This window comes from Rattus rattus, chromosome 4, assembly GCF_011064425.1.
Source record: "Rattus rattus isolate New Zealand chromosome 4, Rrattus_CSIRO_v1, whole genome shotgun sequence".
Classification (NCBI taxonomy): domain Eukaryota; kingdom Metazoa; phylum Chordata; class Mammalia; order Rodentia; family Muridae; genus Rattus; species Rattus rattus.
The window spans coordinates 91183034-91255122 of NC_046157.1; positions in this window are offsets into that span (position 1 = coordinate 91183034).

The following is a 72089-nucleotide window of genomic DNA, read 5'->3' on the forward strand; positions in this document are numbered from 1 at the left end:
AGAATAAAGAAATGATTATTTGCAAGTCCAGTTTGGTGAACTAATAAGTTTATTGGAGTTGAAAGAGGGACAAAGGGTGACTCACAGGGAGCTGCATGACTATAAAGTTTCAGTCCATAGTAGGTACTAGTGAAAACTGACCAAGGAATGGAGTTGCTTGTCTATCCATCACGGCCACTTACAGAACTTTAAGAACAGTAAGAGCCTCATGAAGATCTCACTTAGGCCTCCTAATGACTTGTGAGCCTCTCTATTTCATCCAATAGTGAATGTTATAACATCTCTCATTAGAGGCTGATTGAAGATAGCAATGGTTATATCTAACTGGAGCAAGTGATTCTGGAGTACTCCACTATAACTGACACATCTACAAGACAACCCTTACAGATGAATCAGGAAACAATGTGGAAGAGGAACAAGAAAGTAGTAAGAGTCAGAGGCCCATAAATCCTGCTGCAAGGTTGTATCTCCAAGATAGAACATGGAAGCTAAAACTATGATTCCTCAGTAACGTGACTTCCTAAATAAAATTCTGAGGCCAGTGCTACTAGAAGCCTTTGCAGCTAAGAAAGGGAAGAATTCCATGGATAATGGGCTAGATTTCCAGTGTCTTACCTAGTCCTCTAAATTTAATAGTGTTCTAAATAATTTTTCTTGTAGCTGAAATATACAAGGTTATTAAAAGGTTTCATATTAAGTGATTAAAGAATTTGAACAGTTTCTTTAGCATGTGTACAAGCATGTTGTCTAAAGAAGAAATTCCCATCAGGCTGAGTGTCATCAGTTTGGAATGAGTGTATCCTGATCTTCTCTGCTGCCTGCTCCATGTGTGCTCTGGGAAGTGCTAAAAGGTTTTTTCTGAGTATGTTTTCTATTGCCAAACCTGAGTCTGACAATAATGTTAGTAGATCACTGCTTCTTATGTCCTAGTGCACATTTTGCTGCACATGTGGGAGGGGGCTGGATGAAGGATAAGGTTAGGATCTTGGATCACCTCTTCAATACCGACTATCTTCACTCTAATTCTACTTTGGACTAGCCCCCCCCCCTTCATTCCCAGTTCTTCATTCTATGTATTATATGCATTGACTGCCTGAGGTTGCACTCTGACCTACATTCATGCCTTTTGTGTTTTGAGTCTGCCTGGATTTCATCATTATCTCTCAAGCCTCAGGCTTTCCTCTTATACTTTACATCATGCTGGTGGTAGAGCCTTGTTCTTCTGGCTCAGTCATTTGCTATATCCAGTGGACTTTTTACCCTTACTCCTCTCCCACTTTATCCTTTTTGACTAATCCTTTATTGAAGACTCATTTTAGGGTAAAAGTACAATTTTATGTCTCTGTCTATCATCTGACTGTTTATCTTTCTACATGTTCATCCATTCCTATAATCTATCTATCATCTCTCTGTGTGTATGTATGTATATTTGTGTATGTATGTATGTATGTATGTATGTATGTATGTATGCATACATGCATGTATGTATGTATGTCTATCTGATCGTACATTTGTCTATCTATCTATCTACTATCTATCTATCTATCTATCTATCTATCTATCTATCTATCTATCTATGTATCTATCTGTCTACCTATTTATCTTCATCATCATTACTTGTCTATCAACCATTTTCTAACATCTATCTTAAATTCAACTCAGGTCATCTAAGACTTTCACACTGAAGTGATTTTGTACCTCAGCTCTATTTTTTTTAATGTTTCTTAATGTGATATTATTTTTTTCCATTTTAAAAAGTGTCTTAAACTGTAATAAAATACATGTCTTTTCTTTTTCCTCTTTCCAACCCCTCCTAAATGCCTCTGTTAAACCTCTCCTCACTTTCAAGTTTGATAGCCTCATTTTCTTATATTTATTAGAAAGATAATACATACATATATGTATTTGCATGTGTACACATATACAGCCTGCTGAGTCCATCATTCTTCTTTGTGTGTATATGGTTTCAAAGCTGACAATTCTGCACTGAACATCCAGTAAGAAAACTCATTGTACTCCCTGTATGATTTTAAGGGTGTTGAAATATTAATATGGTTATATTTTCTATTGTTTTACATGATAGTGACAATAATGAATATCTTACAGGATTACACGAGTATTAAATGATTATTATGTATGTTTGTCATATAATAACCATTTGATAAATGCCAACTGTTTTCATTATTACTGTGTCAATCATCCTAAGACACATACCAAGAAGACTGATTATTACAACTACTCTGGAAATCAGCCTGGCGTTTCCTTAGAAAATTGAACAGAGTACTAGCTGAGGACCCAGTACTACTCTTGGGCATATTCCCAAAAGATATTGGGCATATTCCAACATATAACAAGGACAAATGCCCCTTATGTTCATAGCAGCTTTATGTATAATAGCCAGAAGCTGGAAACAACCCAGATGTCCCTCAACAGACGAATGGATACAATGACTTTATGAAATTTGCAAGCAAATGGATGGAACTACAGAATATTATCCTGAGTCAGGTAACACAGTCACAAAAGAACACACTTGGTACGTACTCACTGATCAGTGGCTATTAGGCAAAAACCTTGGAATAACCATGATACAACTCACAGACCATATGAAGCTCAAGAAGAAGGAAGATCAAAGTCTTCAGTTCTTCTTAGAAGCGGGGACAAAATAACTACAGGAGGTAGAGGGTAGGAGAGGAGGGAGAGAGGAAAAGAGGGGGTAGGATCAGGTACCAGAAAAGATCGGAATGTTATACAGAGGGACAGGAAATTGAACAGAGATGTGTAGCAACAGGGCATGGGGAACTGGCGGTAGCTACCAGAATTTCCCAGATGCCAGGAAAGCAAGATCCACTGGAGATGACATTAGCTGAAATACCCAACAAAGGGGAGAGGGAACCTGTAGAAACCATATCCAGAGATTAGACAAGGCCCCCAGTTGGGGGATGGGGCCTCCCACTCATCTTTGAATTTTTAACCCAGAATTGCTCCGGTCTAAAGGAAATACAGGGACAAAGTGTGGAGCCAAGACTGAAGGAAAGCCATCTAGAGACTGACTCACCTAGGGATCCATTCCTCTGTATAAAGACCAGACCTAGACACTATTGCAGATGCCAAGAAGTGCTTACTGACAGGAGCCTGATACAGCTGTCTCCTGAAAGGCTCTGCTAGAGCCTGACAAATACTGAGATGGATGCTTGCAGCTGACTACTGGACTGAGTACAGGGGGTGGAGGAGTTAGAGAAAGAACTGAAGGAGCTGAAGGGGTTTGTACCCCCATAGGATGAACAACAATATCAACCTACCAGTCTCCCCAGAGCTCCCAGGGACTAAATGACCAACCAAAGAGCGCACATGGAGGGTCAAACGCCTCCAGTTGCATATGTAGCAGAGGATGGCCTCATCTGGCATGAATGGGAGGAGAGGCCCTTGGTCCTGTGAAGATTTGATGGCCCGAGTGTAGGGGAACACCAGGGCAGTGAGATGGGAGTGGGTGGGTAGATAGGAAAACACCCTCATAGAACCAGGGGGAGGAGGGATGAAATAGGTTTGTAGAGGTGAAGCCAGGAAAGGGGATAACAATTGAAATGTAAATAAATAAAATATCCCCTGCCCCTGCTGCAGTACCTCCTCCCTTGTCTTTTTCCTCCTCTCCCTCTTGATCAAGCTATATAATCTAGCCCCTCTATTTCAATAACTGGGCTGTCCTTTGACACAGCTTATACACTCTGTAGTCACTGCTGCCAAGACCCTGCTCTCCAGCTCCTCTGCATCCTGAGACCTAAGGTGTGCAATGATGGCAGGACGTTGGGGAGAAGGATCCACATCCAAGGAGTAAAACATCTTGGTCACATGGTAGATATACTTTCTGTTGTTTGCAAATTCTACACACTGATTTCCATGGTGACTGAACAAGTTTCCAGTTTCACCAACAGTGTAAAAGGGTTCTCCAAATCATTTTTATTTCTTCTTTTAAAACGACCCACTTTTAAAAATTGAGTCATATATAATATTTTGTGAAATATACACTAATATATATATAATAAATAACACAATATAAATATGCAACAAATAATATACTGTGTTACTGGTATATATCTACATATCTATATATTGCCTATCTATCTATCTATCTATCTATCTATCTATCTATCTATCTCATCTCATCTATATATCTATATACTTATATACCTATATATCTATATTCTCTCTCTCTCTCTCTCTCTCTATATATATATATATATATGCCTGTGTACCAGAGGCTATGTGCAGAGATCTCTGGCTGGGTATGCATAGATATCTGTGTATATGGACCTGTGTACTTGAGGGTATCTGTGGAGATCTCTGGCCAGGCTAGATGGGGAAGAGGAATTGCCTCCACCACTTCTGAGGCTGCCATTGCTAAGTCCTGCTGTTGCTGCTGTTGCTCCAAGACACCACAATGGCTGTGCTGTGCTAAGCCAAGTGGGGCAGAAGGCTGGCTAGCCAGCAAGAGGAATGCAGGGGAGCTTTGGTCATGAAAGTTTTGGGAGAGCAGTTATCTTCCCTGAAAGTATTATAGCTCTTATGACAGATGCTGGATAGGATACAGTTTTGGGGTGGGTTGGAGTTTGACAATAGGTGCTTCCTATTGTCTTAGTCTGAGATTTTAGGGATGCCTCACATACATGTGGAAGTGCTTGGGACATTGCCCCTATGTTACTGATAGCCACACATCTCTCTACAGTGTGTCAGGGATGGGTAGCTGTGGCTATGTGATAGGGACCTGGTGCCAGGTGTAGGCAGAGCTCCTACTGTCCCTTCAGGGTCTCTGAGTCTTCTAGCCTTAGCTTGACCTTACCATGCTTCCCACTGACCCTGATACATATATATATATATATATATATATATATATATATATGTGTGTGTGTGTGTGTGTGTGTGTGTGTGTGTGTACAATGTCTTAGGGTTTTACTGCTGTGGATGGACAACATGACTAAGATCATTCTTATAAGTGACAGCATTTAATTGGGGCAGGATTTTTGGTTCAGAGGTTCACTCTATAATCATAAAGGCAGGAAGCATGACAGTGTCCAAGCAGGTATGATGCAGGCAGAGCTTAGAGTTCTACATCTTCATCTGAAGGCTGCTAGTAAAAGACTGATGTTCAGGCAGCTAGGGTGAGGGTCTTATAACCCACACCCACAGTGATATACCTATTCCAATAGGCCACACCCAGTCCAAGAAGGGTCACATTTTCTAATAGTGACACTCCTTGGGCTGAGCATGTATATAATGTCACACATATGTACATATATTAATATATACATAGATAGAAAAATACATAAAATATAATCACTTCACAGAGAATGATAATGCTTTTCTCAAGAGTTATAATCTAAGAAAACCTCTCTTCAAGAGGTATAGACTATCTAATATAAATCCCAGTCCTCTGCATGGACTTGAGTTGTTTTTCAGAGTAGTTTGAAACCTCCAACAATATAGACTGTTGCTATTGCCTTTGGTTGTCTCTAAGAACTTGTAGGTAAGACTTAATGCTGAAAAATATTACATGTTTTGGACACAGAAATCTGACCTGGGAGCCTCCTACCTGCAGACTACCACTCAAGCGTCTTAGAAGGTGTCATTCAACCTGTCAAGTAAGGAAAACAACCAATAGCCCATCCATGTGTAAAGCCTATGAACCACAATAATGACTAGAATGACAAGATATCTTTAACAGCACTAGTGGCACTTTTATCTTGGTGGTAACCATCAGCTCTATAGATTGATGTAAGACCTACTCAATATGAGGGAATCCATTCTTGAGATGGGAAACCTAGTCAACTACCTTTGGTTAAGATTATAGATCCTAGAAGAGCATGTGCCAATGCCATTTTCCTAAACTAGTGTTATTTTTAACTGCATTATGAAAACTTTTATTATACCTACAGATAAGTGATGCTCTCAGTCTAGAAGCTTATATTTGCAACAGATAGAGACTAGATTTGAGGTCTACAACTGATCAATATGCAGAGAATAAGTGAATATGGAGTTCCCAACCCCACCTGACACATTTAAATATAGTTTCTACACTTAAAGTTCAAGAAAAATCACAGAGTACAGGGGGGATAGATTTTTAAGAACTAAAGGACTAGGAGTGGCTTCCAGGTAGTATCTTCTAGAACTATGTCATAAAACCTGAAACCATAAAATCTCAACAATATGACTTCCCTAACAGGAGCTATGTAATAACATTGCCAGTTAACATGCCAACATGGTTAGGAGAAATTTCACAAAGTCTGACTCCCCAGATGAAGAACTGTGGATTGCTGAGAACAGTGTAGTCAATTTTGTGCAGAAACAAACTCTCTAATAGATTATCCAAGCCTCAAGTCATCAGGTTTAAACACATGTACAAATGAGCAACACTTAGTAGTGTTTAGACTTAGAAGTATGTATGTGTAACAATAATAGACAATTAATTGGGGGGGGGCATGGAGAATTTGACAGGGAAATGTATATATAGAAATGATGTACCATACTTGTACATGAAATTCTCAAAAAATTGAATTGAAAAATGCATTTGGTGTCATAATGAAGTTATGTATGTGTATACAAGTTATATTTTATTTGCTAACTCAAAAGTTAATAGAAAACAGAAATGATGAAAAATATGAACACAAAAAGACACCCAGAAGAAGGAGAAACACAGGAATATTTTGGTAGTACCCAAAGTACATGCATAGATACATTTTTACTAAGATGGCAACCATTTTTTTTTTTGGTCTTTAGACTCCACAAAGAAAACCACTGTCTTTTGTGATTTATTGCCAAGATGTAAGTACATCCCTGGTTTCATATTATTTGTTGGATGTAGTATGGTCTCTTGGCTTTTCCAGCCATGTCAACATAATTCACTAGAGAAGGGAGAAGCTGTGTATGTATGAGAAATGATGCTGTTTGTTTCCAACTATTTTGTTATTTTTTTCCAAAAATATGGTAACATTAAAAACTAAAAAATATAAAAGTATTGAGACGGTTCATGGCCGAGTAATCAGTCTTTAGGATTCCTAGATCATTACTCCACAGAACTGCCACAGTTTTCTTATTAATGTAATATTTTTCTGTACATCTTCCTGGACAGGTATTTCTTTCTCATCATGACACCCTCTACAAATGTTACTATCTACCAATGATGCCTTAGTTTAGGAGTATTTTAAGCTAGCTCTTTATAGCATAGACCTCCAAGGTCTTACAACAAAAGAAGAAAATAGATGGATTGTTTTTTGAAAAGTTCAAGAGGGGTTAGCTTATCGTGCTTGAAAAAATGCAGATGAAACCAATTATCTTCTTAGATCTTAGAACTAGGCTTACATGTGGGTCTTTGAGGTGTGGGCTGTTAGTTCAGTCTCCATTGGCATCTTGTTCTTGAAAGGGGCATGACGTAGATCACAGCTTATGTGAGACAGTGCATATATATATGTTTAGGACATTTCCTAAATTTTGATCTCTTCACACACAATAGACATAGTTCTTGAGTATAAGAGACAATATACAAAAAGGTTCTGACTCTATTAGAATTATTCTATGGGATTATGGATAGGATCAAGGAAATAGAAGGCTCAGTTGTTGTTTTTTTTTTTTTTTTTTTGTTCTTTTTTTTTCGAGCTGGGACCGAACCCAGGGCCTTGCTTGCTAGGCAAGTGCTCTACCACTGAGCTAAATCCCCAACCCCTGAAGGCTCAGTTTTCATATGAATTCTTACTGTTTATTTATGGGAAATGCAGGTTAGTTAGAAAATCAATCTTTGTTTGGGTTTGTGTTATTTGTCACACATGTACTAAATAAATAAATAAAATTAGCATTACAAACTAATAGACATTCATAAATGTGATGTATGGAATGCTGTAATGACTCTGGGTTGTTAAATGAACTTTTGAGACTCAATTTCTATGCTTTAGAAAATGAGAAAAACATGACAGTCAAGGAGTCTAGGGAATGGAGCTCATGGCTTGTCACTTAATATACAGTAGCTGTTCTTTATTGTAGGAAAACAATTGCCTCAACATTCAGCATTGCCATGTCTGAATACAAAGCACTCAAATGCGAGAATACTTGTGTTTACAAATTGTCTGTGAACTGGTCTCCTTTATTGATCAAGTCAAGAACCAATTAGGGAACCAGACTTTAGTATCAGCACCTCCCCCTACACTATTCCTTCATTGTTGCCTTAGACCCTGTGTGTGTGTTTGTGTGTGTGTGTGTGTGTGTGTGTGTGTGTGTGTGTGTGTGTGCGCGTGTGTGTGTGGAGGGGAACCTGGAGCCCCTTTGCCCCAGCTCTTATATGCTGACTCTCTTTCTGTCCTATACTTGTTAGGCCTTATTTCCTTACTCCTTTCCCAGCATCTCCCTCTTTCTTCCTTCAGTTCTCTTGTATGTGAATCCTAAAGTGCCACCTCTGTCTCCCTGCTCAACCACTGACTGGTGGTAAATTTATTCACCAATCAAAACCGACTGAGGACAGTGACCTTCAGTATCTTACGTGAAGATTACATAAAGAGCTAGAAATTTAAAGTTTTTTTACAAATATTTTTATTATATAAACATGACTATTTGGAATGATGGTATAGCTCATTGACACAATATTGACCTAGTATTCACAAGCTCCTGGTTTGGCTCCCTACCACCACAACAGCACAAGACAAACCAAAACAGAAGAACAATAACAAAAACAGAAAACTTTCTCTCAAGCTATTTTAAGAAAAAAATAGGAAATATAAAGATATTAGGAAATATTTCTTAATGCATATGGCAAATTAAAAATAAAATCAGTAGCAATTTCATTATTGGAACACTCAGTATTAACATGTTAACACTTTTTAAAAAATGATTTATTTATTTGTACTTCATGTGCCTTGGTTTTTACATATATGTATGTCTATAGGAGGATATATAAATTCTGTCATGTTTTCTTTTCACTGTTCTTATGTATATATTTAAATGTATATATTATTAATCTTACAAATCATCTTGAGACTGTTTCATATATTTGATATCAAATTATTATCAATTTAGAAATTTTCCCACGTAATGTCTATATATTTTATATTTTTCTTTTATTTTATTATACTAAGACTTAAACCCTTATTGTCTTATATGCTGGATAAATGCTTTGCTACTGCACTGTATCCCCAGGCCTTGCATTTATTATACAATCTTCTAAAGTGTGAATTCAGATAATATTGCATTGCTTTAATAATTTACAATTTGGTAAGTAATTGTCAGTCATATTATTAGTATAAATTAAAAAATATAACCATCAAGATCTAAAACAGTTTAAGGATTTTCTTGCTTTAAAATTTTTATTTTGTTTATTATTATTGTGTTTGTATGATGTATCTTCAGGCATTCACGAGCTGTGACTCTTGTGCGGAGGTCACAGGACAACCTGTGAGTTACTTCTGTTCTTTCACCTTTAAGAAAGCTTCAAGTATTAAATTCAGTTTATCAGGGTTGTGTGACAATTGCCTTTACTCACTGAGCCATATTCATGGGCCCAATTATGTATTTTTAAAAAGTTTTCCTATAATGGGGCAGCAATCTCTCCCTATTAGACACCATAAGTTAGCACAGTAAAATTCTGGATTACCTCTTTTTGAGTTATTGACCAAAGAAAACCATACACTAAAAACATTACAGGCTACTGTAATTGCTCTTCTTTCCTCTCCAGAAGTGTACAAGGCCCTATTGTTGAAGATACAATATTTGAGTCATAGAGTATGGAGTAATTAAGCTGATATTACCGTTAAGATTTATCCCAAAGGCCTACTTTTTATAGTGGTAAGCATGTGATATTGCATCCTGGAGAAGAAAAGCAGTCAATAATCTTACCCAGTTGTGAATCCTGAAAGTTACTATAACAAATATTCCTATAACACAGGCCCACACATGTAATATTGGCATGAACGTCATAGGAGTTCCACAAGATGGTAGTCATATCTGGCATCATTATTGAGCTAAGAACCTGTGGCTAGACAGGTAATAGGCCCTAGTGAAGAGTTTACTTCTATTATCAACTAAGTAGAAAATTTAAATAATTCTTAATGATTATTATTATACCTATATATTAATATACCCCTCAAACTATTATTAGAGAAGCTTTTTTTTTCAGTAGATTTTGGTTAACACTGAGACCCACAAGTGGTCAAGGGGCAGAGAATATTCAACCATGAAATACTTAGGAAAGACTTATTTACCATGCCATCTCTTCCCAAGGCTCAGGTATCATTGTGGAAGAGGTTCCAGAAAGACTGTAAGAGCCAAAGGTGGGAGTTACACATATGAACTCACAGCAGTTGTGCCTTTATTATAAAACCTTCACAAACTCAAGCCAGACAAAATCCTGTTTGGAGAGGGGGAGTGGGCATGATGTACCAACCCTAGAGGAGAAGATAAATTATAGACACTGAGAGAGAAAGTCAATTATCTTTAAGAATGTGGTCCCTGTAGTTTACAAGCTTCATAAGGCCCCACATCTAAGAGTATATGGGTAGCACAAATTGGTCTTGATGGGTTTTACAACAATAACAAAAGAGGGCATAAATTTGGGTGGGTAGGGAAGGGGAAGTGGACCATCTGGGAGGAGATGAGGAGGAATTTGATACTATCAAAATGCACTATAAAATTCTTAAAGTACTAAGAAAAATTAAAGTTTCCATTGTTTTAATTAGTTATAATTTATTAACCAATTCTCTATTTTAAGATAATGGTAAGATGTACAATTTGAAACTCCTTAATTTCAGAATAAAATTCAACATGTTTAGAATTAACACTGAGAACATTAACGACTTAACTTTAATTTACTCATTTGAAAGAATCACATGGATCATTTCTTTTTAAAGTGTTAAATGTCAGACACGCTGGGAGCCCACTCAGTGTTGTCTACATCCATCAGAGACATATTTCTGTATGCACTGGTCATGGAAGATGTCAGAATATTTGAAAACTTGACAGACTATTCTGGACAGAACAGCTTCTTTTTGACAGATACTTGCTCCCTGATCCTGTCTCTGCTTCACTGAGCAGGCAAGCCTGTTCTGTTTGACTTCATCCATTTTAAAACTCTAAGTGGGCACAACCTCTAAGGCAAAGAGACAAAAGGTCATCTGTTAATTTAAGTCAGGGCTCAGTTTCTAGGTCTGGACCTGGCTTGGGGCTGTCACTGGTTACAGTTATGGTGAAAATCTGCCTTTCACAAAGTAGCAACACTTGGGGCAGACAGTCCTGGCTGTGATGAGGATTCTAGTTTTAAGTGCACTTTGAAAAACTCAAAGCTGTGTCAAGAAGTTGAATTTGAATGTATTCTGTCCACTCCCAACACTGTCAATCACCAAGGAAGTATTATTCTTGAAAGTTCTCATTGCCAATAGCTGTAGAGCCACTGTGTCATCTTATAAGGAAGAAATGATGGAGGAATCTGTTATAAATATTTGCTATACTTGAATTATTACCTCTGAGAATTAGAAGGGTGCCTTGGAGATACAGTATTAAAATCAATGCTGAAATATGGTTCTAGAGGCACCTTAGTGTTGTCAATATTAGAATAATTAGAAAATATTTTGTATTGAAGAAAGCAATCAACAGACAAAATCAAGCAAAAAATCCAAACAAACAAAACCCTTTCCTGCAGGCCATAATGCTTGTTTCTTCTGGAAAAAATGACGTTAGGTTCAAGAGAGAGAAAGCATGGCTATCTAAGTGCATTATAAGTTTTCCCTAGATTTTCTGCTCAAGCTTTGCTAGAGCAAATAACACTGTTTAGAATGAATACAGTTTGGCTGAGTTCTACTGACACAGTAGAATAAGACTTCTTTGATTTGAGGGACCTTATGTTGTCATAAATACCAAAGCTTTGTTACCAAAGACAGATAACGAATGGTGGGCTATGCTTGTCTGCCACCTCTTAGGTCTATACTAGATGTAAAAATAAAAAGTTGCCTTGTCTATATTTAAAAAGTATCTTGTAGCAACAGTGGAAAAACACTGAACTAAATGAATTTAAAGCAAAACCAACTGCAATGAATATAGAGCATGTCAAATATACTATATTTTATTTGTATAATCAATATCAAAATGCAATATTTTGTGTTCTGATAATAAGTCCTACATCCTCAATAACTAGTAATCAATGGTTAACATGTTATGCTAAGAAAATTTCTGCTTGTTCACCTTTTTTTTTTCACTCCATCAGGAAGGTTATTTTTCCAGAGGAATTTACCTGAGTAGGAACCAAGATCTTAGATTTTAAAAAGAATATCTAAGATGAATTTTATCCTTATCTAAGTAATGTCCTTGACATGTACATATATGCATGTGTGTACAATCATATATAGCTATTACCAACACTTTCTGTCCTTCAGAGAAGTACAGTGAGGGTATGAAAAATGACTATTGAAGATGATTTTGTTCAGTCTTGAAGCATCAAATCCTGTGTATGTGGCATTTTTCAGATAAATAGGAAGTGTCTTGCTATTTCCAAGAAAGACTGCTATTAAGTAAAAGTTTCAAAAATACTACTTGTAACTGTACCTTTATTAACCATTTTCCTTTTTTTGGCATATCCAAAGTAAGGAATGTCTAACTTGAGAGAGATACCTGATAGGCTCTGAGGCATACACAAGAATGAAGGTGTTTCCCAGAAGATTATCAGGTGATGAGCATAGAACAAAATGAATAGTACACTGATGATATGAAAATAAAAATATGCCCAGGCAATGCTTGTATTTACATACAAGAATGTGCAAACACACGCACACACACACATATGCACACACTAAGATAAAATAATGATATATACACAACAGATTGCTTTAATTTTAAAAGTTTATTATTTTTTATTTTATGATTTATGAGTGTTTTTCCTTTTGTACCAGTTGTGAGCCTGGTACCCACAGAGGCTAGAAGAAGGCATCTAATTACCTGACATTGGAATTAGAGATGGTTGTGAGCTGCTGTGTGGGAACATAAAACTAAACCTAAGTCATCTGGAAGAGCAGCTAGTGCTCTTAACCATTGACTCATCACTGTAGCACATTTATTTATATATCTGTATATATAAATACATTTATATAAATAAATATAGATACTATATATAAATTAATATGCTTATATATGTGCATACATTTGTCTATAATGTGTATACTTTATTTACTATAATCACATATGTGTATTATATATACAATATTTATTATGAATGAAATTATCAAAATTATATTACAATTTTGTATGTTTATGTATATAAATACATAAATTCATATAACTATATAAATTTGTGAATATATAGATACATAAAAGTATTATATATAATATGTGGATAATACACATGTGTAATAAGATATTTTTATATGTAATATATATATTACAAAGGGCTCAGATTCAGTTCCCAGAATCCATACAGCATCTCATAACCATTTATGGGGAAGGTTATGAGGATTTATGGGGAAGATGGTGGCATTTGTTCCGATTTTTAAGATGTCAACAGAACATTTACATGGAATTTAAAAGCACAGCACAGAACTCCAGACAGTTGTGAATTGTAGATGTCCCTGGATGTCATTAGCACGAGGGCACATAAACAGATGGCTTCACTCAGTCTGAGTTAGGGAAAAAGATGTGGCACATTTGAAAACAACAGAGTTTTTCACTGCTTCTTATATCCAAAAAAAATACTGCCCAAGCAGCTAGTGATTCAATACACTACCACCTTTAGAGATGAGACAGTCTGTCTAGTCTGTATTGAATCACTGGTGATTCATTTTCTAGGCTGTTCTTCGCCCTATTTGTCCAAGGAGAGTGTTTAGTATTGTCCTCTTTCCTACTGATGTGCCAAATCAGTATTCTCTAAGAATGAATTTCACTGACATTTTCGTAACATATTTGATTAATATTCATTTTCCTTTCCTTCTCTTGTTTCTATCACATATGTAGCTTGTGCATCCATAAATGTCTCAAAACAATTACATTATTTATGATAATTCTATTTCCTGTTAGAGAGCTAGAATTTTATAATACCTTTATCATTCTGTCTGAATTGTAAAACTCTCTATAGAGTTAAAATGACCTTCATGTCTCTTAAATTAACAATTTTCCCTATCTGCTCTTTATATCAGGGTACAATAAAAGCTTAAGATAGACATGTTTCTTTTTGTCCTATTCCAAAAAAAAAAAAAAAAATCAAATCGCTTCCTTAAAACCCTTAGAGCCAGAGGGCAGTCACAATTTTTCTTGCTGGCAGAGGTTGTACATTTAATTTCCTGTGTTGAATTATTGATACTGTATTTCTTTTTACTTAATTTTCTAATACATTCTGAAAACTTGGCTTTCCTGTGGGTTCTTATCCTTAGCTCGCATTTTATTTTAGCCCATGACAAAGATTAATAATTTAAAGTTTGTAGTTACATGAATCTATGTTGGGCAATTTACCACTCAGTGTTTATAATAGGGAAGAAACTTTGTATGTTTTTAGATGCTGACTATGGAAAAAGAGCATCCTGGTTTGTCTAAAGTATGTATAGAGTGGCCATCAATCAACATAGCTGACCCATGTGTACATATTAAGGTGGCGATTCTATATAGGTTTTGCCTACTGGTTTTAGTGGGTTATTAAGCAAAGATGCCCAAAGGGATTTGTGAAAACGCCTGGTACTCAGGTGACTCCCACTGCTTACTGTGCAGTAATGAGAAAAAATTCTCCCATAATACAAATGACACTTGATTAAGATAACTGTGCCCATGCTCACCTCAAGAAATGACTGTAATTGTCAAAAATCTACATCTTTTTTTCTAGCCAGAGAGGTGATAAGTGAGAAATGGGACATTTTATTTTTCCTCACTTTTGATGATGTAAGGAAAGTGTTTTTGTTTAATTTGGAGAAGGGTTGATTTAGATCAATCTAAATATTAGGAAAAACAGTTCAAATTTTCAAATCTTTCTATGCTGTATTTACGTATCTAAGGAGTTGTCAGTAATTCTTTTCTTGTTAACATAAGGCCTATACACAGTTGTGAAAATAAATAAGAGATTTATGATTTCCATGAGTGCATTTTTGAGACGCCGTGTTTATAGAAATGTTCTAGTGCCACAATGCTAAACTTATACAATAGGATCTTTTAAAAAATGTATTTTTACTAATTCTTTGACATTTTCATACAGTGTATTTTGATCAAATTCACTCCATACCAACAACTATAAAATTTATCACACATGTATACATACTTAAATGCTTGAACATATAATATAATTAACTCAGTTTCCCCCTTTCATTTTTCCTCTGACACATCTTGTGTACCCCCTTGCTGTCATTAACATTCATGGCTTCTTTTTCTTTAATTGTTGTGGTATATATCCTAAATACATAACCACAACGTACTTAGTCTATGTAATGTTACTACTGATACTGTGTAACTAATTCATGTGCTCTTCCTTGGGGAAGATAGTTCTCCGGCTCTTAGCATTCTTAGTTGCCTGTACTTCTTTGTCTAGGGTTGAGGTATTATAAGCTTTCCTTCTTCCATATTAACATGACTATTAGTGTGATCCATGTGTAGGTCTTTAACCAGCCGTTTCAGTCTTTGTGGGTGTAGTTTCTCTGACATTTCTAGAAGACATGGTCTCACAGCAAACTTCCATTTTCTTTGACTCTTACAATCTTTTCTCCCTCTCTTTGAAAATGATCCCTGCTCCTTAGGTACAGGTGCTGTGCTGTAGGTGTGTCATATGGGATCCGGCTGCACAACTCTGTATTTTGATTACTTGTGGTTTTCTGAAACACTATCTGTTGCAAAGAGAAGTTCCCTTGGTGACTTACACTTAATTGTGGATATGAAAATAAATATTTATAATACAGTTTGGGATTACCCGGATGGAATATGTAAGGAGGACCCAGCATTTTGCTGCATACAGGAAACACACCTCAGTGAGAAACACACACTACCTCAGAGAAAAAGGCTAAAAAACAACTTCCAAGCAAACAGTCTGAAGAAACATTGGCTATATGGAGTAGCCATTCTAATATTGAATAAAGTTGACTTTCAACCAAAAGTTATCAGAAAAGATAAGGAAAGACACTTCATATTCATCAAAGGAAAAATCCACACAAGATGAACTCTCAATCCTAAATATATATGTTCCAAATGCAAGGGCACTTACATTTATAAAAGAAATGTTATTAAAGCTCAAATCACACATTGCACCTCACATAATAAAAGTGTGAGTTTTCAACATCTCACACTCATCCATGGACAGAACATGAACACAAAAACTAAAAAGAGACATAGAGAAACTAACAGAAGTTATGAACCAAATTAAACAGATTATTTATAGAACATTTCATCCTAAAACAAAAGAATATATCTTCTCAGGACCTCATGGTGCCTTCTCCAAAATTGATGATACTATTGGTCACAAAACAGGCCTCAACAGATAAAAGAAGATTGAAATAATCCCATGCAGCCATCAGATCCCCAGAGACTAATGCTGGTCTTCAATAACTACAAAAATAAGAGAAAGCCCACATACACATGGAAGTTGAACATTGCTCTACTCAATGATAACTTGGTCAAGAAAGAATTAAAGAAATTAAAGACCTTATAGGATTTAATAAAAATGAAGGCAAAACATAAAAAAACTTATGAGACACAATGAAAGCTATGCTAAGGGAAAAATTCATAGTTCTGAGTGCCTAGAAAAGGAAACAGGAGAGAGCATACATCAGCAGCTTGACAGCACACCTAAAAACTCTAGAACAACAACAAAAAAGCAAATACACCAAGAGGAATAGAAATCAGAAAAATAATCAAACTCAGGGCTGAAATCAACCAAGTAGAAACAAAAAGGACTATACAAAGAATCAACAAAACCATGAGCTGGTTCTTTGAGAAAATCAACAAGATAGATAAACCCTTAGGTAGACTAACCAGAGAGCATAGAGAGTGTATCCAAATTAACAAAATCAGAAATGCAAAGGGAGACATAACAACAGAATCTGAGGATAGTAAAAACCATCAGATCCTACTACAAAAGCCTATATTCAGTGAAACTGAAAAATCTGGATGAAATGAACAATTTTCTAGACAGATACCAGGTACCAAAGTTAAATCAAAATCAGATAAACTATCTGATACATAGTACCATAAGTCCTAAAGAAATAGAAGCAGTTCCTAAAAGTCTCCCAACCAAAAAAGCCCAGGATCAGATAAATTTAGTGCAGAATTACATCAGACCTTCATAGAAGACCTAATACCAATAGTGTCCAAACTATTCCACAAAAGAGACAGAAGGAACACTACCCAGTTCCTTCTATGAAACCTCAATTATGCTTATACATAAACCACACAAAGACCCAACAAAGAAAGAGAACTTCAGACCAATTTTTTATGACTATTGATGCCAAAATACTCAATAAAATTCTCACAAATTAAATCCAAGAACACATCAAAACGATCATCCCTCATTATCAAGTAGACTTCATTCAGATGCAGGGATGGTTCAATATATGGAAATCCATCAACATAATCCACTATATAAACAAATTCAAAGAAAAACCCAGATGATCATCTTATTAGATGTTGAGAAAGCATTTGAGGAAATTCAACACCTGTTTTATGTTAAAAGTCTTGGAAAGATCAGGAATTCAAGACCCACACCTAAACATAGTAAAAGCAATATACAGCAAACCAGTAGCCACATCAAACTAAATGGAGAGAAATGTGAAGCAATCCCACTAAAAGCAGGAACTAGACAAGGCTGCCCACTCTCTCCCTACTTATTCAATATAGTACTCAAAGTTCTAGCCAGAGCAATCAGACAAGAAAAGGAGGTCAAAGGGATAGAAATTGGAAAGGAAGAAGTGACAATATCACCATTTGCAGATGATATGATAGTATACTTAAGTGACTCCAAAAGTTCCACCAGAGAATTACTAAGTCTGATAAAACAATTTCAGCAATGTGGCTGGACATAAAATTAACTCAAACAAATCAGTAGCCTTCTTCTACTCAAAGGATAAACAGGCTGAGAAAGAAATTAGGGAAATGACACCCTTCACAATAGTCCCAAATAATATAAAATACCTTTGTGTGACTCCAACCAAGCAAGTGAAAGATCTTTATGACAAGAATTTCAAGTCTGTGAAGAAAGAAATTGAAGGAGATCTCAGAAGATGGAAAGATCTTCCACGCTTATGGATTGGCAAGATTCATATATTAAAAATGGCCATCTTGCCAAAAGCAATCTATAGATTGAATTCAATCCCCATCAAAATCCCAACTCAATTGTTTATAGAGTTGGAAAGAGCAATTTTCAAACTCATTTGGAATAACAAAAAACCCAGGATAGTGAAATGTATACTCAACAGTAAAAGAAATTCTGGGGTAATCACCATCCCTGACTGACATCAAGCTGTATTACAGAGCAATAGTGATAAAAACTGGATGGTATTTGTACAGATTCAGGCACGTAGATCAATGGAATAGAATTGAAGACTGAGAAATGAACCCATATATCTATGGTTACTTCATCTTGGCAAAGTGCTAATACCATCCAGTGGGGAAAAGATAGCATTTTCAACAAATGGCAGTGGTTTATCTTTAGGTGAGCATGTAAAAGAATGCAAATCGATGCATTCTTATCACCCTGTAGAAAGCGTAAATCCAAGTGGATCAACAATCTCCACATAAAACCAGATACACTCAAACTAATGAAAGAAAAAGTCAGGAAGAGCCTTGAACACATTGGCACTGGGGAAAATTTCCTGAACAAAACAAAAGTGGTTGATACTCTAAGATTGAGAATCAATAAATGGGACCTCATAAAGCTGCAAACCTTCTGTAAGGCAAAGGAGACTGTCATTAGGACAAAACAGCAAGTAACAAATTGGGAAAAGAATTCAAGAAGATAGAGTCCATAGAGCCAAGTAACCCTATTAAAAATGGGGTAGAGAGTTAAACAAAGAATTCTCAGCTGAGGAACATCAAATGGCTGAGAAGCACGTAAAGAAATGTTGAACATCCTTAATCATCAGGGAAATGCAAATCAAAACAACCCTGAGATTCCACCTCATACAGAATGGCTAAGATGAAAAACTCAGGTGACAACAGATGCTGGTGAGGGTGAGAAAAAGAGGAACACTCCTCCATTGTTGGTGGGATTGCAAGCTGGTACAATCAGTCTGGAAATCAGTCTGTAGGTTGCTCTGAAAATTGAACATTATACTACCTGAGGCCCCAGCTATCCCTCTCCTGGGCATATACCCAAATGATGCTCCAACATATAACAAGGACACATGCTCCACTATGTCCATAATAGCCAGAATCTTGAAAGAACCCAGATGCCCTTCAACAGAGGACTGGATACAGAATGGAGTACTACTCACTTATCAAACACAATGACTTTATGAAATTCACAGGCAAATGGATGGAACTAGAAAATATGTTCCCGCTTGTGGTAACCCAATCACAAAAAAAGCACACACAGTGTGCACTCAGTGATAAGTGAATATTAGCCCAAAAGCTTGAATTACCCAAGATACAGTCCACAGACCACATGAAGCTCCAGTATAAGGCCCACCAAAATATGGATGCTTCAGTCCTTCTTAAAAGGTTGAACAAAAATATTCATAGAAGGAGATATGGTGACAAAGTTTGTAGCAGAGACTGCTCCAACCATTCAGAGCCTGCCGCACCTGTGGTCCAGTCCATATATATACAGTCACCAAACCTACACAATACTGATGAAGCCAATATGTGCATGCTGACAGGATCTTGATGTAACTGTCTCCTGAGAGGCTCAGCCAGAGCATGACAAATACAGAGGAGAATGCTAGCTGCAAACCACTGAATTGAGAACAGGGTCCCCATTGGAGGTGTTATGGAAAGGTTTGAAGGAGCTGAAGGGGCTTGCAGCACCATATGAACAATACCAACTAACCAGTACTCCCAGAGACTAAACCACTATCCAAAGGCTATATATGGACAGACCCCTGGCTCTAGTCGCATATGTAGCAAAGCATGGCCTTGTTCGGCACCAATGGGAGAAGTCCTTGGACCTACCAAGGCTGGACCCCCAGTGCAGGGGAATGTCTGGGTAGGGAAGGTGGGAATGGGGGTGGTTGAGGGGGGAAAACAACCTCATAGAAGAAGGGGGAGGGAGGATGGGATAGAGGGTTTATGGACAGGAAACTGGCAATGGGAATGACATTTGAAATGTAAATAAAATATTTAATAAAAAAGAAATTATTTTCTGTACCTTTGGTATAAATTTCTTTATCCTTTATGCCTATGGTTCAAAGTTTTTATAGTGTCTCTGAGTTCCTGCACGTTCTATGCATGGTTGGTTTTGCCTTTGTTTTTCACTCAACATTTTCTTTGGCTGTGTGATCCAATTTTCTACCTTGTCTTCAACAGCTGATATTCTTTTTTATTTGATTCAATCTATTGGTGTATCTTTCTTCTGAGTTTTCTGTTTGACTTTCTGGAGTTTTGTTTCTAGTTTTATTTTTGTTTTGTTTTTCTCCACAGATTCTCTCTATTAAATTGCATTTTTATATTTTTTCATTCAACTGTTTGTATTACTACAATGACCATTTTGGCATTTATTCATATTCTCTTTTATTTCCTTGAAAGTATTTATAATTGCTATTAGGTAATATTTATACTTTTGCATTATGTGAGTAGCTTTTACTGAAGAACTTTACAATAAACATATTAATTTCAGGAAGAGACATATTCTGTTGGTTATTTGTGTTGTTTATTTATAGGGGAATGTGTCCTAGGATCTGCAATTGGGTGGCTGGTGGTGTCTGAGTCATCTGATCTCACCTCTCTCATGTGGTCTTTGAATCTTTGCTATTACTCCAATTTGTTAAGTTGTGACTAAGTTATGCTTCAAGTTCAATCTTGATAACTGTATTGACTGACGAATGGGGTATCAGATGTGGTCCCTGCTCAACTAGTGATAGGTGTAACTTTTGAGTCCAAGCCCAAACTTTCTACAGGTTTAGAAGGTTCTCACTGCCAATCAAAGGAGTTTGGGGAAAGCTTGTTGCAGGTGGTCCTTGGGTAAAAGTGATTGTGTCACAGTGGGAGTGAGTAGTGTTCCATGGGGATAAAGAAGAGGATATATTGCAATTCTCAGGCAGAGGTGGCTGGAATAATGGATAAGCTAGAGTTCTATCAAGATTTAGGGGTACAACACGCTATGAGGGGCCAGGACATTTTGATAGATAGGGTGATAGAATGGCTCAGGGGTCCCTAACTGGCATCAAAGTCTCAAGAAACTCAATGATCCCAAGGTTGTCTGTAAGTGGTGTGCTTGGTAGAAGATAGGCTCATTGTCTGTGGGGTACTTACCTGGGGTCTTGGTCTCAAGATGTCATGTTTTCACAAACAGTGAAGCAAGTTGGTTGTTAGATAGATGAAGAGATTGGGTCTAGGCACCTGACATGGAATCCCAGTTAGGGATGTACCATGGGTACTAATGTTGAGTAGAATCCTGATCGGTGGGTGTATCCCAGCCACATGTTGTGTGATGCTGTCATAAGAAAAATGATATCTGGACTCACTAGGTAAAAACTTCATTCATTGTTATTGAGAAACTTTGCATTACTGCTCTGAGACTTGCTGACAATGTCCTTAGTCTCTCTTGGTGGATAAAAATAAATGCATGCAGAACACATAGAATTGAACAAGACAAGGGTGGAAACTGAGCAAAGTAATTTTAATTATGAAAACACTTTAAAATATAAAGAATGTGGCAAATTGCATTAGTAATCAGCATAATCTTTGGCTATAGGATTCAAGTTAGAGAAGAACACTAATAGTTCAACCAGTATAGTAATGCATGTGTATTACATAATACTACCAGTATAGTGAAATACCTGTATTTTCTTTATGTTGATTATTTGAGACAGAATTTCTTTATGAATCCACATCTGGACTGAACTTATAGACGAGGCTGTCCTCAAACTTGTAGCAATCTGTCTCTATGTTTAGAGTACGACAAGTACATGCATGCAGTAACATGCCTCCCTTAAAACCCTTATTTTAATAATTTTTGAGTTAGCATTTTTTCTCACTGTGACAAAAATATTAGCGGCCAACAACTCATAAGGAGGAAAGATCTGGATTTTTTTTTTCTTCCTCCAATGACCATCACCAATAGACATTGCATTTGCATAAAAAGGGTATTCCAAAGAGCACAGATATCTTTAGACTCACTGTTTTTAAGGTTTGGGCTCATAATTGGTTGTCTCATTACTTTTGCTGCAGTGGTGAGGCAGAATAAACCTGGCTGGAATACATGAGAGCAAAATGTATCTTACTTAATGGCAACTTGCTAAGGGAAAAGAAAGAGGAAGAACCAGGCTCCAATATTTACTTCAAATTCCAGTGCTCAAACAAGATGTAAGAATGTGCTTCTTTGTTATACATTGAAAACTTCAAAAAAAAATAGTTGAAGTTGTTGAAAACAGAAGATGCCAGAGATTCATTTGTAGCATAAAAGTAACACCAGGATTCTAGGATCTGATGAACTTTAGAATATAACTGGTGATTCTTCTCCATCTAAGCCCTTCGGATGGTTTTGATGACAATGATAAATAAATCTTTAGCTAATCTTGTATAACATAAAGTGGCTTTGGAATTTTTTGTCTTCAGTTATGAAAGAAAACGCATATCTAAAGAACTGTCCCTCAGCTAAATTGAAATCTCCTCTGCTCCTTGACAGCAGTGTGTCTTGAGCAAGTCACAACGTTTTTCTTAGTTTAAACTTTGTTCAAAAGGACTTTTCTCCAGAGTCCTCTTCTGAACTGAAAGTGGAGTGATTTGTTTGATGGGTTATGAAGTGCTGGAGTTCTAGAAAATCACCTCTTAAGGCTTAGTTCCACAGTCCACTTTTTTCAACATTGCAAGTCTTACATTTTATATCCCTACAGTTGTTTAAAGATGATAAATTTACCTCAAGTCACTTGGTAGCAACGGAAAATGAATAGAACATTTTTGGGGATTGTGGTTTAAATATTGGGTACAATTGGTAGTAGGGAAAATCAATTAGATTGGAGTTTGACATTTTGAAATGATTTGTAGATGCAACTTTGCTTTTGAGCATAGGACTACAGGACTGTTTATTTGAAATGGTAGGGTCACAGGACAAACAAACAAGCAAGCAAACAAACAAATTAATATAAAAGTTTATCAAATCATCTTAAGGGTCTTGTCTTATTTTGAAAAAATTACAAATAATAAAAGACTTAAAGTCCTCCTTGGAAAAGAAGAAAAGTCTGAAGTAATTTCTTTTTCTAACTACAGGCAAAGAATACCAGAATTTGAGAATTAGTGAATGAACCTAATGAATTTGGGGTGTAAAGTGTGGTTTCATACACTACTGTGAAAATTCTGTAATTTGGAGTGTGGTGAATGAAACAAATACCACAGGGAACTGAAAGCACAGTGATAGATAAAAGTACCTTTTGCTTTGTTTGAGGCTTTGACATTTTATCTCATGTTGCTAATATTTCTTGATGACATATTTACTTAATAGGAAAAGCTGAAGAATGGATTTTGTAAAACAGCTAGGATGAATGAGAATTAAAGGACTATATTCTCTTGTAATTATTGCTCTTGAATATTCAAGACTGCTAGAAATATGATTTTCTTAGAATTTGTGTAATGTACACATACATAAACCTAGTTAAATTTTAATATACATTACAGTATCAAAGTTGTAGTACTATAATTGTATTATAGCAAATTCAATTTTTATGCTAATAAAAATTTTTATGCTAATAAAAACTAGAAGTCTAGTTATGATTGCTGTGGTTATAGCAGTTGGAAGACCTGAGGTCACCAAATATATCACAAGGAATATAGAAGTCCTAAGAAAATCCTAGAAATTTAATTTTATACCAACCTAGAGTGAAAGATATATCATATCTCTTGTCTTCATCTCATACTTGTGAATTCCAAGATTTTCCCCATTTCTTTTTACTGCTTGGGATAACAGCATTCACCCTTCTTGGGAATGCTGTACTGGCTCCTCTGAGAAAGACCAAGTTTAGAGTACTTTAGAGCAATGCACTATCTGAGTTAGTCTTTACTTACTGCTCCTCTCTCTTGCTTAGGAACAATATTGGCCAGGAAAGCCACAGAACACCCATGACTTTTAAAGATAGTGAAAAGCTGTCTATGTGACAGTCAGAGGCATGGAGAGTTAAGTAGAGCAGGACCAGTTTGGTGCCTACTAAGACTGTGGGAATCAGCATAAATAAATTCTGAAACATGATATATTTACTAAATGAGAATTGACAAACCACTAATTGACTTTTGGTCTTTCTGAGATTGTTAGATTATTTTGGCAAGACTAAAACAAAGCTCTACTTGTAGTCACTGTACTGGCTGCTTTTGTGTGTCAACTTGACATAAGCTAGAGTCATCAAAGGGGAAGGAACCTTGGTTTTAGGAAAAGCCTCCATGAGATGCTACTGTAAAGCATTTTCTTAATTAGTCATCAGTGGGGGAGGGCCTAGACCACTGTGGATGGTGCCATATTTGAAATGGTAGTCCTGAGTTCTATAAGAAGGCAGGCTGAACAAGCCCTGGGGAGCAAGGCAATGAACAGCACCCTCCATAACCTCTGTATCAGCTCCTGCTTCCAGGTTCCTGCCCTGCTTGAGTACTTGTCCTCACTTCCTTTGGTGATAAACAACAATGAGGAAATGTAAGCAGAATGAATCTTTTTTTCTTTCTTTTTTTTTTTTTTTTCTGAATTTGCTTTTTGGTGATGGATTTTTTGTCACAGTAATGGAAACCCTAAGAAAAACAGTTACCATTCCAGATGCCTAAGTCAATTATGTTATTAAAGTATTGGTGTTTTAAAAAGAAATTGTTGGGGCTGGGGATTTAGCTCAGTGGTAGAGCGCTTACCTAGGAAGTGGAAGGCCCTGGGTTTGGTCCCCAGCTCGAAAAAAAAAAAAAAAAAAAAAAAAAAAAAAAAAAAGAAATTGTTGCCCTTCCTGTTTCTACCTGCACCTGGAGTTGACCCGGTCCAATAGTTCTCTATACACAAATCGTATGAGGGAGAAAACTGGACTCTCAAAAGGGTGGACAATCCTGAGAGCTCAGGGGAGACCACAACTTCTGCTCAAATTCCTGGCCCAGGAGGAACCCACCTAGAGTCCTCTGGACACAGGAACCTAGGAGCAGTCAGGGACAGGACCTTTCAGGTTTCTGTCTTTGCCCAGAGCTAACCTGGTCCCATAGCTCTCTGTACCCAAATCCTGTGGGGAAAAGAGCTGGCCTCTCAGAAGTGTGGACAATTCTGAGAGTTGAAGAGAGATCACCACTTCTGCTCACATTCCTGGCCAAAGAGGAACCTGTCTAGAGCCCTCTGCATATAGGACCCAGGGAGCTGTCAGGAGCAAGATCCTTTCAGTCTGTGCCTGCACCCAGAGCTGAAAACCACTCATCAGGAGGCCTGAAACAACTAAGAGCAGAGGTAAGACCATGATTTTTGCTCTGAGGGACCTGCCTGGAGCCCTCAGGACACACAAACCAAGGGGCAGTCTGGAACAGGACTCTTCCAGTTTCTGCCTGCTTCCAGAGTTGACCCGGTCCCACAGTTCTCTGTATCCAAATCCCACTGGAAGAAAATAGGTTGACAGGAGTTCTGACACATAGACTTCCAGGAGTGTCAAGCCACTGTCAGAGACAGCAAGACAAGCAAACACCAGAGTGATAAAAACTGCATAGTATTTGTACAGAGACAGGCGGGTAGACTAACGGAATAGAATTGAAGACCTATAAATGAAGCCAACACCTATGGTTACTTGATATTTGACAAAGGAACTTATGCCATCCAGTCGGAAAAAAGATAGCATTTTCAACAAATGGTGTTGGTTCAGCTGGAGGTCAGCATGTAGAAGAATGCTAATCCATTATTATCACCCTGTGCAAAGCTCAAGTAAAAATTGATCAAAGACCTCCTTGTAAACTGGATACATTCAAACTAATACAAGAAAAAGTGGGGAAGAGCCTAAAACTTATGGGCCCTGGGGAAATTTTCATGAAGAGAATACCAATAGCTTACGCTAAGATCAAGAATCGACAAATTGGACTTCATAAAATTGCAAAGCTTCTGTAAGGCAAAGGACACTGTTATTAGGTCAAAATGGCAACCAGCAGATGGGGAAAAGACCTTTATCAATCCTTCATTGAACAGATTGCTAATATCCGATATATGCAAAGAATTCAAGGAGTTAGACTCCAGAGAATCAAATAGTCCTAGTAAAAATAGTGTACAGAGCTAAACAAAGAAATTGCAGCTGAGGAATATCGAATGGCTGAGTAGTACCTTAAGAAATGTTCAATATCCTTGGTCATCAGAGAAATGCAAATCAAAACAACCCTGAGATTCCACCTCATACCTGTCAGAATGGCTAAGATCAAAAACTCAGGTGACAACAGATGCTGGTGAAGATGTGGAGAAAGAGGCACACTCCTCCATTGTTGGTGGGATTGTAAGATGGTAAAGCCACTGTGGAAATCAGCTTAAGTGTTCCTCAGAAAATTGGATATAGTACTACTTGAGGATCCAGCTATACCACTTCTGAGCATATACCACAAAATGCTCCCACATATAGCAAGGACACATGCTCTTCTATGTTCATGTCAGCCTTATTTCTAATAGCCAGAAGCTGGAAAGAACAGAGATGTCCTTCAACAGATTAATTGATACAGAAAATGTGGGACATCTATATAATGAATTACTACTCAGCTATCAAAAACAATGACTACTTGAAATTCTTAGGCAAATGAATGGAACTAGAAAATATCATCCTGAGTGAGATAACTTAATCACAAAAACAAACAAACAAACAAAAAACCCACAAACAGTTTGCAGTTACTGATAAGTGGGTATTATTCCCAAAGCTTGAATTACCCAAGATACAATCCACAGACCACTTGAAGCTCAATATGGACAACCAAAATGTGGATGCTTCAGTCCTTCTTAAAAAGTGAAACAAAAATATACATGAGAGGAGATATGGAAGCAAAATTTGGAGCAAAGACTGATGGAATGGCCATTCAGAGCCTACCCTACTTGGGTATAGAGCCCATATACATAGGGCCACCAAACACAGACAATATTGCTGATGCAAAGAAATGAATGTTGACAGGTGCCTAATACAGGTGTCACTTGAGAGGCTCTTCCAGAGCATGACAAATACAGAAGTGAATGCTAGTAGACAACCATTGAACTGAGAATGGGGTTACCACTGGAGGAGTTTGAGAAGGGATTGAAGGAGCTGAAGGTGTTTGCAACCCCTTCAAAGCTATCAGGGTCTAAACCACCATCCAAAGAGTACACATGGATAAACCCACAGCTCCAGTTGCATATGTAGCAGAGGATGGCCTTGTTGGTCATCAATGGAAGGAGAAGCCCTTGGTCCTGCCAAGGCTGAATCCTCCAGTGTAGTGGAATGTCAGGGCAGGAAATGTAAATAAAAAGTATCCAATAAAAAAAGAAAAAATGTTGTACTCATTGTATAAATATAGATACACATTAACCTTACACACACACACACATACACACACACACACACAGAGAGAGAGAGAGAGAGAGAGAGAGAGAGAGAGAGAGAGAGAGCGCACTAATCTTTCTGAAGCACATGAAGAAATCTTGCATCTCTTTGACCTTGTTCTGAATTCTTTAAAGTGTTTTTCCTAAATGATATCTCATGTAAGCACAATGTAGTTATCAATATCAGGAAAGTTTACATTTATGTCCATATCAGACCTGTCTTCTCTTCCTCAATTTTTCAATTTATTCACATTGTCTTTTATAAGTATTTCTTATTCACAGGTTCCATGTGGAGTAGGAAATTTTTGTGAACTGTATCCTGTTGGTCTTCATTAATTTGGAACCCTTCTATAGTCAGATCCTTTGAAATATTGAAAGCTTTGAAATTCTTAAAACTATCTTCCATGTTTTTAATATCTTTCTCTCTTCCTGCTCCCCCTCCCTCTTGAGTCTGAGTATGTGTATGAGTGCATGTGCACACATGTGAACATGTGATGAGTACTTGTTGTATGTGAACATGGTCAGTCATGAGTGCATATGGAGGCTACAGGACAACTTCAGGTATCAGGTCCTATCGTGGTTTTTTTTTTTTTTTGACAGAGACTTTCACTAATCAAGTAGTTTAAACTATCTGCTACTGAATTTCAGATATCCTTCCCAGCACCAGGATTAACATGGATGTCATAATAGTTTTAAATATTGTTGACAATTTACTCCCTGCATCATCATATATCCCCTTTAATTCTCTTTCTTACCTTCCTTATCTATGCCTTTGCTTTATAGAGTTCTGTATACCTTTTCCTCTATCCATTTTAATGTTTCAAGTTTTACAGGGGTGAGGAACTTTTAATCCTCTTGAAGTTGACTTTTTGTACAGAAAGATAAAGATCTACTTTTATTCTTCTACATGTTTATCCAGTTTTTCCAGCACCATTTGTTGAAGATGATGAGTTTTTCTCCAGTGTATATTTTCAGCATCTTTAACAAAAATTATATGACTGAATTGTATGAATCTTAATCCTCAATTAGATCTCATTGATGTATTTATCTTTTTTCTGACAAGATAAAGCTACTTATTATCATCACTCCAAAGTATGGTCAAAGTATAATTTGAAACCAGAAACAGAAAGACCCCTAACATTATTATATTTGCTCAGGATGTTTTGGATACCTGTACTTTTTCTATGCTTCTTTATAAATTTTGAAGGTTTTTATTTCTATTTTTGTGAAGAATGGCACTAGAATTTTGACTGAGACACATACACATTTTTTTTCATACGGTTTCTGGGATTGAACTTAGTCATGCATGCTTTAAAGGCAAGCAATTTTTCTATTAAACTCTCTCCTCAGAATTATATTATTTATAAATTAATACTATTCCCCTATTAGAAGTTGTCTTCTGGAGGCCACATACAAGTTTTAAACTTTCCTTTTGAATATTATTTGGTTTATCTAGTATATCTCTGAATACTATGCCTGGAATCAGTGGATGTCTACATACCTACTATTTAATTGAGTTGATTTTGCTTTGTTGATGTGATAATTTTAAGCATCATCTGGCTAGGATGCAGCCTGTGGCTATTCAATCAATTGCTAATCTAGGTTTTATTCTGATAAATGTTAAAGACTTGGTTAAATCCATAAGCATCTAAATTTTAGAGAGAACATCACACATCAATCATCTTGACAGGCTTGACCCAATCAGATGAAAGGACTTAAAGGAAGAGTTAACGTTACTCTATTGAGAAAAGATTTTTCCTATGCCTGCTAGAATGCACTACCAGAGAGTCCCCTTTTCTCTCATTTCTTTCTTTCTTTTTTTAATTGGATATTTTTTATTTGCATTTCAAGGTTATTCCCTTTCCTGGTTTCCTGGCCATAAGCACCCTATCCCATCCTCCTCCCCTTCTTCTATAAGGGTATTACTTCTCCCCAACCACCACCCCCCTTCTTGCTGCCCTGACATGCCCCTGCACTGGGGCATGGAGCCTTGGAAGGACCAAGGAATTCTCTTCCATTGGTGCCCAACAAGGTCATCCTCTGCTACATATGAAGCTGGAGCCATGAGTCTTTCCATGTGTAGTCTTTGAGTAGCAGTATAGTCCCTGGGAGCTCTGTTTGGTTGGTATTGTTCTTCTGGGGTTGGAAGCCCATTTTGGCTTCTTCAAACCTTTCTCTAATTTGTCCAATGGAGACCGGATTCTCAGTTCAATGGTTTCCCACTAGCATTCTCCTCAGTATTTGACATGCTCTGGCTGAGCCTCTCAGGAGACATTTATATCAGGTTCCTGTCAGCACGTACTTCTTGGTTTCATCAATATTGTCTACTTTTGGTGGCTGCATATATATGGGCTATATCCCCAGGTGGGGAAGGCTCTGAATTGCCATTCAGTCTCTTCACCAATATTTGTTTCCATATCTCCTCCATAAATATTTATGTACCTGCTTTTACAAAGGATTGTAGAATCCACATTTTGGTCGTTCTTCTTGAGCTTCATATGGTCTGTGGATTGCATCTTGGATAATTCAAGCTTTTGAGCTAATATCAACTTATCAGTGAGTATATACCATGAGTGGTTTTTTTTTTTTGACTGGGTTATCTCACTCATGATGATATTTTCTAGTTCCATCCTTTTGCCCATGAATTTTATGAAGTCATTGTTTTTGATATTTGAGTAGTACTCCATTGTGTGGAAGTATCACATTTTCTGTATCCATTACTCTTTTGAAGTGCATCTGGATTCTTTCCATCATCTGGCTATTATAAATAAGGCTACTATGAACATAATGGAGCATGTGCCTTTGTTGTATGTTGGAGCATCTTTTTGGGTATATGCCCAGGAGAGGGCCTCAGGTAGTATAATGTCCAATTTTCAGACTGATTTCCAGGGAAGTTGTACCAGTTTGCATTCCCACCAACAATGGATGAGTGTTCCTCTTTCTCCACATCCTCACCAGAATCTGTTGTCACCTGAGTTTTTGATCTTAGCCATTCTGACTGGTGTGAGGTGGAATCTCAGGGTTGTTTTGATTGCATTTCCCTATGACTAATGATGTTGGGCATTTCTTTAGGTGCTTCTCTGCTATTTGATATTCCTCAGATGAGAATTCTTTGTTTAGCTCTGTAACCCATTTTTAGTAGGGTTATATGATTCCCTGGCAGCTGACTTCTTAATTTCTTTGTATATATTGGATATTAGTCCTCTATCAGATATAGGATTGGTAAGATTTTTTCCCCAATCTGTTGGTTGCTGTTTTGTCCTAATGACAGTGTCCTTTGCCTTACAGAAGCTTTGCAATTTTAGGAGGTCCCATTTGTTGATTCTTAATCTTAGAGCATAAGCCATTGGTGTTTTGTTCAGAAAATTTTCTCCAGTGCCCATGTGTTCTAGACTCTTTCCCACTTTTTCTTCTATTAGTTTGAGTGTATCTGGATTGATGTGGGGGTCCTTGATCCACTTGGACTTAAGCTTATGTTATTTGTGACTATTGTGAAACATGTCATTTCCCTAATATCTTTCTCAGCCTGTTTATCCTTTGAGTAGCCAAAGGCTACTGATCTGTTTGAGTTAATTTTATACTCAGCCACTTTGCTGAAGTTGTTTATCAGGCTTTGTAGTCCTCTAGTTGAACTTTTGGTGTCACCTAAGTATCCTATCACATCATCTGCAAATAGTGATACTGTGACTTCTTCCTTTCCAATTCCTATCCCTTTGACCTCCTTTTTTGTCTGATTACTCTGGCTAGGCATTCGAGTACTATATTGAATAAGTAGGGAGAGAGTGGGCAGCCTTGTCTAGTCCCTGATTTTAGTGAGATTGCTTCAAGTTTCTCTCCATTTAATTTAATGTTGGCCACTGGTTTGCTGTATATTGATTATACTTTGTTTAGGTATGGGACTTGAATTCCTGATCTTTCTGAGACTTTTATCTAGAAGGGGTTTTGAATTTTTTCAAATGCTTTCTCAGCATCTAAGGAAATGATCACACGTTTTTTTCCTTGACTTTGTCTATATAGTGGATTGTGTTGATGGATTTCGGTATATTGAATCATCCTTGCATCCCGGGGAGGAAGCCTACTTGATCATGGTGGATGATTGTTTTGATGTGCTCTTGGATTCGGTTTGCCAGAATTTTATTGAGTATTTTTACATCGATATTCATAAGGGAAATTGGTCTGAAGTTCTCTTTCTTTGTTGGGTCTTTGTGTGGTTTAGCATAACTGTGGTTCCATAGAAGGAATTGGTTAGTGTTCCTTCTGTTTCTATTTTGTGGAATAGTTTGGAGAGTATTGGTATGAATTTTTCTATAAAATCTGATAGAATTCTGCACTAAACCCACTTGGTCCTTGATTCCTTTTGGTTAGAAGACTTTTAATACCTGCTTTTATTTCTTTATTAGTTATGGGATTGTTTAGCTGGCTTATCTGATCTTGTTTTAACTTTGTTACCTGGTATCTGTGTAGAAAATAATCCATTTTCCTCCAGATTTTCCAGTTTTGTTGAATATAGGCTTTTATAATAGGATCTGATGATCTTTTGAATTTCCTCAAATTCTGTTGTTATGTCTCCTTTTCACTTCTGATTTTGTTAATTTGGATACTTTTTCTGTGTCCTTGATTATTCTAGCTAAAGGTTTATCTATCTTGTTAATTTTCTCCAAGAACCTGATCCTGGTTTTGTTGATTCTTTGTATGTTCCTACTTGGTTGATTTCAGCCCTGAGTTTGATTATTTCCTGTCTTCTACTCCTCTTAGGTGTATTGCCCCTGCCAGCGGGGACCCAGTTATTTGTGAGGGTTGAGGGGGACCCACACCTGCGGGAGAACAGGCGAGAAAGAGGAGCGAGACCAAGCAGTGTCCTTGTCAAGGTCTGTTTATTGAGTGGAATGTACAGCATTTAAAGCTCTGAAGCAGGAATTGAAGCTTAGGGTAGGGGAAGTACTGGGAAGTGCCCAAGGACATAAGGTGAGTTATTAAACTGCAAGATATCCTGCTTAGACAAAGAGGCAACAGTCTTCTGGGGACATGTTCTTTCTTTGAAAAGGTCAAGCCCTTCTCAGGAATCTGCTCAGGGCAGAGCACTAGCTTTGCCTCGTCTGGCAGTCCGGTCCTGGACAGTGTATTTGCTTCTTTTTGTTCTAGAGCTTTTTGGTGTGGTGTCAAGCTGCTAATGTATGCTCTCTCCTGTTTGTTTTTGGAGGTACTCAAATCTATGTGTTTTCCTCTTAGCACTGCTTTCATTTGTCTTATAAGTTTTCGTATGCTGTGCCTTCATAGTCATTAAATTCTAAAATGTCTTTAATTTCATTCTTTATTTCATCCTTGTCCAAGTTATCATTGGGTCAAGTGCTGTTCAACTTCCATGTATATTTGGGCTTTCTCTTGTTATTGTTGTTATTGAAGACCAGCTTTCATCTGTGGTGATGTGATAGGATACATGGGATTATATCAATCTTCTTATATCTGTTGAGTCCCATTTTGTGACTGTTTTGTGATTATAAGGTCAATTTGCAAAAGGTACCATGAGGTGCTGAGAAGAAGGCATATTCTTTTCTTTTTTTAAAATGACATGTTCTATAAATATCTATTAAATCTATTTGGTCCACAACTTCTGTTACTTTCTCTATGTCTTGTTTAGATTCTCTTTCCATGATGTGTCCATTGATGAGAGAGGACTTGTTGAAATCTCCTACAATGTTTTGTGAGGTGCAATGTGTGCTTTGAGCTCCAGTAAGGTTTTTATTTTTTTAAATGAGTGTAGGTGCCCTTGCATTTGGAGTATAGATATTTAGGATTGAGAGTTCATCTCAGTGGATCTTTCCTTTGATGAACATGACATGTCCTTCATCTTTTTTGATAACTTTTGGTTGAAAGCCGAGTTTATTTGATATTAGAATGGCTACTCCAGCTGGTTTCTTCAGACCATTTGCTTGGAAAAGTTTTTTCCAGTGTTTTACTCTGAGGTAGTGTCTACCTTTTTTCTCTGAGGTGTGTGCAGCAAAATGCTGGGTCCTCTTTACATATCCAGTGTGTCTTACTATTGGGGAACTGAGTCCATTGATGTTAAGAGATATTTAGAAATACTGACTGTTTCCTGTTATTTTTGTTAGAGGTGAAATTATGTTTGGGTGACTCTCTTCTTTTGGGATTGTTACAAAAAGATTACTTTCTTGCTTTTTCTGGGATATAGTTTCCCTCCTTGTGTTGGAGTTTTCCATCTATTACCCTTTGTAGTGCTGGATTTGTAGAAAAATATTGTTTAAATTTGGTTTTGTAGTGGAATATCTTGGTTTCTATGTTAATTGAGTGTTTTTCCGGATATAGTAGCATTTGTGTACTTTTAGGGTCTGTACGATATCTGCCCAGGATCTTCTGGCTTTCATAGTCTCTTGTGAGAAGTCTGGTGTAATTCTTATAGGTCTGCCTTTATATGTTACTTGATCCTTTCCCCTTACTGTTTTTAATATTCTTTCTTTGTTTTGTGTGTTTGGTTTTTTGACTATTTGTGATGAAGGAAATTTCTTTTCTGGTCCAATCTATTTGGAGTTTTGTAGGCTTCTTCTATGTTTATGGCTATCTTTTTCTTTAGGTTATGTAAGTTTTCTTCTATAATTTTGTCCGAGATATTTACTTGCCCTTTAACTTCACTCTCTTCTATACCTATTATGCTTAGGTTTGATCTTCTCATTGTGTCCTGGATTTCCTGGATATTTTGGGTTAGGAGCTTTATGAGTTTTACATTATCTTTGACAGTTGAATCAATGGATTTTATGGTATATTCTGTCCCTGAGATTCTCTCTTCTATCTCTCTTATTCTGTTGGTGATGCTTGCATCTGTGACTACTGATCTCTTTCCTAGGTTTTTTTTTTTATCTCCAGGTTTGTCTCCCTTTGTGATTTCTTTATTGTTTCTATTTCCATTTTTAAATCCTGGGTGGTTTTGCTCAATTCCTTCACCTGTTTGGTTGTGTTTTCCTGTAATTCTTTAAGGGATTTTTGTGTTTCCTCCTTGAGGGTTTCTACTTGTTTAGTTCTATTGTCCTGTGTTTCTTTAAGGGAGTTATTTATGTCTGTCTTAAAGTCCTCCATCATCATCATGAGATGTGATTTTAAATCCAAATCTTGCTTTCCCGGTGTTTTTGGATATCCAGTATTTGCTTTGATGGGAGAACTGCACTCTGATGATATCAAGTAGTTGTTTTCTGTTGCTTAGCTTCCTGTGCTTGCCTCTCACCATCAGTTTTTCTTTGCTGTTAGCTGTCTTGCTGTCTCTGATAGTGGCTTGATGCTCCTGTAAGCCTGTGTGTCAGCACTTCTGTAGACCTTTTTTCTTTCAGAGGAATCTGGGAACTAAGAGCTGCTCCTGGGTTTCTGTGACCTGTAGCCTCCAGGCAGTTCACTCAGAGCAGAAGAGTTGGTCTTTCCTCTTCCCTCAGGTGTGTAGGTGCTCCTGGTGACTGGCTTTTGCTCTAGGTGCAGGTAGAAACTGGAAGTGTCCTGTCCTTGACTGCTTCTAGGTCCCTGTGCCCAGAGGTCACAGAGGGTACTAGGTTTGTTCCTCTTGTGTCAGAAATGTGGGCAGAAGTATTTGTCTCTTCTGAACTCTCAGGATTGTTCACATTTCTGAGAGTCCAGCTCTCTTCCCCATGAGATTTGGATGCCCCCCTTTTCTCTCAGTGTGAGCTTGCCCATCACCAAACTTGTCAAATCAAGCATAATTGTGTATGTAACTTTATGCAATAAATCTCTTCATATATGCTTTCTGTAATTTCTGTTTTTCTAGTTAAACTCTACCTGCTACACATTTAAATCTGTATGGTTTATTTTTATGTCATATAAAATCAAAGTAAGCATAGTACCTTAAAATAATTCAAGTTATGGTCCAAGAGGATGAGAAATTTGAAGTCAGTTGTCACTACCACGTGCTCTTGCTAGGCTCCATGACAGACTCTATCTTCTTACTACTTCTGGAGAGTTGAGATTGTCATCATTCCTTAGATCATGATCCTCTATAATTGTGACCTCTGCTCGTAATCCTTATCCTATCTTTTCTTTACAATGACCATATATAAAATACAGTTGCTCAGTTCTAAGTTCCTCCCAAACTCTCAGCCCATTATAGCATCAAATCAGAATACAGACCTCATTGTCTTAAAATACTCAAATGTCATGACCTAAATAATCTATATTTGGTAATTGTGATGTTCTGTGTGTGATCCATCTTGGAACAAAATTTTTCTTCCTTGGACCTTTGAAACCAGAAAACATTAAAATTGTCCTTTTCTACAAACAATGGTATTGTAGGCCAAGTAGAGAATTACAAATATTTTTATTTCAGCAGTAATAGAAAGAAATATGAATCCTTATAAACAAAATATTCCAGTACACATCCAGCTTGGGTAACGTCTGTGACTCGTGATTCTAGTCTTTGAGTTCATGTCTTTGCCAACAGAGTTACTCTTTTTCTTTTTATTAATTAATTATTTTTCTTATTTACATCCAAATGTTGCCTTATCTCCTGGTCCCCCTCCCAGAGTTCTTTCCCTGATACTTTCCTTCCCTTCTGAGAGGGTCTCCCCCCATTCCCCTTCCCTGGGCATTAAATTTCTACAGGATTTGGTGCGTCCTCTCCCACTGAAGGCAATCAAGACAATCCTCTGCTACATATGTGCAGGGATGGTTTAGTCTCAGGGAGATCCCAGGGGGTTAGGTTAGTTGATACTGTTGGTTTTCCTATGAAATTGCAATCACCTTCACTTCCTTCAGTCCTTCCCCTAACTCTTCCATAGGACTCTGTACCAACTGATAAATGGGTATTAGGCAAAAAGTACAGAATGCTCATGATATAACCCATAGACCCTAAGAAGATACACAAGAAAGAAGGCAGAAGTGAGGATCCTTTGATCCCACTTACAAGGTAGAGCAAAACAATCATGGGATGCAGAAAGATGGAGGGACCTGAATGGGAAAGGGGAGCAGGGAGAGAAGTGGGGGGAATTAGGATTAGGTATTTAGAGAAAGGGACAAGATAGAAGTCCAGAGGGTCAGGAGAATGAATAAAATTATTCAGCTGTCAGAGTTACGTGGGTAGAGGACCTCTAAAAAGGGATGGGGATGGGGAGGCACCCAGCACTCATTGTGAGTAACCTTAGATGAAATGCCCAAATGTGAAGAAATGAAACCTGAAGAGATCATCTTCAGTAGGTAAACAGGGTCATGATTTACAGAAAAATTATACCTCAGGTTCAAATAATGTGTAAACTCAAGAATGTTTTATAGATGTCCAGCATGCTGGGGTCTCCCATTTCCAGAATATAGAGACAACCAAGTGAGCTTGCAGGCCTGATTTAAAGCACATTAGGAAATTCTGGGTTAGGTGACCTCTATGCTAATCTATTGGGTCCATCTCTATGGACATGCCATTACAGAGGTATGGAGGCTGGAAACTTACTAGGCAGGTCTGGAAACTGTTGCTGAGAAAGTAGCTGAGGAAGTCTGGAAATAGCTCCTGACCCATTATCCTTGACTCAGGACAGGTGGCAGGGTAGCTTCTGAGGCTTGAGTTTGCTTGGAATGGCCCAAGTCTTGGAAATAGAGCTTTAAGCTTAGTCTCCTTAACTGTCAATTTGAAGCCTGTCATAAAATCAGCCTAGCCTTCTCACATTAATATTCTCCTGTGTTTTCTATGAAGGCTTGTCTTTTTTATTATCCTAGGCATTATCTATTGATATAGTTTGCAATCTTAATCTCAAATTTTGTAAAACATGAAACCTTCATAAACACTATTACCAATCCTTAGATTTTGGAGCATGTAGAATTAACTTTCTTTTTTTATTTCCAGAATAACTTTTTTCTTTCCTTCTTTCCTTCCTTCTTTCTTTCCTTCCTTCCTTCCTTCTTTCCTATTTTCCTTCCTCCTTTACTCCTTTTCTTTCTTCCTTTCTCTCTTTTTTCTTTCTTTCTTTTTTCTTTCTTCCTTCCTTTCTCTCTCTCTCTCTCTCTCTTTCTCTCTCTCTCTTTCTCTTTCTTTCTTTCTTTCTTTCTTTTTCTCTTTCCTTCTTTCTTCTCCAGTATGTTACAAAAGATATCAAGAGAGGGAACCTGGCTGGCCCATGCCAAGGTATCTCCATGAGAAATCATACCATATGGTAGAGCTATTAAACGAGGTTTATTTGTGGGAAGGGAATGGAATGAGGGCCTGGAGAAGAGGTAGAGGCAGACAGTTGGAAACAGAGTCTTAAGGAACAGAAGTGTGTGTGGGGGGGGGGGGGAGTCAGAGAAGGATAGGAAGAAGAGCAGGAATGGGGGAAAGAGAGACAAAGACCATTCAGGAACATGTGGGAGTAGGGAAAAAGAAAAAAAAGAGAGCCAAAAGAGAGATCAAGTAAACTGGGGTAGCAAACAGTCTTTTTATATGCAACTTTTAGCAGGTGATGACATAAGCCATTGCTAGATCCTTGGAAGGAACCTAGGGAAGTCACCCCAGTAAATTTTTGGTGGTGGTGGTGGTGTGTGTGTGTGTGTGTGTGTGTGTGTGTGTGTGTGTGTGTGTGTGTGTAGTGAAATGTGCTTGTACCACAGTGCCCAGAGGTTAGAGGTCAACCTGTGAGCATTTTCTTCTTCTAACATGTGGGTTCCATAGTTCTATAGTTTGGGCTTGAGTTCCTGCTCTGACTTCCCTCAGTGATAAACTATGATGTAGATGTATAAGCCACATGAAATTTTCCCTCCTCAAGTTCCTTTTGGCTATGATGTTCAATGCAGCAATAGCAAGAAAATTAAGACAGAGGACAAGTCTCACTTGAGTTTTGGAGGTCTAATAATCATTTGTTATAAATATTTGAATCTAGACTTTGTTGCATGTGAATGACAGTACCTTAAACTCACTCTGCCTTAGAATTGGAAAATACAGCCACCAAACTAGATAAGATGGATGAAGCAAAGAAGTGCAGGCCAACAGGAACCGGATGTAGATCTCTCCTGGGAGACACAGCCAGAATACAGCAAATATATAGGTGAATGCCATCATTAAACCACTGAACTGAGAATGGGACCCCTGTGGAAGGAATCTTAGAAAGAACTGAAAGAGCTTGAAGGGGTTTGAGACCCCATATGAACAACAATGCCAACCAACCAGAGCTTCCAGGAACTAAGTCACTACCCAAAGACTATACATGGACTGACCCTGGGCTCCAACCTCATAGGTAGCAATGAATAGCCTAGTAAGAGCACCAGTGGAAGGGGAAGCCCTTGGTCCTGCCAAGACTGAACCCCCAGTGAATGTGATTGTTGGGGGGAGGGCAGTAATGGGAGGAAGATGGGGAGGGGAACACCCATTAGAAGGGGAGGGGGGACTAGGGGGATGTTGGCCTGGAAACTGGGAAAGGGAATAACAATCGAAATGTAAATAAGAAATACCCAAGTTAATAAAGATGAAAAAAAAAAAAGAATTCGAAAATGTAACTTGTAATGAATATATGATTTGCTTTTGTTTGTTCGTTCCTGGTCAAAACAAGCAAAGGAAAACAAGAAATTTCCTCTGCTTAGTTCTTTCACACCACAGAGTGCTGGTAAGTTAATTCTTTCTCCAGTTGTCTTTGTCCTGTGTCTTTACCATGCTAATCTCTCATTAGGAGTGATGAGACAAGGGGAGAAAGGAACTGCTTTGTTTCTGGCATCCGCAGGTTGGGGAGGGTAGTTTCTCCTTTATCTTACATTTTCCATCACCACTAAAAGCTATTTTGGCTCAAATTCAAAATAAGCTCAGTTAGGGCAGAGGAAATATTTATCTTGCATTAGCTAAGTAATTTCAATTTTTTTTTACTGTATTGTTTCCTCAGGACAAAATGGATGATGTTGGGAAAGAATTTATTTCTCTTAAGAGCCTCTTGTACATTGCTTCAGAGATGCTAAGCCATCTAAGAGCCTTCACTGGACATTTTGTTTCTGAGACTTTATCTTTGATCACAGAAAGGGCAGCTGTGACAAGGATGTGCTTGCTATGTGCCTAGTATAGTGACCAGAATTGATTGATAATTCTGGCTGCAATAAAGAAGGAACACAAAATAAATGAATTGAAACCTATTCTGAGTTGTGACATATTTTAGTCTAAAGTGCTTCTATTCTGGGTCCTTACAGAGTAACAAGCCATTCATTCAGTTCCTATCAATTAATATGGAAACTACAGGAATGCTGGTATTTTAGTTGCCTCTCTTATTACTTTGATGGCCCAACAAGAAGTAACTTAAAGAAAGAAGGAAGTACAGTCTATCATAGAGGAAAAGACATAGCATTGGGCACAGTGCAAAGGTGTGCACTACGACACATTTAGATAGAATGGGAAATGGACAAGAAACAAATGGCAAGAGGCAAATGGGTCCAGGCTATCATACCCAAAGGCGACCTGCTTCTTATACCTGTTTAAAGTTCTAAAACATTCTAAATCCATGCTACACATTAGGAGTCACGTTGTCAAACACACGAGCATATGGAAGATATATTACATTCAAACCACAATCACAGTGGTTTGAGTTTCTACTCTAGCTTCATTTGAAGATCATACCACTTTCCACTGCTAAATGTACAACTGTCATATCTGTGAGAGTGTAAATCTGAGGTCAGGTTAGTGTTCATTTATTTGAAGGAATTCAACAAAATAGAGTTTTTGAAATGACCTTTAGATAGGCATGTTCCTTATATGCATGGTATAGCATAGTAGATAAAGGAACAGGCTTTGGGCATTTGGCATTAAGTATTGAATAAAGTGGTTGAGAAAACTTGGAGGTTGTTAGTCAAATTTCTCAACCAAGCTTCATCAATAAGCAGAATAGTGGGGAGGATGGGGAAGGGAACACCCATAAAGAAGGGGACTGGTCACAGCTGAGGAATGCCGAATGGCTGAGAAACACCTAAAGAAATGTTCAACATCTTTAGTCATCAGGGAAATGCAAATCAAAACAACCCTGAGATTTCACCTCACACCAGTGAGAATGGCTAAGATCAAAAACTCAGGTGACAGCAAATGCTGGCGAGGATGGAGAAAGAGGAACACTCCTCCATTGTTGGTGGATTGCAGACTGGTACAACCAGGAAATCAGTCTGAGGTTCCTCAGAAAATTGGACATTGAACTGCCTGAGGATCCAGCTATACCTCTCTTGGGCATATACCCAAAAGATGCCCCAACATATAGAAAAGACACGTGCTCCACTATGTTCATGGCAGCCTTATTTATAATAGCCAGAAGCTGGAAAGAACCCAGATGCCCTTCAACAGAGGAATGGATACAGAAAATGTGGTACATCTACACAATGGAATATTACTCAGCTATCAAAAAACAACGACTTTTATGAAATTAAGAGGCAAATGGTTGGAACTGGAAAATATCATCCTGAGTGAGCTAACCCAATCACAGAAAGACATACATGGTATGCACTCACTGATAAGTGGCTATTAGCCCAAATGCTTGAATTACCCTAGATGCCTAGAACAAATGAAACTCAAGATGGATGATCACAATGTGAAGGCTTCACTCCTTCTTTAAAAGGGGAACAAGAATACCCTTGGCAGGGAAGAGAGAGGCAAAGATTAAAACAGAGACTGAAGGAACACCCATTCAGAGCCTGCCCCACATGTGGCCCATACATATACAGCCACCCAATTAGATGGATGAAGCAAAGAAGTGCAGACCGACAGGAGCCGGATGTAGATCGATCCTGAGAGACACAGCCAGAATAGAGCAAATACAGAGGCGAATGCCAGCAGCAAACCACTGAACTGAGAATAGGACCCCCGTTGAAGGAATCAGAGAAAGAACTGGAAGAGCTTGAAGGGGCTTGAGACCCCATATGTACAACAATGCCAAGCAACCAGAGCTTCCAGGGACTAAGCCACTACCTAAAGACTATACATGGACTGACCCTGGACTCTGACCTCATAGGTAGCAATGAATATCCTAGTAAGAGCACCAGTGGAAGGGGAAGCCCTGGGTCCTGCTAAGACTGAACCCACAGTGAACTAGACTGTCGGGGAGGGCGGCAATGGGGGGGAGGGTGGGGAGGGGAACACCCATAAGGAAGGGGGAAGGAAGGGGATGTTTGCCGAAACCGGAAAGGGAATAACACTCGAAATGTACATAAGAAATACTCAAGTTAATAAAAAAAAAAAAAAAAAAAAAAAAAAAAAAGAAGGGGACTGGGAGGGGTTGGGGGATGTTGGCCTGGAAACCAGGAAAGGGAATAACAATTGAAATGTAAATAAGAAATACCCAAGTTAATAAAGATGGAGGAAAGAAATAAGCAGAATAGTAAAAATAATAGAAATTACATTGAATATTGTGACACTGGAAGTGAATACCTATCATAGATTTAATTGATCAATAAATGAGAATTGATATTACCTGTTACATTCACAGAGCTTATAAAACAGTTTTCAACCTTCCTCATACTGCCACCTCTCTTTAATACAGTTCCTCACATTGTGGTGGCCAACACTACAAAATTATTTTGTTGCTACTTCATAACTGTAATTTTGCTACTGTTGTGAATTGTAATATAAACATCTGAAGTACAGGATGGATTGCAACACACAGGTTGAGAACCATTGTAAACATCTGTTTCTTAGGGCTCCTTCAACTTTCCTTTTCTTTCTTTCTTTCTTTCTTTCTTTCTTTCTTTCAAATTTTCTTTCTTTTCCTTCTTTCTTTCTTCATTATGTACAATTATTATATTAGCATATTATTATTATTATTTCATACCTTACTACAGTTTCTCTTCTCCTCCTTTTCCTCCCAGTCCATCTCTCTCACCTCTCCTTTGCCTCCCACATCCATTCCTCTGTTTCTATTCACAAAAAAGCAGGCCTCCCATGAATATCAACCAACATGGCATATCAAGTGGCAGTAAGATTAGGCTCCTCCTTTGGAATTAGGGCTGGAAAAGGCAACCCAGTATAAGGAAAAGGGTCCCAAAATCTGGCAACAGTGTTAGAAACATCACCTGTTCCTTCTGTTAGTAGTTACACAAGGAGACTAAGCTACACAACTATAACATGTATGCAGAAGACCTATATCTTTAGACTTGTACCTTTCTTACTGATGAAGTTAAAAAAAAAAAGGCAAGGTTCTCTCAGAGAAAGGCATTCTTTTTTTTTTTTAATTTTTTCATCTTTATTAACTTGAGTATTTCTTATTTACATTTCGATTGTTATTCCCCTTCCTGGTTTCCAGGCCAACATCCCCCTAACCCTCCCCCTCCCCTTCTCTATGAGTGTTCCCCTCCCCAACCTCCCCCCATTACCACCCTCCCCCCAACAATCACATTCACTGGGGGTTCAGTCTTGGCAGGACCAAGGGCTTCCCCTTCCACTGGTGCTCTTACTAGGCTATTCATTGCTACCTATGAAGTTGGAGCCCAGGGTCAGTCCATGTATATATAGTCTTTGGGTAGTGGCTTAGTCCCTGGAAGCTCTAGTTGCTTGGCATTGTTGTTCATATGGGGTCTCAAGCCCCTTCAAGCTCTTTCAGTCCTTTCTAAGATTCCTTCCACGGGGGTCCTGTTCTCAGATCAGTGGTTTAATGATGGCATTCACCTATGTATTTGCTGTATTCTGGCTGTGTCTCTCAGGAGAGATCTACATCCGGTTCCTGTTGGCCTGCACTTCTTTGCTTCATCCATCTTATCTAATTGGGTGGCTGTATATGTATGGGCCACATGTGGGGCAGGCTCTGAATGGGTGTTCCTTCTGCCTCTGTTTTAATCTTTGCCTCCCTATTCCATGCCAAGGGTATTCTTGTTCCCCTTTTAAAGAAAGAGTGAAGAATTCGGATTTTGGTCATCCTTCTTGAGATTCATGTGTTCTGTGCATCTAGGGTAATTTGAGCATTTGGGCTAATAGCCACTTATCAATGAGTGCATACCATGTGTGTTTTTCTGTGATTGGGTTACCTCACTAAGGATGATATTTTCCAGTTCCCTCCATTTGCCTATGAATTTCATAAAGTCATTGTTTTTGATAGCTGAGTAATATTCCATTGTGTAGAGGTACCACATTTTCTGTATCCATTTCTCTGTTGAAGGGCATCTGGGTTCTTTCCAGCTTCTGGCTATTATAAATAAGGCTGCTAAGAACATAGTGGAGCATGTGTCTTTGTTATATGTTGGGGCATCTTTTGGGTATATGCCCAAGAGAGGTATAGCTGGTTCCTCAGGTAGTTCAATATCCAATTTTTTGAGGAACCTCCAGACTGATTTCCAGAATGATTGTACCAGTCTGCAATCCCACCAATAATGGAGGAGTGTTCTTCTTTCTCCACATCCTCTCCAGCATTTGCTGTCACCTGAGTTTTTGATCTTAGCCGTTCTCACTGGTGTGAGGTGAAATCTCATGGTTGTTTTGATTTGCATTTCCCTTATGACTAAAGATATTGAACATGAGAAAGGCATTCTTGATCAATGACAACTCTTACCCTAGATTGACAGAGACCTTTGACTCTGACTTCCTGTTGATTCAGTGAGTCATTATATTTTAGGATTTATCATTAAGGAAGATAAGTAATGCTGAGACCTAGAGGGTTTTAAATAAAATGAATTGTTTCAGTGGTTTTTTTAATGAAAATTTTCTCTATGGCAGAGGAATTGGACATAAGAAATTAACTGGGAAGGAATTGGAGGTGGGGTGCTTGCTTCTCAGCTTTGAGATTTGTAAAAGAAACAAGTAGAGGCTGGTGTTTTAATGCTAGGCCTGATGACCTGAAATGACATAGCTCCTTCAGCTAAGTGCTAGGTTTAGGTGTCTATCAAGTGTTTTCAGTATGCAAACCTTTCCTCTTGTTATGCTGAAAGTTGGCCCTTTTCTTCTGTAGGTCACTTTTAGGTATGAACACTTGAATTTTCAAAACTAGCTAAGGTTAAGAGCATTCCAGACACCCAATTTCTTTTTACTATATGTGCCTGGTCTGCATTTCCCATGAATTTCTCATCTCTACCTTTGATCTTTTATTTTATTGGATATTTTTTATTTACATTTCAATCTTATCCCCTTTCCCAGTTTCTTGTTTATAAACCCATTATCCCATCCCCCCAACCTTCTTCTATGAAGGTGTTCCCCCAGCCATCCACCATCCTGTCTTTCTGTCCTGACATTCTCTTACACTGGGGGGAGGGCAGCCTTGGCAGGACCAAGGACTTCTCTTCCCATTGGTCCCAACAAGGCCATCCTCTGCTCCATATGCAACTGGAGCTATGGGTCTGTCCATGTATACACCTTGGATGGTGTGTTAGTCCCTGGGAGCTCTGGTTGGTTGGTGTTGTTGTTTTATGGGGGTAGCAGGCCCTTTCAGACCCTTTAATCCTTTCTCTAACTCCTTCGATGGGGGCCCCGTTCTCAGATCAATGATTGGCTGTGAGCATCCGCCTCTGTATTTGTCATGCTCTGGCAGAGCATCCCAGAACACAGCTATATCAGGCTTCTTGGCATCAGCAATATCTCGGTTTGGTGACTGTATATGGGCTAGTTCTCCAAGTCAGGCATTCTCTGAATAGCCTTTTCTTCAGTCTCTGCTCCAACATTTCTTTCCATATTTCCTCATGTGAATATTTTTGCCCCTTCCAAGAAGGACTAGAGCATCCATGCTTTGGTCTTCTTGAGCTTCATGTGGTTTGTTGATTTTATCTTGGGTAATTTGGGCTTTTGGGCTAATATCCATTTATTAATAAGTGCATACCATGTGTTTTTTTTATTTATTATTATTTGTGTGTGTGTGTGTGTGTGTGTGTGTGTGTGTGAGAGAGAGAGAGAGAGAGAGAGAGAGAGAGAGAGAGAGATTGGGTTACTTCACTCAGGATGATATTTTCTAGTTCCATCCTTTTGCCTATGAATTTCATGAAGTCATTGTTTTTAATAGCTGAGTAGTAGTCCACAGTGTAGATGTACCACATTTTCTGTATCCATTCCTCAGTTGAGGGACATCTGGGTTCTTTCCAGCTTCTGACTATTATAAATAAGGCTGCTGTGAACATAGTGGAACATATGTCCTTCTTATATGTTGGAGGGTCATTTGGGTATATTCCCAGGAGTGATATAGCTGGGTCCTCAATTATCCAATTTTCTGAGAAACCTACAGACTAATTTTCAGAGTGGTTGTTCCAGGTTGCAATCCCACCAACAATGCAGGAGTGTTCCTCTCTCCAAATCCTTGCCAGAATCTATTGTCACCTGAATTTTTGACCTTAGGCATTCTGATTGGTATGAAGTAGAATATCAGGGATGTTTTGGTTTGCATTTCCCTGATGACTATGACATTCCTCAAGTGAGAAATTTTTGTTTAAATCTGTACCCCATTTTTAATAGGGTTATTTGATTCTCTGGAGTCTAACTTCTTGAGTTATTTGTATATATTGGATATTATCTCTCTTTCAGATATAGGATTTGTAAAGGTCTTTTCCTAATCTGTTGGTTGCCATTTTGTCCTAATGACAGTGTCTTTTCCCTCCAGAATCTTTGCAATTTTATGAAGTTCAATTTGTCAAATTTTTATCTTAGAGTATAAGCCATTGGTGTTCTGTTATGGAAATTTTTCCAAGTGTCCATGTGTTCAAGTCTCTTCCCCACGTTTTCTTCTATTAGTTTGAGTGTATCAGGTTTGATGTGGAGGTCCTTGATCCACTTGGACTTGAGTTTTGTACAGGGCAATCAGAATGGATTGATTTGCATTCTACATGCTGACCTCAAGTTGAACCATCACCATTCATTGAAAATGAAATCTTTTTTCCACTGGATAGTTTTAGCTCCTTGGTCAAAGATCAATTGACCATAAGTGCATGAGGTCATTTCTGTGTCTTCAATTTTATTCCATTGATTTACCTGCCTGTCTCTGTAGCAACATCATACATTTTTATCACTATTTCTCTGTAATACAGCTTGAGGTGAAGGATGGAGATTTCCCCAGAAGTTCTTTTATTGTTGAGGATAGTATTGCTCTAGCTATGACTTCGAGTACTATATTGAATAAGTAGGGAGAGAGAGGGCAGTCTTGTCCAGTCCCTAATTTTAGTGGATTGCTTCAAGTTTCTCTCCATTTAGTTTGATGTTGGCTACTGATTTGCTGTATATTGCTTTTACTGTGATTAGGTATGACTTTTGAATTTCTGATCTTTCTAAGACTGTTCACATGGAGGAGTGTTGAATATTGTCAAATACTTTCTCAGCATCTAATGAGATGTTCATGTGATTTTTTTATTTGAGTTTGTGTATACAGTGGATTACGTTGATGAATTTCTGCTTATGGAATTATCCCTGCCTCCCTGGGATGAAGCCTATTTAATCATGATGGATGAAATCTTGGATTCAGTCTGTGAGAATTTTATGGAGTATTTTTGCGTCAATATTCATAAGGGAAATTGATCTGATGTTTTCTTTCTTTTGATTCTTTGTGTGTTTTAGGTGTAAGTGTAATTGTAACTTTATAGAAGGAATTGAGTAGTGTTCCTTCTGTTTCTATATTGTGGAATAGTTTGGACAATATTGTTATTAGGTCTTCTATGTAGAAAAAATTCTGCACTAAACACATCTGGTCCTGAGCCTTTATTGGTTAAGAGACTTTTAATGACTGCTTCTCTTTCTTTAGAAATTATGTGATTGTTTAGATGGTTTAACTGATCCTGATTTAACTTTGGTACCTGGTATTTTTCTAGAAAATTGCTCATTTCCTCCATATTTTCCAGTTTTGTTGAATATAGGTTTTCATAGTGAGATCTGATGATTTTTTTAATTTCCTTAGATTATGTTGTTATGTCTCCCTTTCAATTTCTGATTTTGTTAATTTGGATAATCTCTCTGTGCCCTCTTGTTATTCTGGCTAAGGGTTTATCTATCTTGCTGATTTTCTCAAAGAACCAACTCATGTTTTTGTTGATTCTTTGTATAGTTTTTCTTTGTTTCTACTTGGTTGATTTCAGCCCTGAGTTTAATTATTTCCTACTGTCTACTCCTCTTTGGTGCATTTGCTTCTTTTTGTTCTAGAACTTTTAGTTGTGCTGTTAAGCTACTAATGCATGCTCTCTCCCATTTCTTTATGGAGGCACTCACAGTTATGCGTTTTTCTCTTAGCACTGCTTTCATTGTGTCCCATAAATTTTCATATGTTGTGCTTTCATTTTCATTAAATCCTAAAAAGTCTTTAATTTCTTTTTTATTTCCTCCTTGACCAAGTTATCATTGAGTAGAGCATTGTTCAGCTTTTATGTGTATGTGAGTTTTCCATTGTTTTTGTGGTTATTGAAGACCAACCTTAGTTCATGGTGATATGATAGGATACATGGGATTATTTCTATCTTCCTGTATCTGTTGAGTCCTGTTTTGTGACAGATTATATGGTCAGTTTTGGAGAAGGTACCATGAGGTGCTGAGAAAAAGGTATATTCTTTTTTTATGATGAAAAGTTCTCTAGATATCTGTTAAATTCACTTGATTTATAACTTCAGTTAGTTTCTCTGTGTCTCTGTTTAGTTTTTGTGTCCATGATCTGTCAATTGATGAGAATGGGGTGTTGAAGTCTCCCACTATTATTGTATGAGGTACCATGTGTGCTTTGAGCTTTAGTAAGGTTTCTTTTATGAATGTAATTACCTTTGTATTTGGAGCATAAATATTAAGGATTGAGAGTTCATCTTGGTGGATCTTTCCTTTAATAGATATGAAGTGTACTTCCTTATTATTTTGATAAGTTTTGGTTGATAGTCGATTTTGTTTGATATTAGAATAACTACTTCAGCTTGCTTTTTGGGACCATTTGCTTGGAAAATTGTTTTTCAGCCTTTTATTCTGTGGTAGTGTCTATCTTTGTCATTGAATTGTATTTCATGTATGTAGCAAATGCTAGGTCTATGTATTTCTAATGGGAAATTATCTCCATTAATGTGTAGAGATATTAGGGACCAATGATAGTTTTTCCTGTTATTTTTGTTGTTAGAAGTGTAATTATGTTTGTGTGACTATCTTCTTTTGGGTAGTTGAAAGAAGGTTACTTTCTTCCTTTTTCGAGGGTGTAGTTTGTCTCCTTTTGTTGGAGTTTCCATTTTTATCCTTTGTAGGGCTGGATTTGTGGAAATAAATTGTGTAAGTTTGGTTATGTCATGGAAAATCTTGGTTTCTCCATCTATGCTATTTAAGAATTTTGCTGGATACAGTAGCCTGGGCTGGAATTTGTATTCTCTTAGGGTCTGTATGACGTCTGTCCAGGATCTTCTGGCTTTTATAGTGTCTGTTGAGAAGTCTGGCATAATTCTGATAGGTCTACCTTTGTATGCTACTTGACATTTTGTCCTTATTGCTTTTAATATCCTTTCTTTGTTTTGTGCATTTGGTGTTTTAACTATTATGTGAGGGGTCTAATTTTTTCTTGTCCAATCTATTTGGAGTTTTGTAGGCTTCTTGTATGTTTATTGGCATCTCTTTCTTTAGGTTAGGGAAGTTTGCTTCTATATTTTTGTTGAAGATATTTACTGGCCCTTTAAATTGGGAATCTTCACTCTTTTCCATACCTATTATTCTTAGGTTTGGTCTTCTTATTGTGTCCTGGATTTCCTGGATGTTTTGAGCTAGGAGCTTTTTGAATTTTACATTATCTTTGACAATTGTGTTGATGTTTTGTATGATATCTTCTGCCCCTGAGATTCTCTCTTCTATCTCTTGTATTCTGTTGGTGTTGCTTGAGTCTAGTACTGATCTCTTTCTTGGTTTTCTATCTCCAGGTTTGTCTTTCTTTGTGATTTCTTTATTGTTTCTATTTTCATTTTTAGATTCTGGATGGTTTTGTTCAATTCCTTCACCTGTTTGGTTGATTTTCATATTTCCTCTTTAAGGACTTCTTCTACATGTTTACGTGTGTTGTCCTGTATTTATTTAAGGGAAATATTTATGTCTCTCTTAAAGTCCTCTAACATCTTCATGAATTGTGATTTTAAATCAACATCTTGCTTTTCCTGTATGTTGGGGTATCCATAGCCTGCTGTGGTGCCGAAACTTGGTTCTGATGATGCCAAGTGACCTTGTTTTTTGTTCAAGTTCTTCCCCTTGCCTGTACCCTTCTGCTTATCTCTGGTGTTAGTCTTGCTGTCTCTGAAAGTGACTTGACCCTCATGTAAGCCTGTGTGTCAGCACTACCTGGAGACCAGCTCTCTCCAAGTAGGATCTGGGTACAGAGAGCTGTGGCACAGGGTCAGTTCAGGACACGGACAAACTGGAAGGATTCTGTCCCAGACTGCTACTTGGTTCCTGTGTACAGAAGGCTCTGTGAGGGTTCCTCTTGGGTGAGTAATGTGAGGAGAAATGGTGTTCTCACTTGTGCTTTTAGGTGTGTCAGCACTTCTGGGAGACCAGCTTTCTCCCACTGGGATTTGGGTACAGAGAGCTGTGGCACTTGGTCAGCTCTGGGTTCAGGTGGAAACTGGAATGATCTCTACCTTGATCTTGATGCTTGGCCTAGAACTGTTCCACTTACCTGCAACTGTGTCATCTCATACTCTGGTATCTGTACAGCTCCTGAGAACTCAAGGTTTCTCCCACATGCTCTGGTTTTGTTCTTTCACTTTGCTATAGGTGCCTTTCATCCTGACGAGTAGTGCTGTATTTTAGTCTTTTGGGCACACTCCTATCTCATGACTTTGGCTGTTATATTAGAGGATGGCAGATAGTGAAACACAAAACCAGTTCTGATCCACTGGACAGGGTATAAGTGATAGCTAATGTGATATCATTTTATGGAAGTATGGGATATAATCGTTTCTGTGATGTTTAAAACAAAAAAAAAACTAATGTTTGCAGAAAAGCTGATGCATTGGCAAGAACAAAGCCCTTGTTAGTGTGATCAATTGCTATTCATGACTGGTGTGATGTGTGTTAGCTTAACATTTTGTTTTAGCAGTAGCTTTAACAGCTTTCTCCTTGGATTGGATGCTTTGTTACCTGCCTTCAAATTCTGGATATCCTTTCCTTTTTAACCTCAGACAAGTCTCCATGACTCAGTTTCCTCACCTAAGCATCTCTGTACTATCTATTTAACAGGATTACTTGTAGAAACTAGACATTATGAAAGGATTAGTATTGTACCAAACTATGTTTTCTATTTCTCAAAGTTTAAAATGTATTTTCTTAAATCCCCAAATCTCTGTATAGAGATTCAGTAGTGGTCTCTCTGTTTAGCCATGTAGTTCATTAATTACAGAGACATGGACATTGCTGTGGCCTTCCACAGTTTTTTAGTTTGAGTTCATGGAAGGAAGTCAGCTGAGGTAGAGCTGTTCCTTGTGTGCTGCCATGAGCACTTCCATTGATTCATGTCATTCCACATGTTTCTGAAAAGGCAAGCTGTAATCCCTTGGCTTTATATATGACAAAGTCAATATAAAATCTGAGTCTCATCTCTCACCTTTTTGATCCCACAGCCCAGTCTTTGTGATGCCTATAACTTCCTTCTGACTTTCGACTAGCATTCTGACTTCTGGGAAAAGGAGAAAAATAAAGCTAAATCTGACAATTGACTTTCATTATTGTTTTGATTTTGTTTCAGTTTAGTTTTCTGACTGATTATTATTGCAAACATTTATAGTTTATTTAGCTGAAGTTATTGACACATCCTTTATTGAGTTCATGAGGGTTGATGTTATAAGAAATATTTCATTTCCTGTGGAAGGAAGGAAGAATGATTTAGGTGAAATGTCTCAGAATTAGTCCCTGTGGCCAGATTTATCACAGTAGTTGATAAAAGAAAATTAATCATATATTTAACAAATTGAACCTACATTTAATTATTTTATTACAGGACTAATTTTAATTTTGAAAGTGATTTTAGAAATTGATGATATAGATATATCTAATCTAAAAATATAATATTCTACAAAGATTGTTGAGAATTTGTGTGATACCACCAATGTAAAATTTTATGGTATAAAACCTTATCTCACAAAAATTGAAATATTATCACAATTATCAAGTTAAGTATGTAAAACTTATTTTTTTTTATTTAGACTTAAGTTTTATTAAGGATGAAGCCTACTGCTATGGACTTTCTATAGTCGTTCTCCCTAACTCCTATCTTCTGAAATATGCATGTATATAAGAAACTGACATGGAAGCCATTTTTCTCTTGATGCACATTATTCAATGGAGGAGAGATAATATATATTTGATGCTACTGATTTTGAATGAGGTAGTGATCTGAATTTAGATGTTTCTGTTTCCTATTAACAGTTACTACTAGAAGATATGTCCAAAACTACTATGTACAAAGTGAACAACACTTGTTGATGGTCTGAATATTGTGTTCTTGAAGAAAGAACATTTATCTTAAATCAAGTATGATGTCCAGCTATCAGGAATCAAAGCAACAGGCAAACATTGTATCCTCCAAAAATCTCACAAAGACTTATCTTGAGTCAGAGTTTGCTCTTTTTCTCTCTTGCTAAGATACAGAAAAGCAGCATGTAACTCTAGGCACTGAATGAGAAAACTGAGAGTTTGAATGCTATTTATGCTACCTAGGAAAGCTCATATTTCTGCTTCTTAAAGTAAAACAAGGCATCTAATTTATGGATGTTTGCCAGGAACAGTAGTGAGTCCCCACCAAATGTAACTGAATTACATCTGATACCTTGGGGCAGAAATAAACATCTGCATTCTATGTCTATGAGGAAATTTCTGCTAATTGGTGAGTTCAAAACAAGATGTTGAATAGTCCCTCCCCCCACCTGCCTCTCTTCTCCTCAATTTGCATGAAAGAACTGTTGATCTTACTTCCAACCTTGCCTGTAGGTTGGGGATTTCTGCCTAGTTTAGCTCACTGTAACCTCACAGCAATGCCAAAACTTCTGCTCTTGGTTTCATCAGTAATAATGGTAACATTTATATCTCTGAATTGGCTCCAAGCCCAGGAACCCAGGAGCCATTGAGAACAAAGCATTAACAAGCATCTTAAATTACCAATCTACATTTGTGGCTAGTATTGATTGGTTTGTTATCTTTCATTCAGGTAACAAAATTGACCATCTAAAGGGAATGCTGAATAAACGATCTTTGTAGGATGATTTAAGAATTAGTGGGAATGCTTCAGAAAATTTTAGTTTCTGATAAAAGTTTTACTCTCTTGAAGCTTTTTTCTTTAATTCTCTTAGAAAATAAAAGATTCATGAGGAGGGATAAAAATATTAAGTAACTCGTTTTTCTAAGTATCATAATAAAAGTTTCTAGGGCTGGAGAGCTAGGTCAACCATTAAAGGTTCACCACCAAAAATACAAATACTTCTATTTCCCACTTAGAAGAGATGGGGAGCCTGGGAACCAGAGGAGTATATATTTCTGGAAGGCAGAGACACAAAAATATAGAGAGCAATTGAGCTACATGTACAGTCTTATGGAAATATTGTCTCTGGTCTGTCAAACAAGCTTTGCACACAATTTACAAAGAAAAATTCTACGCAATAACTTTTGGTGGATGGACTGTATAGATATTTCTGAGGATCTTCTTAGTGAAAATTCAAAAACAGAACATGTTGCTGTTCAAACATATGTAACCTGTAACCATTTCCTGAAACTGTGTCTGATTTCACTTGTTGAAAATGAAATAAGATTAGCCTATAGACAAGTCTGTAGTTCATTTTCTCAGTTAGTGACTGTGGGGAAGAGCTCAGCAAATGTTGGATAGTGCCACCAATGGCCTTGTAGTCTGAAGTGCTATAAGAAATCAGTTAGAACAAGTTGTGTATGAAAAAGTCAGGTAGAAGCACTCCTCCATGACCTCATCATCATGTTCATGATGTCCATGACTTCATAATACTTCTAAATACAAATTTCAATTTTCTTTATATGGTCTTGAATGTGACCATACATTTGCAATATTGAAATGCTAAAGCATATCATGATACTCAGATGTTTATTACCAGTGAGAAGATTTTATGCAAGACCTTAAAGTCATGAAATGGAGACATTTTCTTGATAGCATTCCTATATCACTGTACATTTAATATTAAAAATAAATCTACTAACTTAAGAACTGTTTCCTTTACATAGTTACTGAGATAACAGGCGTTATTTCATCAATGACAACTGTACTTAGTGTGTGTTTTAAGCTTTCTATTGCTATGATTAAAACACCATGACCAAAATAAACTTGGGGAGGAAAGAGTTGTTTTCATCTTACAGCTTATAGACTATCATTCAGGGAAGTTGAGGCAGGAACTCAGGGCAGAAACCTGTAGGTAGAAACTGATGCAGATGTCATGGAGGAGTGCTTCTACATGGCTTGTTCATCCACAACTTCTTCTACGTGATTTCTTACAGCACTTCAGACTACCACACCAGTGGTGGTACTACCCAAAGTGACCTGAGCTTTCTCTTATCCATCACTAATTAAGAAAATGCATTAAAGACTTTCCTGTAGGCTAATTTTCTGGAAGAATTTTCAAATGCCTTTTTTTTCATAATTCTAGTTTATGTCAAGTTGACATGAAACTGGCCAGCATAATGTATGTCTATTGTTTCAAATGATGCTCTGATATCAAATTGGGCTGTGGTCAGTGTGGCTAAATTGCTTCAGTTCCAAACCACTGAAGCAAAGCTCCTTAATTAGAGAATCTGTCATCCCATCAGGTTTTATTTTGACATTTATGGACACATCTAATGCTGTGATGATCTATTTTTTAAAAAAGATTTATTTATTATATTTAAGTACACTGTAGCTGCCTTAAGACACACCACAAGAGGGTATCAGATCTCATTACAGATGGTTGTGAACCACCATGTGGTGGCTGGGATTTGAACTCAGGACCGCTGGAAGAACAGTCAGTTCTCTTAACCACTGAGCTGTCTCTCCAGCCCCCAAGATGATCTATTTTGATTAAACTTGAATCCATAGATTTGTTTCCCTCCAAAATGAAATGGAACAAAAGGTAGCACCCCAGTTAACCATTTCAGAGTGTGTAGCACAGGGAAGCCTTGCTGAGAGAGGGCGAGCTATGCTGTCAAGTAATTTCTGTGTCAACTGACTTGAGAACTCTGTGATGAACCCAAGACTGAAAAGGACAAGGCCGTGTTAATCAGCAAAGGGCTGAATGCCGATTTCTCATTCTTCTCTCCTTCATAATCTTAGATTTTATTCTGGAAACTATTCAAGCTGATTCTGAATTGAAGAAACTTTGAGAAAACTTGATATTTGTAGATAAGTATGCCAGGCCTGCCATGTTTGATTGATATTTTTAGATATCTGAATGGATATGCTGGCAAAGAATGCATTTTAAAGTTCTGCTTGACCTATACATTACTTTAATTAAGGTCAATTATCAGAATAAGTATTCTGTCCTGGGATCCAGAGCAAAAGTTTTGTATAAATTAAAGTGAGCAGGAGTCATGTGGCTTGCATCTGAACTAGATCAATCAGCTAGTGACATTCCCAGAATTCCAGATCAGGATGGAGAACTTCTGGCTCAGTGTGAGTTTTCTGAGTGCATGTAAGAGCATTCAATGACAGCTAGGATCCAATGTCCTTTATGTCAAAGAAAGGCGAGAAAAATTTAGCTATGAAGCCGGAGACCTACTATATATTCCTGTAATGGTCTGCTTCATTTCTTTCCCCCAAGAGCATTGGGAAGCATGATGCATGCATCCTGGATGTAGAAAATCACTCATTTTGTGGTTGATAGCAAACTCCCAGCTTTCTCAAATGCAGATTGCATCCTATTAATGTCACCTGTTAGTTAACACACATGTTTACATAGCTTGTATTTAATCTACTTCAAATATCATTGCTAGCCTATGCCCCAAATTAACATCCTGTCCCATTTACTCTTGAACTTGTCCTAAGCATGTTGCTGCTGCACTTTCATATAAGGGGCTTTTTCAAATTTGCTTTTCTCCTTGAAAAATTGGTGTGCTTTCCACTTTTCCGTACAGCAAACATGTAAATGATGGCTTCTGCTTGGGCTCAGGGTAACAAAATATATGAAGCAATGGTGTTAAATTCTTTATTTTCTTACATTTTTTTTCTTTTAGACTATTACTTCGTAGTAGGTAATTTTTGGTAACATACTCTACATACAGTTTCTAATAATGTTAAGTGTAAAAACACTATATTCATATGGGTATGTTTTTGCTAAAACTTTTTCACATAGGTAAGAAGCAAATATAAAAATTCCAACTGAAAGAAATACAAATGGTGAAAGAAAATATAGCGTAGGAAATAACCAAGCATCCCTTTTGCAAAGCATTGGGAAAGAGAATTGTGGAGGCCCATGTACCATATACCTACTTATCTACACATAGTGAGTTGAAGTAAGAAACATATATATATATATATATTTATACATATTTAGATGCATATATAGCATGTGCTTTTACACATATAGTTTTGTGATACAACACAATTGTCTGGAGTTGAAAGTATCACAGACCTTAATTTAGTCATTACTCATTGAATAATGGTGACTTCTGAGAGGTTTCAGGAATGTAAAACAAGGAACATTTTTACTTTACCAGTCACTGAATGTTTATATAGTTGAAATGATATGAAATGAAATGGGCATTGTTTTCTCATATGGATGAGCAACTGTGTATCAGCAGGCTTAACAGAGCTTTCCTATCCACAGACAGCATCCTCTCTATACTCACTGCTTCTGATCACCTACTAATTCTGTTCCATTAATTCTTTTTGTTTTTCCCATTTCTCCCCCTGTCTCAAATGCAGGTCTTCTCTAACCCTGCAGAGTTGGTTTCACTGTCTTCAATAAATAAATAATTTTTTCTTGCTTCACTCTCTTTGTCCCCAGTTCCTCAGATCTCTTCTCATAGACTCTTTGTATCTATGACAAAGGGGTCTTTCGCCAGACTGCAAATAAACAAAGACACAGATTTGTATTGTCTCCTGCCTTGGTGTTCTGTGAACTTGGAGTAGCTGCAGGGTGACTTTTATTGCTAACTGAAAATGAACTTTATTTTTTGTAGATGTCACATAACTAAGACCCTCTCAAAGTACTTGGCCATTTATACCCCACAGAAGTGTATCAAATCACTAATCAGGCCATACATGGTAGAGCATGTTAATAATCCTAGCGTTGTGGAAGCAGAAGTAGGAGGATGTCTGTGAATTACAGGCTAACCTGATCAACATAGTGAGGTCCAGGCAAGTGAAGGATGCAAAGTCAGACCCTGTGTTAACAATAGTAACAACAACAGTAACAACAACAGCAACAGTAACAACAACCAACAGAAATATGAGAATATAAATCAGGAATACAAGAGCAAGCTGATTCTCTTGTTTCAGCCAAGACACCTATCTCTCTAAAGCAGATATATAAAATAGGAGACAGAAGAAATTTCCTTGTGTATAAAACTGACAAACCAAATCTCTTTTGTTCCTTTCCTTTAAGAACACAAAAATCAAGCAGCCCTTGATTAATGTTAGTGAAGTCTTTTTCTTGAGCATAGCATCTATCAAACAAATGCTGTCTGTAGCTAGCTGCCCACTGGGTCTATCATCCATACTCAGGGGAGACTGCTTCTTCTTATGACACACCCTTTCAGGACCAATATACCACCACAGTTTAGCACCACTGTTTTTCTGCAGCCTGAACCAGACAAGGGAAATTGTACAGACTCTAATTGCTATTATCATGGTATCCAGCATTTCATTCATTAAAGACATATTTGGGGGTTAGGATAGGATGAGCAGCGATATGCCACAAGGACAAGATGGGTTCTCTGCGGGAACAAATGTGCATTCTGCTCTATTCTACAGACAGGAACATTGGCACATGATTTTGGACCATCTCCATTGTCCCTATACTCAGTCTGATAATGTAATTAGCATTGCAGGACTTGTGGCTCTTTTTAAGAGAATTAGAAGCCATGAGTCATCTGAGTATCACTGGAACAAGCTCTCCTAATGCAAAGTGACTCAATCTCAGAGATTGCTATCTGGCAGCATTCCCAGATACAGAGACCTGAAAGCAGGCACTTAATCTGATTTATGACCTCTTTAAAATATTCTTCAGTCTTGACTAAACATTGTTCTCGTAAAAAAAAAAAAATCAAGAATTATTTTAAGAACTGTGGCCTGAGCTGTCTTAGCTTCATGATGGATTCCTATTAAGTAATTGCATTTAATTAAAAAACCTATGGCTAAAGAAACAGAGGAGGAAGCATAACCTTGTTAAGGAAAATAGCGCTCCGCATAGGACAGAAATAGTACAAAATGAAAACTTTTATTGAATAGATATGCTACTGTTCACCTTCAGGGTTTTTGTAGTCAGATTACAGTCTATGAATCTATTAAGGACATTTTCATAGTGGCTTTAGATGTCATGAGGTATTCCAGTAGCTGTTTGGGTCAGCTGAGCAATATGATAAGTGTTTTGGGTAAAAAGTACAATAAACAATAGGTATTGCTTACTTGTTTTATTATGTTGTTTTGTGAATATGCAGCCGAGGTTGGCCTTGAACTTGTGATCCTTTTATCTCTCCCCACAAGTGATATTGCAGCTTTCTGCTGTCATGTTTATCTAGAGCATTTCCTCTAATTAAGTATTTCGAGTGCAGAGAACGTTGTTGCTTTGAATTAAGGCACCTCCATTTTTCTCCCAAATGGAAGAAATGACAGTAAATAAGCTTAGAGTTCTACTTTGGTAGGGTGGGTGCAGCATGGTGTTAATAAAATACTCCAACAGGGCTGGGAATGAGTATTGGCCGAATCTCCAGGCCTTATCAAAGAGTGGCAGCACTGCCTTGGCTTTCTACATTAGAAAGCTGGTTTCTTTATATCTCAGATTATGTTTCAACATTCCTTAGGGTTTTATCAATCTGCAATTACATTATGCTTTATGATGTTCAAGCTTCTCTTTCCCCCATGTAAACTCATCTCTTTAAATCCATGGAATGATTTTTGACTCCAGGGCACACTGTGGAATACATCTGTCCACCAACAGGTAGACATAGTAGCCACAGAAAGAAAATGTACAGGAGGTGCCTTTCATCAAAGTCACATTCTCACGAGATACTTATATAAGAAGTGATACCTCTCAATTGTGTATTATTTTATTTGATAAATCATGAAGAGTAGAGTGGCTTCAAAGACTTAAACTTGCAGCCAATAGAAGGATAAATGAAAGGGGGATGAAAACTTTTATAAAGTGAGATTGATGTTTTTGCTGTAGAAAGTCTTCTTTTTTTTTGTTGTTTGTTTGTTTTTGTTTTTTTTTTTTTTTTCGGAGCTGGGGACCGAACCCAGGGCCTTTGCGCTTCCTAGGCAAGCGCTCTACCACTGAGCTAAATCCCCAACCCCTTGTAGAAAGTCTTCTTAAAATTATGTCTGATATGTCCAAGTTATTTGCATTTTCCTTAAATTGAATGCAAAGTCATTGTTTCTACTTTCCATTTACATCAGTTGTTCATTGTGACTAACGTTTTATTATGGGAACTAGAACTAGATTGAAAACTATCCTAACAATAATTCATATTAAAATGTTCACACTAAAATTTAAAATGAAATGCTTATTGCTGAAGATAACATGCACTTTGGATACAGGACATGGAAGAACTGAAGTTGATTTGACCTAAATATTTAAAGGACTAACTTTCATAGGTCCAGATGGTGCTATCCAAGCTACCAGGGACACAAGTAACCAATAGTCCTATCTAGATATGATATTTATGTTCTACAACATTGTCCACACATCAGGATAACCATAAAGATACAATGAATGCACTTACCTTTGGGGTAGCCAGTAGCTACTTATTGAACTTAAGACCTGCTCAGTAAGATGGAATTCATGTCTGGTACTGTAAAATTTACCCATATTTAGTGAGGTCATAGATCTTTTATATATTCACTTTATATCCTGAACATAGCCCCCCTTTCTCCTCCCAGTCATCACATCCCCCATCACACAACGCCCCCATTCATTCCCCTCCTCTTCTCCTCTGAGAAGGGGGAGGTCATCACTTGGTAACAACCCAATCTGGCATATTAAGTCACTGCAGGACCAGGTACATCCTGCCACTCTTTTAAATCAGAATAATCTCTAGCTTCCCTCTACTTATTCTTATACAGACAAATAAATGTAGTTTTCATCCCTCATCAAAAAAGAAAACTGTGGTAAACTGGAATTATCACTGAAAGACTCAACTGGTCAAAATGCAGATAATGTGAGATGCCCAGTCCCAGTGGATATATCTGTAATGTAAACTCTACAAATATAAAGATCAAGGAACATTACAGAAGAGGCATAAAAGATTGTGAGAATCAGAATGGCCACCTCAAAGCTCTGCTCCCTATATGTAACAGAAAAGCTGTATCTATAAAACCTCGCCAATATGGCTGACTAAACAGCAGTTGACACTGCAATTTGGATAGAGGAAATCTCATGGGTCTTACCATAGATAAAGAGATAGTTATAAGCAATTGATTTCTGCTGACAAAGGAAGAATTAGTCTTCCACAGAGATGAGCCCTTTTAATGGTTATCCAATGCTAATGTCAGCCATAAAAATATAAAATATATTCATGTGAGCAACAGTAAATGGATTCAGGAGGATTCAGTGTGCACATGCATAGTGTGTGTGTGTGTGTGTGTGTGTGTGTAACGATAATAGTTACTGCAAAAAGAAGCCAGGAATTTAAGAGGGACTAGGTGGGATAAAGGATGGTGGGAGGGAGGAGAGTGGAGGATTGATGGAACCATAGTGCACATATATAAAATAAAATTAATTTTAATAAAAATAAATTAATAAATAAAGCTAATACATTAAAGTAATAACAGGAAATGGAAATGTTGAATTTCAGCTCATGAAGCTTGAGGCTTAGGATTTTTAGCAAAATGGAGTGTGCTTCCTTGGGGTTTTGCTCAGGATCCATGTTCTTCTAATTCAGGGCCAGCACATGACTGAAATCTCTCCCCAATGTCAGGTTAGACAGTTAGATAGTCAGTGCCAGCAAACAACAGAATAATCATGAGTGAGGCTATTTTTACATGACTTATTTGGCTACTATAAGATAGATATAATTTTCTGGCTGAACGGGAAGTTAGACATTTAAAGTTCTTTAAAGACATTGAAATGAAAGAATTAAATATTTTCCAATGTAATGTCACTGTATAGTATAAACACCAGCTGCAACATCAAATCTCCAAGCATTTTAGCAATCCATTATTATTATTTTTCCTTAATACATAAACACACACACACACACACACACACAGAAAGAGACAGAGAGACAGAGAGAGAGATAAAGAGTAAGATACACAGATAGACAAACACACACACACACACACACACACACACACACACACACCCAATAAACACATTTTGAATTAAATCACCATCTTCTTTCAACCACCATGCAGGCCTCTCAGCTTCAGTGTGGTTTAAGAGCCCCCATTAATGTCTCTTCTCCTCATTAATCATAAGGCTCTGCTAAGGATCGTGTGTATGTCTAATTAAGATCCAGCAAATGACTTGTGGTCTCTCCACCATGCTAAAGCCAGACAGAAATAAAATCCAGGCCATAAAATGCCACTCTGATGTATGCACAGTGGGATCAGAAAAGCACAGTGTAGCTAGATAAATGAGCTCAGCACAGGTCTAGTGGGGCATATTCTCTTTTTGGGAATCATTAAAACAGTCAAAATCTCAAATAAGAGGTGATTTTCCACCTGGCGGAGAATATAAAATTTGATTGCCCACCTGTGGCTCCTGAGCTCTGAAACTATTTAGTGGCTGCCTCACCTCTTGGTAACAGATACTTTTCTGGGCAATTTAAACCAGGCAAGTCACTGCTTTTTCTTCCGCAAACTAGTCAGTGTCTCTTCAGGAGATGCCAGGGCTATAAGATTTTACCCAAAGGAGAGACTATGGTTTCAGGATTGACATAAAATAGCAATTGCTATAAGTGGTTTCCCAAGGAGTTGCAAATTGGTTTCAGCCAATGGTGGAAGAGCAGAGGCCAAGCCTAGTTAGTGGCAACCAAGATTGTTTATAAGAGTAGCTCCTCTGAGAGACACAGCCAGAATACAGCAAACACAGAGGCGAATGCCAGCAGCAAACCATTGAACTGAGAATAGGACCCCCGTTGAAGGAATCAGAGAAAGAACTGGAAGAGCTTGAAGGGGCTTGAGACCCCATATGTACAACAATGCCAAGCAACCAGAGCTTCCAAGGACTAAGCCACTACCTAAAGACTATACACGGACTGACCCTGGACTCTGACCTCATAGGTAGCAATGAATATCCTAGTAAGATCACCAGTGGAAGGTGGTCCTGCTAAGACTGAACCCCAGTGAACTAGATTGTTGGGGGAGGCGGCAATGGGGGGGAGGATGGGGAGGAACACCCATAAAAAAAGGGGGAAGGGGAAGGGATGTTTGCCCGGAAACTGGGAAAGGAATAACACTTGAAAAATGTATATAAGAAATACTCAAGTTAATAAAAAAAAAAAAAAAAGTAGCTCCTCATGTGTTTGTTTAGTTTTTAATTCTAATAGAAGCTGGTGGACTCGGAGGGCAAGCTATTCTTGTTGAAAATTTTCACAAAGTAGTTCCCTGTACAAAACTAAAGCTAGATAATATTTGGGGCACAATGAGAGATTATTGTTTCTGAATGTTTGTGTGTGCATGTGTATGCATGCATGCATGTGTGTACATGTGTGTGCCTGTGTGTGTGTATGTGTGTGTGCCTGTGTGTATGTGTGCGTGTATATGTGTGTGTGTATGTGTGTGTGTGTGCATGTGTGTACATGTGTGTGCGTGTGTGTGTGTATGCACGCATGTGTGTTGGAGGCACCACTCTTTTCTAATGAGCATCCCCATGCTTCTGTTCCATCTTTGTTCAGATGCTTTGTGTGAGTCTTGTCTTTCACTGACATTTCCCAGGATTACACTTACCAAGTTTCAGTGTGTTTCCAGTACACATCCAAGCATCTTTGGGAGAAGAGAGGAAAGGGTTTTTCTGTGTCTGGGAATAGAAGAGTTTTATCATAAATAAATAGAAGCTTACTAGTTATCCTGTGTGAGAAAAACACAGGAAGCATATATAGAGCAAAAAGTTAAACACAGAAAAAATTCTATGTCAAAATAACAATTAATGTTAGTTAAAACAATGATTCAACGAAAAGCAAAAATTGACAAAATTAAAATTTTTGTCTCAATTATATGTTGCCTGTAAAAGTACCATGATAATTTCCACACCCTGGTGAAAAGCCAATAAATGACAGAAGTACATCACACGATCAGTCGTTTGTCACAGGAAGCTCAACATCAGAGAATAGGCCATTGAGTATTCTGTAGACAATGAAAGACAGAGGTTCATTGCATGGTCAGTAACCATAGGAAGCTCAATATTAAACAAAGTAGACTGTTGGGTATTCTGTAGATAATGAAAGTGCTCATGACACTATTGAAGTAATTTTATAATAAAAACATGTTCTAAAGTAATTGATCTGCATGGAAGACTTTTGTATACCAACCAAGCAGAGCTCCCAGGGATTAAACCACCATCCAAAGTGTACACATGGACAGACCTATGGGTCGGGGAAAGGGGATAACATTTGAAATGTAAATAAAAATACCCAATAAAAATAGTGTATAAAAGAAAAGAAAGACTTTTATAAATCTCTTAATAAATATGATACTTAACCAGGGTGATGTCATACATGTGTAATTACATCACTCAAGCTACAGGGGCAGGAATATCCTGAAAGCCTTTCTGGGCTATGTAGTCCTAGGTAAACACATGCTGCCTCTTGATATTAATCCCTCAAAAACTAATAAATAAAGACAACCGTATTTGAAGTGCTTTTAACCTCCATTGAAATGCAGTTTTCTTTAAAACCTTTCCATCTTTCCTCCATGGAGGCCATATTCACTGTCTCAAACACATTCCCACCCTCACTTCCACTTCCTTGAAACAATTTTTTTATCTTCACTGAGAAAAATAGTAATTACATACTGTACCTTGTACTCACTTTGAATATCTTCTGAGTCTATTGGTAAATATTAACTTCTAGAAGATAAAGTAGTCCACTAATGAAGATATGACTTATTATATTCTGAGTTGTTCTTATAAATGCATATAGGAAGACTACTTCTAAACAGTTAACATGTATTGGTTGTTTCCCCCCAAGTCTTCTGTGGGGCTTGCTGATTGCTTTACCACAAATGTGCTGTGAGTTTTCATCAACCAAGCAGAAGCTAGAGCAATCTAGGGAAAGGGAATCACAATCGAAGAATTGCCTTCATCAGACTTTAGGCAACTCTGTGGAAACAATGATAACTGTTTGATGTGGGATGGTCCCAGCCACTGTGTACAGTGCCACCTCTGGGCAAGAAGTCCTGGCTTGTATAAGAAAGCAAGCTAAACAGCAAGCCATGGAAAGCAAACCAGTAAGCACTCTTCCTCTACGTATAACCTCTACTTCAGTCCCTGCCTCCAGGTTCCTTTATGAGTTCCTGAGGACAGTAACTTCCCTCAGCGATGGACTGTTACGTAGAAATTGCATTAGTCAGGGTCCTCTAAAGGAACACAATTTGTGTGTGTGTATGTGTGTGTGTGTGTGTGTGTGTGTGTGGTGTGGTGTGTATATATATATATAATGTATACTTATATATACATATACATACACATATATATTATATACATATGAGGATTTATTAGAATGGTTGAAAGGCTGTGGACCAGGAAGTCCAAGATCTAGTAGTTGTTCTGTCCATGAGACTGAATGCTTCAGTTGGTGTTCAGTATATGCTGGGATCTAAAACAGTAGAGGCTCTAATACTACTGAACGAATAGAGTTGCTAGGTAAAGAGATAATAAACTTCATTCTTCAATGTCTTTTATATTGGCTGCCAGCAGAAGATATGGCCCAGATTAAAGGTGTATATTCCCACCTCAAAGTTCTGGATTAGAAGTGGGTCTTTGCACTTCAAATAATTTAATTAAGAAAAATATCCTTCACAGGTGTGCCCAGTCATTTGGGTTTTAGAAAATTCAAGATATTCAAATTGACAACCAAGTATAACCATTATAAAAGTGTAAGCTTAATAAACACTTTCCTCCATAAGTTGACTTGGGCCAATGTTTTATCATAGTAACAGAATAACTAATATACATTCTTAAACAAATTCCCAAGAAAGGTGAAGTGTGATTTTCAATCAGAACTTTTACTAGAATTAAAACTTTAGCTTTTCAGAAGTATATAATCAAACAACTACCCCAAAACATAAGAATTTGTGAAGAAAGTAGAAATATGGTATTATGGCTTTAGATAGAAAAAATGCCCAGAATAGGTTGGATGTCAATCACCCCATATATTCTTGTAGGCAGACACAGATAAAGGGACACTTTACTCCTGAGATCTTAGTGTCACCACTACTAATGTTACCACTACCGCCAGCAGTCTGTCATGAAATCAAGCCTGGAAGACAAGCAGCAACCAAACTACTTAAAGTGTAAACAAATTAAAACAAAAAAAACTATCACTAATTTCACGGGTTACAATTAGGGACTTTGCTTTCTTGAATCCAAGCCCATGCCCTGTTTCCCCAAATCCAACTGTAGACTCCATGTAATCCATACTTCATGGAAAGACGCTACATGTTGAGCTATCTGCAATCTGATGGCTGCTTCAGAAGAAAATTATGAGAACCTTGGGAGTAGTATATGAAGCCAATAGGAAAGTGAACTTGAGCCAGTAAATTAAATTCTGTTTGCACTAGAAAGCTGTGTGACTTCTGTCATATGACAGTTGACAGGTCTGTCATTCTTGTGTCAGCACAGTAGAATAATAGTGACAATATTTATTGTACAAATTGTGAGAATTAAATGACTTGCAGCATTCGAATAGCTTTGCTCAGTGCCTGACTGGCTTCGTTGTGCTTGCTAATTCTTTGTCCAGAAGTTAGATGTTATATGAACTCTGAGCTCATCAGGTTATGGGTTATCGAATCTGTTCTACAATTATCTGATTGTATGACTCGTTAGGTTAAAGAGTTTTTAAATATCAAGGTTTTTCTTGGCTAAATAAGTGCAGTCATACTTTTCTTCACCAGATAAGGACTGATAATGACTTTTGTGAAGTGTTTAATAACCAGGCTAAAGTACAAACCATGAATCACAATGGTTAGCATTACTATCATTATCTTCAACGTAACTTTTTATTGAATTTTTTTGGGAATTTCACGCCACATACCCCAATCCCACTTATTTCCCAGTCCTTTCAGGTCTGCCCTTAACCATTATGTCTTCCCCTCAAACGGAACTAAAAAAATGTTAAAACTAAATTTTTAAAACTTCAAAGAAGAATCTCACTGAAGTGTGATGGAGAGGTAGAAAAGAAGGAGGAGGGAAATGGCCCTCACAAGAGATGAGACAGCTGTGATCAGTGTGAAAAAACACTGCAATTAATAGGGAAGTAGATCAATGCTACCATTATTAATAGCAAATTGATCTTCTGTCAGCCAGGGCTCCAAGTTCTTAGGCTGCTTTCCACTTTAAATTGTACAATACAGTTGCTCACAAAATGACAGCTGATGACCATGGATAGTTGTTATATGGAAGCCGAGAAAAACTAAACTCTCCAGTACGTGAATCATTTATTTCTCCACAGGGATCTTTTTCAGAACTCTGTGCACTAACCATATGGAGATGTTTTCTTTTTTTGGATGCTGGCCTGTGCTGCTTCAGGTTGGAGGCCTCAGCAACAGCCTCTCAATCTTTAGCCAGAACATTACAATGGATGAGAGTGTATGAAATTCTTTTCAGGCCAACAAATGCAAGCATTCTCTCAGGCAAGCTCTGCAGCAATACATCATGACAATCTACTTATTGTTAACAGAATGGGGTCAGAGCTCATTCTTTTAAAAATTAACTCTGTTCCTTTGCTCATGGCTTTTGAAATTTAAGGGCCTTTTACCCACAAAATTAAAAGACAAAAACCATAAATTCATGTTTTCTTTTTTAGTTGTCGTATTGTTCACTGAGACCTGCTGGGACACAAATTAGTTATTTGTTCCTAATTCTGACCTAAGTTGAAATATTAAAACATCAAAGGGAAATATGGTGATTGAAGGATTTCTGGTCACAAGGAATTTGTTTGTTTGAAGCTCACTATTGAGACAGTTTTAATACAAAAATAATTAATGCTTTCACAGGGATATGCATTCCATGTGGCTTCTGGCTGCGAACTTTGATTAGACAGGAAGCGAAGAGGATTTCATTAGCAGCTCACCAGAGACTCTGGTGTTCAGAACAAAATAAGATACTGTGGCTGAATGTGATTGACCTGATTTGTGGTTTGTTTTGTTTCCACTTGCAATCCTCTTGTAATAGACTTGATGAGGACATGGAGGTTAGAAGCTTATGTCATGAGAGCTTACATCATCAGATTCTCCTCTTGCCACTGTCTCTAGCCCTGGAATTGCGCATTAGTACTCCCTTGATTTATAATCACATAACATTCTAAAGTTAACCAATTGTAGCTTGTTCTTTTGCTTCCTTTGAGCAGGTCAAAGGACGATCCCAGTGAAGAAGGCCCAGTAAGACTCAATTCTTGATCATTCTCAAAGTTTTACCAGTTCTAATTAAAACAGAATCACCTCTCTTTGCTTTTCAATACAGAAATCATTGAAATCATTACTTCAGCAATACATGTGTAGAATCCTCAAAAAGTGAAATTAATGTCTATATCATCAGAGACACAGAAGGTTTTGTCACGTCACATGGCATGAAATGCCATGGACTGGTCTTTAGAGAAAGATGGACTGTGGGTTCTTGATCACAGATATTTTATTTATATGAAGAGCTTTTTCTTGCTTAGTATGACATGGACATATGAATAGTAGGTTTATTGAATTGAGAAACTGTTTCAAAGTACCTCTGCCTACAGAATGTTCTTTCTGATTTGTGACAACCATGTTCTGAGTTCTTTTTATTTTTCATTAAAGGACCTTAGCAGTCAAAAATGGCATCGAAGACAGTAATGTTTGATTTTTGTGACGTTGTTCAACTTTAAAGTTTTGAGAAAAATTTCCTTGATGATGGTGTTAAGTCAGCTGTTCTTCATGGTTCTAAGTTAGTGCAGAGGGTGAGAAGAGCCTGTCTGCTCAGATTTCGGAAAAGCCTCAACTAACACAGTGAAGGAAATATTCCTTTCAGTGTTGCATGGGAAAGCAAAGACTACAAGAGACAGACTTTAATCACTCAGGAAGCTATACTTCCCAGTTACCTATTAGAAATACCATTAGCCATATCCAAAACTGCTGAAAATAGGGGTTGATCCATGCCCATTATATGCCAGATATAATATTTAGCATCTCACCTGTGTTTTTATCATCCAGCAATCTTAAAGGTTTCCTGTATCTTTTTATATACATACATCTTTAATTCTTTAAACTTTTCTCCCTCCCTTCCTATTCCTCTACCTCCCTCCCTCCCTCCCTCCCTCCCTCTCCTCTCTCCTCCTTTCCTTTCTAATTTTCTGGCAGTAGCATAAGTGGAAGATTTACAATTTCCTTACCGGATAAATACAACTTTTTACCTAGTGGAAATGAGTGGGTTCCTACATGCTAAACTATGAGCATGGTACATCTATATTCTCGTTTATATATTTAATATTTATAAGTTAAATGCTCAATTAGAACTCAGGAGTACTCTGCATATTAAACTCCAATTTCTTAGTTAAACTAATAAATTAGTAATGATTTTACATTTTTGTTTTTCTTTAAGCGAATTATTATTCTAATTTCAACTCCTAATTTTATGTCACAGACACCATTGATTTTTACCCTGCTTCTGGTGGTCTGAATAATTCATCAGTAATTTTTATATACATTCTTGCGGGTTGTGAAAAAGCACAGTAACACACTGTGTACCAAATAGGGATGGTTGTATTGTATTTCTTATCCTCAGATTGCAATGTATTTTGTTGTCTTGCATGATTTTAATAGTTAACAAGTAGGGCTCCCTCAAAAAAATTGTCATTTATTCAATTTGGAGTTTATAGAAACTTGAACATTGCCATTTGGCAGTTGGAAAATCAGGAAACCTGCTTAACACCCACAGGAAGTAGACTCGCCCTCCACAGAATGACATGACCCAGATCCAGGCATGGATAAGCCATTACTCAGATGTCTGATTCACTGCAGTGTCTTCAACCCTTACTGCTCTGACACATGATGATGAAGAAAGAGCAAGAGCATACATTCCTGTGCTCAATCCTCAGAGAGAACTGTTTAAGTGTGCAGTATTGCAGCATTAAGCACATTCTGCGGTAGGCATTTTAAAGCACCCCTTTAAAACTTTAGAAAGATCTTTATTCTAGCTTGAGATTTAAAATATTTTAGTATGAATTAATCATAGAAAATGATGGATTTCATGTAACATTTTCTAGTGTGTACGTAAACATTTTTATTAAGTTCACTCTACTTAAACGTTTCTTCTCCTCACTACCCTGACCTTCTCCCTCTTCTCTAATGTGCTTCTTTAATCTCTTTTTCTTTTCCTTAGACTTCATGAGAGAAGATTTGTAATTTGTCTTTTTGAGTTCGGTTTATTTCACATAATAATTTCTAGTTAACTCACTTTTCCTACAAATGGAACAATTGCACTCTTTATGGCTAAATAATGTTCTATTACTCATGCATATGCATACATATGTACATATATCCTATACGCACACACACACTTCTATGTGTTTGAGAAAACTGTCATAAATAGTAGTTATACACATATATTGAACGCATGACAATGTATACTCCCTAATTTATGTCTAGAAGTGATCATATGATTGCATGATAACATTATTTCTTTCCTCCCAACTGCTGCCTCCCTCTTACTCTTGCTTCTTTTCCTGCATCCTCTCTTCCTCCTTATCATTATTCTTCAATCCTTCTTTCTGAGCAGCAAAAGTAAAAATTTATTGGAGGAAAAATAAAATTAGACCACCAGAGAAAAGAATATATTACTCAAAGAAGAATTGTGTGGTGTTTTTATTTTCAAATTTTTATTAGCTCTTGAAGAATTTTAGTTTTGTGTTTTAATCATATTCACAAGTCTTTTAACTCATCTCAGATCCACCCCCATTTCTCTACCCGACCAATTTCAAGTCCATGGAAAAAACCTTCAAGATCAATTTGTGCTACTCAAATAGTAGTAGATGTCTTACACTGGAATTTGATTAATTTACCAGTGGCTGCACTAAGAGAAAATTGTCTTTTTCCTCTCGATAGCAGCTAACAATAATACTTTGTTCCATGCCTGATTTCTCTCTCATTCTGGGGTTTGATGTGGTTTGGGATTACACAAGATCTGTGATATAATTTCCAAGAGCCACACATGTACTGTGATTCTGTGTTCACAAGACCTTTTGAAAAGGCCTTTAGTGATATTTAAAACAGTAGGTGGTTGGGGAGGCTCACATTTGTACTTTGAGGAATCCCCTTACAGTTTCCCAAAGTGGCTATACTAATTTACATTTTCAACAATGAGTGAGGGTTCCTTTTATTTTATTGTTTCTTCTTCTTCAGTAGTTTACTTCCTCTTTTGGTGAGAGTCATTCTCAGTGGTGTAAGATTAATTTTCAATCTAATTTTGGTTTGTAGTGCTGTGACGGTTGAAGATGCTGAATATCTTTCTAATATATTATTAGCAACTTTTACTTTTTGGAAAACTGTTTAGTTCATTGGCTTATTTGTTCTGTTGATATGTACTTTTCAAGTATATATATATACATATACATATACATATACTTGTATGTATATACACACACACATCTTTGTGTGTGTGTGTGTGTGTGTGTGTGTGTGATGTCAGGAGAATAAAAAAGATTCTCTCTTTCTCTTTATTTTGTTTTGTTTTGTTTTTTGACATAGTATTTCTTAGGGTCATCCTGGGTGTCCTGGTATTTATTATGTAGCTATGCTTGCCTCAAATTCACAGATAAGCATGCCTCTGCTTCCTAAGTGCTGGGATTAAAGGTATATGCCTCTACTACCCAGCCAAAATTTTTCTTTTATTTTGGTGATTGTCATTTTACTTACGTTTCTCCTTTACAGAAACTTTTCAGTTTGCTGAAAACCTGTTTGTGCATTCTACTGTAGTTTACTGAGCTATGGAGTCCTTGGTTAGAAAACTACTACCTATTCAAATAACTTTTATGAATTATTATACTTAGTTTGGGCATTTTCATGCTTAACATACTTAATATAATGCATTCTAATTCATTTATTTATATATTTATTTATACTTATTTTATATTATATATAAAGTATTATACATATAATATATTATATAGATGCATATATAGAGATATATAATACAGGTAATATATATTATGATATAGTCATATATGATATATCATATATATAATTTATATCATCATATCATTATATTATTACACTACATAATGTTATATGATATGTATTATGTATTATATAACCTATATACTAATGTATTATATTATGTATAATTATTTTATATATAGCAGCACATTTAATGTAATTATACATTAATGTAGAATACATTAATGTGTGATATATCTATACAACTTATTAATTAATTTTTTAAATGAAACCATTCATTTCTGCTTCATGGCTGCCACACTCAAAATAATACATTCTGTCCCATACACAACAACAAGTCTACTGAGAAGGAAATAACATCATTTACAGCTGCCTCAAAAAAATTAAGATGACTCTAACCTAATGAGTGAAAGTCTCTTATAATAAAAACTTTAAGACATTGAAGAAAGTAATTTAAAAGATACCAGAAGACAGAAAAGCCTGTTATGCTCATAAATTGGCAAGATTAATATTATGAAAATGGCCATCCTATCAAAAGCTATGTATAGATTCAATGCAATCCTGAGAAATTCAACTTCAATTCTTCATAAAACTCAAAACAAAATAAAACAAAAAAATGAAAAAAAGCAAAGAAAAATATCTTAAATTGTGTATTGAAACACAGCAGATAAGCAAACCAAACCAAAACAAAACCTGAACAAACCAAAACCTGAACAATGAGAAACTTTTATATCTTCATGATATGAAGATACTGCTGAAGGGACCACCATCCCAGGTGTCAAGTGAGAGTCCTGGGGAACAGTTATAAAAATAACACAGATCTTGCATAAAATTGAGGACCCACATATAAGCCCACACTTCTACAACCACCTGATTGTTAACAAAGGTATCAACAATATACATGGGAGAAAAGACAACGTGTGCCACCAACAGCTCTAGGCAACTGCATAGCCATATGTAGAAAACAAAGTGAAATCATCAATATCTTACCATGCACAAAATTGAGCTCCAAATGAATCTAGGATCCATAGATCATATTTTGATTAATATAGTTGATTTCTTTTCATTTATATTTATTTATATTTAACATAAAAGTCCTTTGGATGGTCTGTATAGCAGTTCTTTGTCAGATATATATCTAGCAAAGATTTTTTTCCACT